Source organism: Haemaphysalis longicornis, unplaced genomic scaffold (assembly GCF_048455015.1).
Source record: "Haemaphysalis longicornis isolate Haplotype H1 unplaced genomic scaffold, Haemaphysalis longicornis Haplotype H1 scaffold_10, whole genome shotgun sequence".
In the NCBI taxonomy this organism is placed as follows: Eukaryota; Metazoa; Arthropoda; class Arachnida; order Ixodida; family Ixodidae; genus Haemaphysalis; species Haemaphysalis longicornis.
The window spans coordinates 127,937,884-128,008,496 of NW_027526204.1; the positions used below are offsets into that span (position 1 = coordinate 127,937,884).

The 70,613-nt window shown below is 47.3% G+C and overlaps 3 protein-coding genes across 7 annotated transcripts in view; 2 read left to right on the forward strand and 1 right to left on the reverse strand.

Moving 5' to 3' along the window:
- Positions 1-5,275: 5,275 nt before the first annotated feature.
- Positions 5,276-43,149, forward strand: LOC144159289 (stromal membrane-associated protein 1-like). 4 transcript variants are annotated; one of them, XM_077690684.1, is made up of 12 exons: positions 5,276-5,493; positions 6,269-6,402; positions 10,815-10,900; positions 14,391-14,478; positions 21,157-21,234; positions 23,025-23,154; positions 25,006-25,368; positions 26,882-26,955; positions 33,632-33,676; positions 38,211-38,393; positions 39,415-39,632; positions 41,858-43,149. In XM_077690684.1, exons 1-11 carry the CDS (start codon positions 5,376-5,378, stop codon positions 39,625-39,627), a joined length of 1,512 nt encoding a protein of 503 aa, XP_077546810.1. In that variant the 5' UTR covers positions 5,276-5,375; the 3' UTR covers positions 39,628-39,632; positions 41,858-43,149. The 4 variants fall into 4 exon arrangements, with proteins under 4 accessions (XP_077546810.1, XP_077546811.1, XP_077546813.1 ...); XM_077690685.1 differs by having other exon boundaries at positions 38,214-38,393; XM_077690687.1 differs by lacking the exon at positions 33,632-33,676 and having other exon boundaries at positions 38,214-38,393.
- A 15,980-nt stretch (positions 43,150-59,129) lies between these two features.
- Positions 59,130-65,932, reverse strand: LOC144159292 (uncharacterized). 2 transcript variants are annotated; one of them, XM_077690690.1, is made up of 6 exons: positions 65,690-65,932; positions 65,205-65,326; positions 64,523-64,668; positions 62,484-62,648; positions 60,661-61,244; positions 59,130-59,606 (listed from the first exon to the last, which is right to left on the reverse strand). In XM_077690690.1, the coding sequence occupies exons 1-6, from the start codon at positions 65,787-65,789 to the stop codon at positions 59,485-59,487; spliced, it is 1,239 nt and encodes a 412-aa protein (XP_077546816.1). In that variant the 5' UTR covers positions 65,790-65,932; the 3' UTR covers positions 59,130-59,484. The 2 variants fall into 2 exon arrangements, with proteins under 2 accessions (XP_077546816.1, XP_077546817.1); XM_077690691.1 differs by lacking the exon at positions 62,484-62,648.
- A 115-nt stretch (positions 65,933-66,047) lies between these two features.
- LOC144159291 (putative ATP-dependent RNA helicase DDX43) overlaps positions 66,048-70,613 on the forward strand; it is a 36,650-nt gene continuing 32,084 nt past the window's right edge. Inside the window, exons 1-2 of the mRNA XM_077690688.1 lie at positions 66,048-66,210; positions 66,629-66,793. Coding sequence (XP_077546814.1) covers positions 66,645-66,793 — 149 coding nt within the window. The 5' untranslated portion in view covers positions 66,048-66,210; positions 66,629-66,644. The remainder of the gene's footprint in view (positions 66,211-66,628; positions 66,794-70,613) is intronic.

The window sequence follows — 70,613 nt, forward strand, 5'->3', positions numbered from 1 at the left end:
GCAAACGCTAGTTTTGCCGCAAGATATATGCTGTCAACGCGACTTTTTTTCTACGCACCCTGTCGACGCGCGCAGCTATTGACCGGACCCTAGCCTATAACATTTCACCTCTAAAAGGTGAAAATGCCCTACTGGTTTTCTTCTGGTTTCATCTGGTCCCAAATGTGGGGCATCTGGTTTCAAGTGGTCCCAGTTACTCGGTTAATGGTTTCAACTGGCCCCAGTTGCCAATGGTCTGGTTTGCTACTGGTGTCATTTGGTCCCAGTTACTGTGTACTGGGTTTGAACTGGTCCCAGTTGTCAGTGGCCTGGTGTGCTACTGGTTCCATCTGGTCCCAGTTGCTAGATAACTAATTCAAACTGGTCCCAGTTGTCAGTGGCCTGGTGTGCTACTGGTTCCATCTGGTTCCAGTTGCTGGATAACTAATTCAAACTGGTCCCAGTTGCAAATTGCAGTGGCCTGATAGTATCTGGTTTCATCTGGGCCGAGTTACCAGGAATACTGGTTTCAAGTTTGGTCCCAGTTGCAACGGCCTAGTGTGCTGGTGGTTTCACGTGGTCTCAATTGGGACCACATGAAACTGGTTTCAACTGGTCCCAGGTGATAGATTATTGTTTTAAACAGAATCTACACGTCATGTAATTTTTTTTTTTGTATTTCGGATGAAACATAGTACCAGTTGCAGTTACGTCGGGGTTATTCTTGAGAACTCTGCTAATAAAACAGTGTTTGGGCCCTCATTCTCAAGCAACTATAACTTTTACCTGGTATGGCTATGTATCTTAGCAGACATGCTTTTTTAGAAGGATAGAGAGTTTAAGTGGGGTTATTGAATGATAATTTGCAACTTTGGCACACCACAATTGGTTGTGAATCAATCATCCTATCAGAAGAGAGCTGTTTGATTACACATTTGAATTTCAATTGCATCGGGCAGGCACAAATTTAGCTGCTACATCCTGAGCAGCTCTAAAATGTTCCCTTAAATGCAGTTCATGCAGCTAATAAAATATTTAGGTGAATTTTTTCTGTGCCACGTTTAGATAATTTTATTATATGTAATGTGCTCCCGGCCACCAGTGAATACTTGGCAAACGTAATACGCCCAATTAGCACAAATGTTGGATAGTCGTCTTTAAAAGCGTTTACAAATCGCAGGGCGGCAAGAACTTGTAATGCAGAAAAAAAAAAGACTGATAATCGACCTCATAACGCCGCTGGCAACATTGTCAAGGAAGCTTGTGAAGTAAAGCCAAACCAAGCTAAGCCGATTGCATATTCAAAATGGCGGTGAAGCACGACTGCGCTGTTAGACCAGTTCACCGAATTAAAAAAGAGTGCAAGTTGGTCCGTACTTAAACGAGTGAACTGCATTGTTAGTGACAATTTATTCATTGAGCGACAATAATGGCGGCGCTGGTTGTTGGTGCTTATATTTTCGATGAAGACGTACGAGGCTTCTTCAATTTGGTTCTAGCGGACAATGGAAGTCCAAACCACTTTTGTTCAAGCGGTTCATAGAAGTGCTCCAGCTGTGCAGTCACAACAAGTGCTTCCTTATACATTCGTCCTGCACCAAAGAGACGCCATTATGCACTTACTGTTGTGCCATGACCCGATCGAGGCCTGCTGTTCGCTAGACCGCGAAGGTAGGACCACGTGTATATCCAAACATTGTGTATCTTCTCCACTTCCCAGCCATTCTGCTTTGGCAGGAACAAGTCACAGCTTGCTTGGAAACTGTATTATTAAAGTTTATCAGCCTAATAAAATGTTTTAAGTTTATTTTCCATACAGTACTTGTTGCTTCAATATAAATCACGACTGGCACTAGCTTGCAATGAGCTGCGAATGATTTCTGTTATGTTCCAACTAGGCTAGAATCACTTCCATCTGGGACTGAAATAATCCTCAGCAGTTTCCATGCTGAGGAATATTCCATGCGCCTTCTGCTAGTGCCCTGTCTGAGAATGATCTGTTTTGGTCGATCAGCAGCAACTCGTCCACAAGGACTACGACCAGTTGATACTGGTTTTGAACACTGCTGGTTCCAGATGCTACTGGTTTACCCCTACTGGTCCCAGTCCTACTGGTTTGGTCCTACTGGTCCCAGAACTACTGGTTTGGTCCTACTGGTCCCTGTAGCTACCGGTTTCATCTGGGAATCGTCCAATGAACCAGTTGAACTGGAACCAGAAGGGATATTTTTTCACCTTCGTGGGTATTTTGCAGGCGAAGCGTGTTTCACAGCTGGCTATCCGTAGGCTCCGAATTCCATTTCCTGAATTAAATACACCGTGTTTTCTTCCACTTTATTTTATTTGCGCTCGCGCTGACCCCCAACTCCAGATTTTTACGTAATAGAGTATTTAATGTTTCCGCAGTGATTGTGTAAATAAGCCATGCGGCTCCTGAACCCTCCTGTGCGCTTGTGGTAGGTAACTGTTTAGGGTGAACAGAAATGGATAACATTCAAACCAAACATATTACTTCTCAGAGGGGACTTGAAATCAGTAACGAGAAGCTCTTGTATCTTCGGTATTCATACCAATCACAGTGACTATTGCGCTTTCTAGTAGGCATCGAAATACCTTTAAGAACGAAATAAAAACGGTGTGCATCTAAGTTAAACTTTTTTTTGTTTGTTGCCGCTGAAATCGAAAACGTAATGGCATAACGCAGATGTGCCACGGAGATTACAATGTTGCTCAGGAATCACGCAACATAATTCGTTTCCAGCATCTTTCAGTCTCAGCAATACCACCGGTATTACGTCCAATAAAGATTGATTCGAATGCCAGAAGGGCCACCCGTTGTCTCAACTTAATAGCCTTGGCTGTACAGAACCGAACTGTACAGAACTAAAGGCAGTACGTCCGCATAAGAAATAACAATACCTGTTTATGAGTTGAACATCATTTAAACACGGGAAATTTTGCGACGTTATCGGAAAGACATAGTGGGTACCTCGGAGCGTAGTGCGGGGCAGCGCATGTGAAATAAACCCATCTAGTCTCCACCTTAGCTAGCAGCTGTGAAGAAGCTGTAGTAAGGAAGAGCGTTATCTTTTTTTCTCTACCGAACGAATATTCTTTTTTACCGCGCTCCTTATAATATTATATTTTTACAGATATATTTTACAACCTAGGTGCACCGCATAGTGACGATATTCAAACTGCTCTGAAAGCAAATTTTTTTTCCCCCCCAAAAAAAATTGGTCACGAAAACATATAGATAATATTCGTTGAAAAGTTTGGCGGTCAATTTCTTCGCTTGGCAACACTGGAAACGGCCACAGACATGGCCGATGCACCACGGACATGGACAAGTGCCGCCATCCGGCGGAGCCCGACGTAACGAGTGAGGGCGCACCGTGGCTTCCGCGATTTGCTGCCGGCGGCGCGCCGCCGCCGCCGGCAGTAGTATTAACACGTATTAACTCTATGCTCACACGGTTGCATAGAGAAGAGGGGTGCCTGATATGGGGGCCGTGCGCACAACGTTGCCTAGCAACAGACGTTTGGCCACAGATATGGCGGCGCACTCACATGGTTGCCTGCATGCATCCCACGCCATTGAATACCGGCCATAGTGTAGTGAAGGGATCGACCATGAATTGTTATAGTGTGATCGGAGATGATCGCGCACATTGTCTGGGGCGATTGGTGGGTGCGACCAATGTTATATATCTCAATGTTTTTAACATAACTTTATAAACCGAAATTTAAATATCGAAATCTAAACGAACCATTAGGAACCGTTACGAATCATTATTTTCGTTCCGGAGCTGAACCGGAATGGAACGTTTGTTTATGGAAGGAAACAGAAACCGGAACGCAAAACATTTCTTTCCGACACCCTGCTACGTGCTGGATCCACGGGGTACTCCTCGTTGCGTTTGATCAGCTGACAAAGCGCAAAACAGCGTAGCGAGCCGCGAAATCTGTTCTCCATGCGCGCAATCTTGTCGCGTACGCCGGAGAGCGGGCAACGGCATTTCAGTGGTCGTCGACAGCAGCGCTGCCGCTTCTCCAATCTGCTGCCTCTTTTTCTTTTTTTGGACAGAAAAGCTTTCTGAGAGGCCCCGCCACTACAAACCCTCTAAACATCCACTAAAAAAAAACCTTCACTTTATTATTGTTCACTTTTTAAGGCGCTCAAGCCTCAATGCGACCTTGAAGCCCGAAAACAAATGACCTCTTTCATGGGTCTGGTATGTGGCGCCTCTTGCGGAGAACAACGGGACATATGATGATTGTTAACTTTATTCCAAAACAAACGTTTACTTACTAAATTGTACACACTCATTCAAAGTTATAGGAGAATGAGCACACTTATTGTAAGTACGAATAGTTTTTAGGCGTTGTTACTTGGAAGACGTCTGGCAGTGCTCAGAGTTACTGGATATAGACAGTTGCGAAACTCCCCATAGGCCCCATGTATCGAAAGCCGGTCTTCGGTTGCCCCCCTGCGCCGGGGCAAGCACGGGGCAAGTTGACTAGCCTGTCGTCTGTCGGCAGGACGTTGAAGCAGTACTCAAGTGCTTGCGGCTGCTGCCGTAAGTCATAAAAAGAAAAGCCGCAAAAACACAAGTAAATTTTACGTAATTATTGTGTTTTAATTTGAAAAAGCAATCTTTATTTTACAGAAGAATTTTGAATAATAATAGTTTAGCGAAGTTCCGTTTTTATCTCCTAGGTGCCGCGCGCGTCGACTTGCCCCTCAGCTTCCACGGAGTGGGGGGGCTAGCGCCGCCCGGATTCTGAAGCGGAGTTTCGCAACTGTCTATATTGAGTAACTCTGGGCAGTGCTAGCTTCTTACCTTCTGACAACTGTTTACAACTCTATGCTTTGTTTTTAACTTTGCTGAGCGCTTCCATGTTTGAGATGGCGCTAAACAATTTTCTTATTTGCTTTGACGACACCAAAAGTCAATCAGAGGTTTTTATGAAGTCGGCGACGATCAAATAAACCAACAAGGCGCGGATATTGACAGAGCGAAAAATAAGGGGTCATTGCATAGAGGGCAGAGTTACTCAATATATCCAGTAACTCTGATAGAGGGATGGGCAGACGTTTCAATAAAATCTGGCTTGTTGTACCGTACAATAAAGTTAACAAAACAACATATAGTCGAAGCTTAAATTTATTTATCCACTAGTGCCGTATTTTTTTCTAAATTAACACCACATTGATGTAACGGTACGCCGTATTCGACGTCATGCAGTAGCTTTTTGTTCGCTTCAGCTCTCCGTCACTCGTGACGTCACCCGCAATCAGTTGGCCGGCTTGCTCGGCGTCTTCCGGCTGGCGGGGAAACGGGCCACTCTAGCCATCAGTGGTTCGCTGGCGTCCGTGCCCGCCGTGGTTAGTGATGGCAAGCAAGACAGAGCGCGAGAGGCAGAAGCAGATACAGGACAAGTGCCAGGCCATCCTAGGCCAACTTCTTCGCGAGGAGGACAACAAGTACTGCGTCGACTGTGACGCCAAAGGTTCGTCATGTGCGCCCGCTGGATTTGTGCCTCCCTTTATTTCCTCCGCTTTCTGCTAGCAAGGCTTAGAGGCGTCGCTGTTTCGCATCTTTCGCGCTGTTAAATCGGGTCTGGTGTCGAGCGGTGAGTGCCTCTGTCTCTCGCTTCCTCCAAGCCGGCGACAGTCGTGTTTCCGGGACAATTGCCTTTGTAGTCGCCCGTGCGCAAGTTGCCAAATCTGTCGCGCGTATGTAAGTACAGGGGGGAGGGCACGGAAAGAGGGGGGTGGATGTCCTCTTGGCTGTTGCTGCCTGCACGTTGAAGAGAAACCAAATCGTTCTTCCAGGGGGTGTGCTTCTCAAAGACTGTCTCTCGTATCGTTTGCAACGTCTGTCACATGCAACCCGTGGCCGGCAGCTGTTGTCGTTTCTTAACCGTGACTCGAAAGCAGCTCGCCTTTCACTGGGAGGCGTCACCGTATCTAGTCATCTTTTTTCAGGTGGTTATTTCGCCGTTTTGTTTACCCCGCACCGCGTAGAATAAACAACTGACCTTTCTTTGTTTTCGTACAGATGCTCTCGGTTGTCAACCGTTTAAATATCGTATTCCAACCCGCTTTGCGTTTGACCTGAAAGTGAACGCCAACTTTTGCGTGCAATGCAGTAGTAACCGAATAACCACTGTTTTGGGTTTCATTTGAAGGGAGTCGTCCCTACAGTGTTGCAATAAGTTACTCTAGCGTCCGTGCGGGTTGAAAGCGATGCGTTATCTTGTACCGTATTTCCCCGCATGCAAGGTCCGCGATGGGCATCCTGGAACCTGGGCATGTTCCTGTGTATCCGCTGCGCCGGCATTCATCGGAATCTCGGCGTGCACATATCGAGGGTCAAGTCCGTCAACCTGGACACCTGGACCCCCGAGCAAGTGGCCGTAAGTGCGACCGGGACCACCTCCAATTCCCGCTCTGGTCGTCAACAAAGATACTTTGCCACGTTTCGATCGAGCGGCGGTTCTCAGAAGAGCACCGGCGGGCATTTTCCTTTACCGTCCGTTTCAATTCCTCCGGGTTCCCTTAGCGCTTTGCCAGCGGTTTTATTCTGGCGCGTTTCGTACCTTTTTTTCGCGTCGCTTACCCGACTGACGTAAAGCGCGCGTCGCGTCATCTGCGTGCGTTTGTGCTTTGACCGCGGCCCCGTCTCGGGTCGCCGACAGCTGTTACAGTACGGCGCTGGAATGTATTGCGCGACTGCGGTGTTTCGATGGACGGCAGCGCGTGGGTAGCACGCGAGAACGCGCTCTCTGACGCGTAACCTTGGTTACTATCAGTCCGGGAGTACCCCGGTGGCATATTTTCCTTCTTTTTCTTTTCCTCTCGCATTCGTGTGTGCGGTGGGCGCGTGCTTGTCAGAGGAAACCGGGGCATGGGAAGTGATTGGGTGGAGGGCATGGGAATTTGGCGTGACGGAAAATCCGCGTTTTGTTTCCTTTCACTTTCTTGGATGCAGCTGTGTATTCAGGACGCCGTTTTTTGCCGTTGAAGTGACAAGTTTCACAAGTTTGAAATGGGGCGAAAATTGAGAGGGCAGTTTTCCTCTGCCCACGGATCACTCAAAACTACTCTGGACGGGAAAATAAGGGACCACGAGTATCCGCTCTTTCCAGCCCCTACAGGTAGCGCTGCGGAAAACGGCAATGGCGGACGAGACGGTGATCGGGCCCCCGTAGCTGCGTGCGCGGCAGCATCAGTAGCGGCCTGAAAGCCCATAGTTCCGCTTGAAACTACTACTTTAGTAAAACATAAACACAGGTGTACGGTGCTGATTGCGAGACAACATTCGATTCGTTTCAGGGTGTCTGCTGCAGTGTAAAAAGCGCTGCGGGTGAGGCAATCCGCTGTGCATGGCACAGGCCGCACGGAAGTGCTTTGAGAACAATCCCGCCTAATTAAGCAAACAACCTGCTACAGAATGGACAACACTACGTTTTGGAACATCATTGCAGTGTACGCCATCGCAGTGTATGTTTTACTTTAGGCGTGTTAATTTCCCTGCGTACACACTAAGCAGGAGCCCATACGCACTATGCGCGGGCGATATGTGCGTATTGCGGTATTTTGCTTGGGTGTAGTAAAACCTACTTGTGACTCTGGGCAGTAAAACCGCGAAAACTGTTCTTCCATTACGTCGTATCAAGTGGTATACAAACGAATGTGTTAGCATTATATGAAAAAAATATCATACGCCTACGTTGTATATACGCGTGCATATAGCATACACTGGCGTGTGATACTGAAGCGTTTATGAAAATACAGGCAGTACTCTACAAGTGCGCTTTTTGCTTGTGATAATTAATTTAAGAGAAATCTCTTGGCTGAAATTACGTTATGTTGATTTGACTGCCGGTAAAATTTTTAAGTGCGTTGATGCTTATTACCAAAGAAAAACGGGGGCTAATAAATCGATTCAAGAGCTTGCATTTGAACTACTCGACCCAGCTACAATATTGTCATTGCTAAAACATATCTTGCTCCGACATAATTATGTCTTCAGTCATTAATCGATAAACTCATCCCCACATTTGCTCCTCGCCTTAGCGTGGAAAAAGTTTGCACTTTTTTTTTGTTTCTTTATTGAAAATAATAGCAAGCCGATCGGACAGCCTCTGCTGCTTATATGTTTGAAAGCAGTGGAATTGAGCCAATTTAACCACAGATAAGCGAAGGTCGGTTGACACATTATGCGGCAGTGAATGATCCGAGAAAGACGATCACAAGGTTATACAAAAAAAACCTACAAAATCGGCGCCCTTACAGCAAAAAAACTATTAAATGTGGCAGCCATAATTGAGGGAAGAATAATTTAGGCACCACGTCCGCGCGGATGGGTTCGAAAGACCCATTTTTCTCCGCAGCACACGCCGATGAGTCCCAAAACTCTCTCAGTTTACCTGCAGCTTCTATAGCTTCAAGAAAGTTGAGGGAATATGAACCAGCCTATATTTTCCGACTATTTATACAGCATTGTAGATTAATTACTACACTCGCGATTACTATTTTTATTTCGCTTCTGCGAGGCCGAACGGATGCCGCCGGCCGCCTCCGCCGAAGGGGCAGGTCCGCCGATCACCGTCTCCCGGCTTCGGACAAATTCCGCGCGGCGTCACTAGCGTCGCTGGAAAGAGTGAATTAAACTGAACGGTATTGCTTTTACCAGGTGCATTGTCATTGTGGCCCACATGTCCCTTTTTCTATATAGAGTATACCTGCTTATCTTTGGAGGTGGTACTACCAGCGTTTGGTCATCAGCACGTAAAATTGGAGCAGATTGCACAGTAGTGTATGTAGTAGTTCTTATCTGTGATCGTATTCGCTCTTCTCTCTGCGTCTTGTGGTACCATTGTACTCGGCATAGAAAAAAAGAAAATTATAACCTTGCGCAAGGCACTGTTATCATGCATGGCCATGGAATAAAAGTTTCATCTTTTACCCTCCACACGGACTCACTGTGTGCTTGCTCTATTTTAACTGCAGTGTGCTTTATTTGCTGGTCGATTCTCCTGTACTGTGGAATTTTTCACTGCGAAGATATAAGCGGAGAGCTGGTAAAAGCAGTCTGGGGATTTGGCCTGAATGTTGGGCTGAATCACATGACTTAAGTCCTTCAATCTGCATCCATCCAGTTAGGCAGCTAGCAAGTACTGTCTGGTATTTGAGTGTCTCAACTTCTACATTGATACCTTTTCCACGCCCTCCTGTACGTTCATATTATAGACCTATTGTCTTCCTATTACAACCTCCCGTATCTGCTGGCTATGTCGTTATGTACGATAACACCCTGTGAAGCAGCGTTTAAAGTTCAGAGATGTCATGTAGCCAGTAATTGTTCTAGTTGGTTGATGACCAACTAGCAAGAACAGTGGGTTACTCTGATAGTGTAAAAAAGAAAGCCAAGCTTCAGAATGTTCAGCAACTTAGCAAGTAACTGGAAAGGTGGCAAGATTTACTGTCTCATTGTGAGAAACCTATTGTCTCAATTTTCGTTTCATAGTTAGTGAGCTTTCTGAAGCTCACTTGTAAGAAATGTGCAGAGCTGGTTGCATAGTGGTGTAGTCAATTTTCTGTGGAAATAAAGGATGATAAATATGCATCCGTATAGGGGATGCTTGTTTGCATTTGCATTAGATCATTCTTTTTTTTTTTTTGTCTGGCTTACCTAAGTGGGATTCAATTATTCCATGCCTAGATTTTTCAGAAGTGTTTTTTTTTTTTTTTTTTGATCCAGCATACGGTAACATGAATAATTCCAGGCTGCATACCCAAAGAACTGTGATAACCAGCATAACTGAATAGCTTTGATTATTTTCTCATGCATTTAAGCCTATGAATGTGCAGATGCCACAATTTCTGCATAAATATGTGAGATCGTAAAGCAGGTGGTTAGCACTAGCATAAAGCTACTAAAGAGTGGTGAACAAACAAAAAAGTTGAAATTAACAATTACAACTAAATTTCCCTATCACGCAATTATGTGAAAAATAGATGCTTTGAAGAGGCCGATTCAGTGGCCGCACCTCAAACAGCCAGTTTCTTCTTTTTGTCACTTGTTGCCAGAGCATGTCGGAGTGCGACTAACGTGACCTTGAAAAGGCTGAAAGGAACTGCCACTTCCACGCAGCAAAAACATGCGTGCACAAGATTCAGCTAATGCTTGGTAACGAGTAGAATTTGTGGTGTAATTGCATGCAGATAAAGCTGTGTGGCAAGTACATGTCAAATTTCAAGTGCAGAGCACTTTAGGGGCTCGCCTTGTCGTCATAGCTCGCTCGCTAGACCCAAGTAGAGCCCCACGGTGTTCTGTCGTAGCGGCTATCGTCTTAGCGTAACCCAGAGGCCTTGAAAGCCAAGCGGTTTATATAGTCATAAGTGTTCGAAACTTGTGAACCACTGGCGCTTGTCATACATCTCCCCATTGTTTAGTGCAAAGAAAACTGCAAGTACATTTGAGGCAAAATATACGTAATTAACCAGCAGCGCCCACGTTCATTTAGTTCGGAACGCTCGTTGGGTTGGTTTTTAGGATAGTAGGCGAAAAAAAAGTGGCAGTGACGCCGGCACGTGCGGGCGGAAGAGCAAGCACAAAAAGTACAAAACTCCCGCTGGCGCAGTTTCAGGAAGGGGGTGCACGAGCACTGTGAAGGCGGGAAATTTGAATTGCATTGGGTGGTAGCAGTGAGCGAATAATGGGGGAATCAACTGCTCTGCACTTCGGACAGCTTTCACATTGAGTGGAAAGGCTTTAATTCTTGTTTTTTGTTTTTGTTTCTGTGTGTCTTGTGTGGTGCAGTGCCTCCAGCAGATGGGCAACAGCAAAGGAAGAGCAGTGTACGAGGCCAACCTGCCAGACAACTTTAGGCGCCCTCAGACAGATTCGTAAGTTTCCGCAGTGTACCTCTGTTCTAAAATACAAACACAGGACATGTTGTTATATGCGTGCACAAGTTGAGAAAAGCAATAGCTCGTGTTGTTTCACTCTGCCTAAGTGACGGGCTCGTGGTGTCAATGCGAGTTTGTGTTTTGAATGGAGATTGTGCCTAATGCGGGACATCGTTCGCTTTTTCTGGCATAGGGTGTCGTCACTGCAGTAGTTCACAAGCTGATTAAAGTGGCCGCGCAGACAAAATGCGTTTGTTTTATTTAAGACTTCAGGTTTTATAGTGCCCCCAGTGCTTGTCCGGCAGCAAACAATGCCGCGTTCGCTGAGAAATGAGCTGAGTAATGAATCAATTTAGGTTAAAATTTCGATTCTCCCGCCAAATCATGAGTTTTCGGGGCGTCTGCCATGAAGTCATGAGGGCGGGTATTGAAACGAACTTCCAGTGCGTCATTAGGCTCTGCAGCCTTGCTTGCCGTCAGTCCTCCCAAATGGCACTACCATACTCAGCGGCGCACCAATTTCCGCCCTTGCTTTGTTTTTTATTGTATTTGCGCGTGGTTTGGTTTTGTTACGGTAGAATGTAATCGTTTCGTGAAACATAGGGTATAGTCAACAAACAGGGTCACGTAAGAAGTCGTTTACACCAGTCGGCCATTGTTGTGTAAGACAGCTCTAAAGCAGTGGACTGCTGTGCAGTAAAACAAGCATAGTGCACACAATACCAACAGCGGTGCGCATTGGTACTTCTATGGTTACGTGTATTTTCGTAACTTTCATTGTTTACCCCACCATTCTTACTATAAAATTAATATTCATTACATTTAAGCGCAAAAAGCTCGTTCGGCAAGCTTATAAGCCTTGCCTAATTTGCGTTCGCTTTGTCGGCCTCAGCCAATCGCACAGCTGGGCATATGACATCATAGGTTCTGTTGCGGGAAATGAGCTAGTGGGTCGCATGCCATTTCCTTTTTTCCTAATTAAATAGCTTATCTGAGCGAAATGTGGCATCAAAAGTGGTGTCAGTATGGCTCTAACGAAGCAATCTTTCGAATGAACCAAACTTGTGTTTTGTCTGCATGGTCCCTTTAAGGTTTAAGGCAGACAAATCCCAAAAACGACTCTTGTCATGCTCTAAATGCTTTGAGTAATGCACTCTGTGTTGCCCGAAGAAACAGCCAGCTGTGTTGCTGGCACGGGCGATTTTCATTGTGGCACCAGAGTATAATGGAACTTGCTTACAATACAGCGCCGAGGAGTTAATTTCCTTTGTGAGATCGTATGAGACTGGACCTCTTGAAAGTCCGCTAGATTCTCCCACAATGCCCACACCCCCCCCCCCTCGTGGCATGCCTCATTTTTGGAGCAGAAATGGGCTGACCTCTAAAATTGAGGGGAGAACTTGTGTGTGAGCTTCTCTTCATGCTCTGTGCTTGCAAAATCTTACCACAGGAGCTGTCACATAACGTAAGTGTCACGCTTTTTTGCAAAGTGCCTGCGTTGAAAAGCGTTTGTGTGCTGCTTAAATAAAATGTCTCGTAAACCATTGTGGAAGGAACTTGTACGGTGCACACCATTTTCTGTGGGTTCATTTACCGAGCACGCTATTTGCCACTGGTAATAAGTGTAAACAGGATTTTGTCTTCAGGAGCAAACCTGTTGCCTTGGGTGGGGGGGGCATGTGCCCCTGCCAACACCCATGCCACTGGGTGCAGTTTACAAAACTGCGGTCCGTTTGGCTTAAAGGGGCCCTAAACAGGGTTCTAAAGGTTGCAATTTTACGTGCGCAAAACCTGGAGTACTATCCAAGGAACGTCCTGCCCCAAAATGGTTTAAAGGCGTTGAGTATTAGCTGAGTTATCGTTCATCAAAAAGGGCCTGCAATTAAGCCTAGAGCTCTTCCCTCTCACCACGCCTCCAAGGCACTCTGGAAGCGGTGATGTCACCGACCAGGCGCAAGACCACCTAGAGAAACAGGACAAGGTTTGAGGTATGCACAGCCATTGGCTCCGCTCAGCGAAACGTCGCGCCTTTTTCTATTTTCTTTTTGGCAGCACAGGCTCCTCCAACTGCTGAGCGGGGCTGGTCGGGCTGCTGCTCGCACCTCCTGGCGACTGTGCGCCTCGCGTCGGCTGTGGTCGCGTTGGCACGTCAGTTTTAGAATAGGGGAAACGAGCGTTTGAGGGCCAGGTAGTGGTCTCCCAAACACATGCTCACTCACGACAGTAATCGAAAATTTATACCGACTAGTGACACTCTAGCATTTCCTCATGCAGCACTTTCATGGCAAACAGGTCCCTCCAAGGCCCCAATGTTTTGAAAAGGCTTAGCATTGCCGCAGTTATACAGTAACTTCTCAACGCTTTACAAGGCCACGCCGACGGCGATCACCAGCGCAATCTTCCGCTGCACTATCACCCCCTCTCACGCATTTATAAACTGGTTTTCAGCAATAGTGTCGCCCTGCCAGGCGGTGACAAGTTTTAGCTGCTGCGGTGTTAGCCATATCATGCAGGCAGATGCTTGCCGCAGTCGCGCGTGTAGCGGCGTTTCTTCCTGCAGAGAATCTCCGTGTTTTGCAGCATTATTCGTACCTTGTAAATGACTCGCTATATCTACAAATTCAGCTAAGCTCGTGCGGCTAATAGCGACGATCAATATTCGTCCTTAGAGGTCCTTAGAGATAATATACTACAAAGATACGCCACGCCATCGGTGCCGGAGCGCTTCTCGCCTGGACCACACCCACGTTTCCCTTAGAGCCGGGAATGCTGATTGGCTACAGCATTTAAAGGGGCCCACCAATAGCGGCGCTGTAGAGTTGGTTCAGTGCTTCGTGTGTCATAGCCAGAACTACGTCAGAGCGAGGCAGTATGGCAACGAGGAAGCATAGGTAAACAAGGAAAGAAGCTGCCTTTTATGCGTGTTTGTGTGGCCCCTGCTTTACGCAGAGGTGTAATATTTGGTATACGTTGTCGTGAAGGGGTACTCTAGCGATTGCGCGATTGAAATGGCTACCTTTGGAAGGCGGTTAGGGCCCCTTTAAGTTGCAATTTTGTCTCGCACCGATTAAAGGCTACGCATTACAGCAGAACCCAGTTGATACGGTCTGTTGTGAGCACTAAAAATTTTTCAATGCATTTCTTACCAAAGAGTGCGTTTGCCCGAATTGTAAGTTTCTCCCTCACTTATTTTTTTTAAATGTATCAACGAGGTTCTACTGTATAGCTCCCCAGTTAGTGGGGTGAAAGTTTGATTTCTTGTGTCCATTTGCACACTTCTCTGATACCATTCTGGCACTAGCTTTCGTTATTGTTGCAACACTTGCCGTTCATTGGGCTTTCTTGGAATTAGTGTGTACTCTGCAGGGCTCTTATAATCAGGAGGGCCATTGTGTGCATGCAGAATTTCTCTAGCGGCAAACCAGTGCTGCATTTGCTAGTGACTACTGGAGGCATTGAAAGGAGGCCGTGTTCTTGCTGTTTCCAGGTCCTTAGAAGCCTTCATTCGTTCGAAGTACGAGCAGAAAAAGTACATCGCCAAGGAATGGGTCCCGCCCCCGATGCCACCACCTGCCGTAAGCATTCGCAGAAACAGAATTTGACCTTTTGTGGTTCGTTGCCGGGCCCTGCCCAAAAACACAACACAGCCACAGCGGACTGCTGTCAGGTTCTGCCCGACTTGGGTGTTCAAGGTGTGAATTTGGCGGTTTTTCTCGCTGCGATGCGCGTGCATTCTTTGTTTACATGGTGCGCCATCTCTTGACGGATAAGTGAACTTTGTTCGTTGAAGGTTTAGTCTCCTTGCACAAGGGTGCAGCACAATGTTCAGCACGGGCTTTTTGGATCTCGGAGCATTTTCACCTGCGGGCTGTGTTCTGAGAAGCATGGGCACCTTCTCTTTGTGTGCATTTTACGGTGGGACATTTAGTGAAAGCGGTGATGACTTCAGTGAGGTATAAAATTACGTGCCTCCGTCATATGTTTGTAGCAATAGAAAAAAGCAAAAGGAGGCAGGAGGAAAACAGTTTTTCTGCTCAACCTGCACTAAAAACCCTGGCTTGCACCTAGGAGAGTGCTTCGAGCGGTTTCCCACGCTGCTCAAATGTCTGTAAAGGAGTTGCAAGCTGAATGCAAGAGAAAAAATACATGTTCTGCACGTTTCTTGCACAGTTTGTGTTTTCCTTCGTGGCGCCAGAAACTGGCAACAAATCATTTTGGACCAGGATGGCCAGAAAATGGGTGAAAGTTTTGGACCGGAAAGTGTCTCCTAGATGTGCCCTTTTAATTCCAGGCAGTGCTGTGGTAGTTCATCTGCTCTGTGCAGTGCTGTAGTTTGGCATGTTAACATGGCAAAGTGGCGCATGGTGATGTTCTTGCAGCACAAGTGATCAGCTCCATAACTTGAAAGGACTGAACTAACAAGCATTTTCACTGCTGTTCAGTGTGTGGCAGCATGGCGAGAAACTTGAAAGGCAGTTTTTAGGGGTGTACCACAATAAACTTTTTTTTTTTTGTTGTTCAGGTATAGAGCAATAAACGTAGAAAGGCTCACTAAAAGGGTTCAACTTAAACTGAGGACGACTCAGCGAGCAATGGAACGGAAGACGATTGGTGTAACATTAAGGGACAAGAAGAGAGCGGAGTGGGTCAGGGAATAAACGCGTGTTAAGGACATGGTAGTAGAAATTAAGACGCAAAAATGAACGGGGGGAGGGCCTGTAATGCAAAGGCAAGATAACCGTTGGTCATTAAGGGCAACAGAGTGGATCCCCGGAGAAGGCAAGCGTGGCAGGGAGCGGCAGGAAGTTAGGTTGGCAGACGAGATCAAGAAAAATTGGTTGCAGTTAGCACAGGACTGGGATAATTGGAGATCTATGGGAAAGACCCTGGCCCTGCAGTGGGCTTAGACAGGCTGGTAGTGGTGATGATGATGATGAGAGCACGATAACTCCGCCCACGCTTTCTTCCATCATGGTCACACTTGTGCAAGTAATATATGCAGCAGTGTTCAAGGTTGTCGGGACCTTAGAAAAGTTATATTGGATCCCTGAGCATATTCTACGAGAAGACAATTTCAGGGCAGTCACATCTACTGTTCAAATTGCTATCGTATAAGTCAGAATGTAGGTCGACCCTCTTGCTTTGTGGCCGATAAGTGGGAGAGAAGAAAATTAGGTACGTAGCATTGCGTTATTGAGGGTATAAGTGCTTGGTTTGTCTGATTAGTCTTTAGAGCTCTCTGAAATTTTGTTGGACGACTGCTTTTGGCTGGCCATCACCCACACTGCAGGTTGTTCTCAGAGTAATCCAGGGGATTCTTCAAGCAGCTATTCTTAAACACAAGACCATGTCATCAGGGAGTGCCGAGCATGGGATGCCCGTATGCAGACAGTCGCAAGAGGCGGTCTGTGCATGCGGCCAGCATGTGTCTTAGGGTTGTCGCCGACCGTCTATGCATAGAGACGTCGCGTGGTGCTCGCAGGCAAAAGCTGCCCTTTGTCCAGTTTCACGTGCACAGCGCGGTGCCTACGAAACAAGGTCTTCCAAGCGTTGCATGCTGAGAGCTGCGCCTTCCCCTTACGCCACTACCGTCCACTTTTTCGGTGACATCAAACTGGCACTAGGTGGACATGTTGCCATTGATTGGCTTTGGAATCCCCAAAGACTTAACTTCTGCAGTCAGCTGGCACCGAGTGGCTGAACTCATCTTGAACAAAAAGGAAATAGCACGCATACGTTCACTGGCAGCAAGAGAAACAAAAAAAATCCCGGGTTATTTCCGCTAATGTGAAACCTGGGGAGGAACAAAGCATGCAGTGTACAAGTGTATTCTTGGCACCTTGGTGTTTTTGCCAACAGAGGTGAAACCGCTGGGGGATAGAGGTATGCAGCTTTGCTGTAAAAGTCTCTTGTCTGTGAAGCATGAAGCTCCCTAGCACGAGGCATAAACGAGTGTCACGGTGTTTTTTTTTTTTTTTTTTTTTAGTACGCGTTACGTTCTAGCATGAGGTGTAAACGAGTTTCCCGGTGTTCTAGTACTGTGACTACACGAGACTACTATTAGGACGACATTAGACACCAACAGCCTTATCCTCTAAGGCAGGGGTTCTCAAGCATGTTGGTCCCAGGGAACCCTGCTAAGTTCCGTTAAGTTCTAAGGAACCCCCTCCCCCTCCCGCCAGTTTTCATTCCGTTCATGCTACATTAACGTGCAATAAATTCAAAAGCAAGCAACGGTATCGCTTTTTTTTTCAGTCGACTTTACGCGAGTGCGTACGCTAGCGGCACCTATCTCGAAACAGGAGAAATGCGCATGGGGGTTATATAAGTCCGAGATTCAAGTGCAATAGTTTAACCACGTGGCCCGTTTTCGGAGTCTGGCTGGCTACAAGCTGCTGGCGAGATTTATTCCGCAGCTCGCGCGTTTCTGTTATGCGTCGAGATGTGCTTACTGACACTCAGGCGTGAGTAATGGAGGTTCCTTAGATCGATCGCACCTCAAGTTTGCGACTGCGGGAACAGGGAAAATTTATCAGTGGTTCGCGGAACCCTGAGGAGCGGCCTGCGGAACCCCTAGGTTCCGCGGAACCCACTTTGAGAAACCATGCTCTAAGGGGATTCGTCCTTAAAAAAACAACCGTGTCGTGTCAGATTGCTAGTGGTGGCGACGCTGCCTTTGTGGTTTGGATGGGCTCATTGGGCTGTCCGCTTGCCAGATGACTAGCAACACTATGCCAGTGACCGGTGTTAGGTTGAGGGGTGACTTTTGGGCAAATTCTTTAAACCTTCGCCTATATTATGACTTATACAGTAGCCTCATCTCTCAAAAAAGGAATTCTCTGCATCCATTCAAAGGGGTCGTGGCCATTACTAGCACTTGTCTTGAAAGCTGTATTCAGGCACTTCTTGAGTCTACCTTGAAAACCAGGAAGGGGTTTTGGGGAGGGTGAACCACATTGAAATATTAGCTGGCAATAGTCTTGGGCCTACAGACCTTCCTAAGGTGCAAGTTAAGACACTGCAGCATGATATCATGCTGAGTGCTGGCAGTCCCCATAGCTGTTGTACAGCATGTTACAAAAGCCCTGTTACTTCTATGATACGATTGCTCGCTAGGCTATTGCTACTAAAGGGGTGGCTTTCTTTCCACAGACACAACTTCGAGATCTGTTGCACTGTCTTGCTGCCTATTGTCCAAATTGAAAAGCAGTCCCAGATAAGCAGGCCATATACAGCTAAACAGTCCCGCCATATACAGCTAAACCTCAATGTAACGAAGTCGGTAAAATTCGTAATTTACTTTGTTGCGCTGATGCTCGCGTAGACGATTAAAGGAGTACTGACACCAAATTTAGAGGCCTAAATAACGATATAATTGGCTTCAGTAGTTTGTACAGATTACCCACAGAAATTTTTGGAGCGATCCGAGGCTGGAAACGCATCAAAAATCGATTTTAATTGCCCTGGCCGCGAACTATTACAAATCGGCAGCACTAGCGAAATCGCTTAGGGTGTGACGTCAGGCTATCCGCGATTTTGCGGCCGATTCAGCATGACGTCATACAGTTGTTTCGGGAACCGGAAGCGATAGCCTGCGCTGTTGTTGTGGGCGGTCTCGCTTCGATAGGAGGTTTGGCTTGGCTGCGGTACCGCTGTGAGCAAGGCTTGCGAAGTGCGCACTTCACGTTCCCGCGCAGGTATTGCCATCTCTCGACCGGTCGGCGCACCGCCCGCCGCGCGCCGCGGGGGGCCGGTCAGCGTATACGCTTGCATCGCGGCAGATATCTGATCACCGCTTTTAAAATAAGCCCTGATAACAATCCCAAGCACAATTTTTCACCTCACTAACACCTACTTTCTCGCATGTGGAACTTCATTTTAACGATCAGATTGATTCAGAAGAGCAGCGACAAGCGGTTGCTACCGTCTTGCTACCGTGGTCTGCGCCGGATCGAGCCGCTGAGTGTCCGAGCTGGCAGGCGCGGCCGGCGTGTGCGCGAACTGTTTCCGAAGGCAGGAAACGCTTCACGATTGCCTGCTTTATCCATTTTTTGCGATTAAACGCGCGGGATCTACAAATTCAGCTCAGCGATAGTCGTAGTTGACCATGGAGCAAAAACGGTGGGCGGAGCGACGCCGACGACGCATCGCATGCACGCATCGGGTCATGTGTCTCAAATTCACGCGTACGACTAGTCGTGGTGACAGTCGTAACGATCAGTCGCATGTGAATCGAGTGTACAAATCGTACATGTGTCCAGCGCTTTAGTGTGAACCGCGTGCAATCCGTAGCAGACGATGCAGCGAACGTCCCTGACGTCACGGAGACCATGACGTCACGGTCCGACGTCACGGAGACCGTGACGTCAGGCAGTCCGCTTGCAGGCTCTCCTTCGAACGGCCATTTTCCCACGCGGCGACCGAATTTGAAAGTGGTTGCAATAAACGTGCTATAATTAATTATATGTTGGTGGCTGACGCCTTTCGGTTCGATTTTCGTAATTACTGGGACCATAGGTATTCTTTACAGCATAAAAACTGAAAGCGAGAAATTTCGTGTCAGTACTCCTTTAACTCTTTCCGTACCGCACGCGCGATTTCGATCATGAGCGATCGAAATCGATCGGAGTTTTCAAACGCTGATTTGAAAGTCGCGCCGGGCGCTTTGAAACGTTTGGCGCCATCTACCGTGTAGCACAAGAAATAAGCTTTCATTTGCTGTGTAGTTTGTATTTTTTGAGCCAGATGGCGGCAGTTTAAAGCCCGCCGGGAGAAGCGTATACGCGGCGTAGTTGCCGCGGAAGATGGCTGCGCCCCCGCGAGCTCGACGCTTGCTCCCAAACACCGCAAACCGCGAGATTCTACTCAATCTTCGGTGGATTTTCGGGACTTTACTAGCAGCAGTGACTCTTCCGATGATTTCGATCAGTCAGACTTGAGTTTTGACAGTGACGATGACGACAATCAGCCCGGAACATCAGCGGCCGCCAACAGGTAAGCGAGCGGCTTGTTTCTCTAGTGTAGCCGGTTTTCTTTGAGTGCTCCGCTGACGGTTCGCGAGGTTTATCAGTGTCACGCATGGTTCTATCTTATCTACAGGGTTTCCACATCCTTTGGCCAAGACTCGCTGCTGCCTCGACAACGGAGTTTTTGCAATAAAAATCTTTACCTAAAACAATCGAGAAAAGCTTTTTTTCTTCGTGGTTTTGAAGCGCTGTAATCAAACTTTTTCAGCTCAGAAACCGCTAAAGTTAGGGCTTTGATTTTTTTAGAGAACATTGTCAAGAAATGCAGAAAACATTTGTATATTTCAGAATTTCTTCTAAAAATTTTTCTTTGAAGTTATAAAGAGCGTTTTCGCAATTTTGTGCTAAATTTGCCCAAAATGTCTAATTTGACAATTTTTATTTTGCTTTTTCTCTCTTTACAATTTCATAAAAGTTATGTCAATAAAAAGAGAATCTATTTAGGTTCATTTTCGTGTGCTTTATACATTTTTTCACCTAACAGGTTTTTCATAAAAAAAACATTACCGGAACCCACAAAAAACGGCACTTTTCCCCCGGTACGCAAAGAGTTAAGCTCCCACAGAAACAGTGCGCCAGCCGTGTATGCACGCCACGCAGTTAGTTCGCAAGGGGCTCGCTCACAGACTCCGTGGCTCGCTGCATCCGTGGCATTGGGCGGGCCCGTGCTGCCGTTCGTGTCGTATTGAGACCCAATTTCGGCGCTTGCGTCTCCCAAAATATACCTCTACAACTTAAATTTCGTGCCTAGTTCTCCATGAAACTTCGTTACATTGAAATTCCCGCAAACGGGACTTCGTTACACAGAGGGTGAAAATACATGGTGTGCATACACTTGAAGTTACAGAAAATTCCGTGGTTCGTTACATCGAGGGTTTCGTTACATTGAAGTTCGTTACATCGAAATTTAACTGTAAACCTGTTAAGTCGGTGTGCAGGCTTTACAGGGCACTTTTGTGCTGCCTATGCATACAGTAGCTCATTAAAGTCCTCCCTTAATTTTACATTTAGTGTAGGCATTGCTTGGGGGACAGTCTGAACTGTGATGACCACTCAGAAAAAGAGCGTGGAAAAATAGAGCACACCAAGTTAAGAAAACCGTAGTGCTCAACCACTTGCAGTTGGTTTCCGTCCGAAAAGTGTGCCTTTGCTGTACCTTTTCAGTGGCTGGGAATGGTGAGTTGAGACTGAAGTCGGCCTTTTTTTTTTTCACTCGCGCAATTGCAGTTCGATATCGAGGAGGAGCGACGCAAGGAAAAGGACAAGAAGCGTCCAAGGCCAAAGACTGGCAGCGGGGAGATTTCGGTCAGTTTTCCCCCCCCCCCCCCCCCTCCCTCTTCTTCCTTGTGACTTCTTTACTTGAATGCGGCATCAACCAAACTGCCCTGCAGTTACCTAAGTGTAGGATACTTGTGCCCATTTAAAAATGCTTTGTCGTAAGCTGTTTGAAAGTGAACGTTTGAGCAGGGCAGTGCTCTCCTTAATTTCATTAGGCTGTCTTGCTGTCCATTGTCATATTTTCACACTTCAACTACAGTGTACTAGAAGAGGTGGGTCATTCATGGCCGATTAGGGTGGGGATGAAAATTTCTTCTGAACTGTTGTAAGCACCGCCCTTGGAGGCCACTGCTTACTGGTTGGTTTCAGAAGTTGTTTGTTAAATTAATCCTTCTTTTGCCCTAAATAGTTATATTTCTTTATTTCATGTAGAGTTTTATAAAACCCTTCAAATAGTTTGATTTAAAAACTCGTAGGTGGCGCTGGCTGCAGCAGGAGTTCTCTGGGGAACGCCTGTGCTCTATACAACTTTTTTCATCGCAAAAGCGACCTGTGCTCTCCATTGTTTTTTTTTTTCCCCTATATGACACGCCTTACACGGTATTTGTTTTAGTTGGTACCAATAAAATCACGCCTTTGCTTCCCATTTCACATTCTAGTTGGCATCTTGTGCTCCGGCAGTGCAGTGTTTGGTGTTGTTTTGTTTTCATCGTGTTTCTTTATTTTACTTTTTAAACCGAGCACAGGATGGTTTTTATTTGTAATTGTCATTGGTTCAATTGTTGTAATGCAGGGCTAAGTGATTCTGTATGCTCACGTTTAGAGTAAAATATGCTGCATGCATATATAATTCAGCTTACTTTCTTCCTCGGTGTTCTGGCATTCATGTTTGTTATACAGCCAGGGTGTACAGTGTGGGCTCACGCAAGGGTGGGTCTTCTTTTCTTCTTTTTCGCAACCCATGAGTGAGGCCCAGGTGCTTGGTCTGATGGCGTCGTCAGCTGTGCATTTGCCCTGGCCCTCATTTTTTTTCACCCACAACCTTTCCAATAATGCCCAGTCACACACACCTAATGCATAACTTTTTTGGGGAGGAAAAACGGCAGTGCTAGGAAGACTCTTGCTTAACGAGTGCAGCTACTGCATTTGTTACCTCTAATACTTATCTGCTTGCCAACATTCCTTCTCAGCACAAGTGCTGTAGGAGTGCTAATTGGGGCAGAAGTCGCAGGTGTGTATAGTGTGGTTCCGTGCGTGCAATCTGTGCTCTTTCCTCAGTCCCTTTGTGGGAAATGAGCTTGTGCCTGGTGCCAAAGTGGGAACTGAGCTTGTGCCTGGTGCCAAAGCAAGTGAGAATGAAATGTCTCCCAGTGCAATGTCTGTGCTGTCGCTGCATTACACATTGGCTAGACTGCCATTTTTGACTACCCTTAGCTGCCCGCTCATAACTTCCTCAGGTCCGGAGTAAGGGGCGGTTATTCCAGGAAAGATGTGGTTCCTTATCATATTTGGGCACCGATATTATTTGAAACGAATGTGTGTACTGTTGTGTGCCAGAGGTCTTGAGACGTTTCATTTTCTTACAACCTTCAGAACTGTCTAGTCAAGACTTCATGCTCACTGCAGTCTGCTTTTCGTTTTACCCTCGAAACAGCTCACGAAGCAAGTTGTAACAGTTCAGATATAGCAAAACCGAATGTACTGGAGTAGAAATTGATCCCCCCACCCCATTTCACTTCATAGCTGGTCCCAGCGGTAGAGCAGATGTCTTGCAGGCGTCTTCCTGTATGTGACGGTCGCCTTTCATCACGGCACAGGCGCCTGCAGCAGCGGCGAAAGTGGCACTGCCTAGACCCCAGGGTGGCAGCACCACCCCTGTGCCCCCCGGCCCCATCACCACGAGCAGCACACCAGCCTCCCAGAACACTGCCGACCTGCTTGGGCTTGGTGAGTGCTGAATAGTAACCCTTTTGGCCCTGGTGGTGTCAATTGACACAGTCACCCAAAAGTTCCTCTAGCACATAGAGAATGAAACCAAAACTGCTAGTTTTCTGGCTAATTGTTCTTCAATGATGACTGTTGGGATAGATATCACTTGTTTCGTTTTAGTGGAGCTGCACGCTACAAAGAAGCTCTGGGGAAGACGAAATTACGACATTGAGTCTGAAAAGAAAAAAAAAATGGCGGCCTGAGTATCATTCCCAAGCTTGCAAATCTTTAAATACGTGCACAGCGAAGCTCATTTTTTGTTTGTGGGTTCATTTCGTCATATCGTTTAGGAAAATATGCAAAGGTGATCTCTGCTCAACATGAAATTTTTAATTGCCAGATGTCCTAATTGCCTCGTTAATTAATCTGTTGGTACTTGCACTTCCAGATCTATTTTCTCTTTGTGGGCTTATGGAACTCTAAAATTTAGGAAAACACACAGAAAACATTGTTTTGCATGAAAAAAAACACAGGGCTGAAAGGGTTAAGTGCGGAGCACTTCAGAGGCCTGGCTTGTTGCCGTGGCTCGTCCAAGGTCAAGTTATCCAGCTGCTGTTACAATAACACGGCATCACGCACCCAAAGAGAGGCTTCGAAGAGATCGCCGCTTCCCCTGGTCAGGATCGAACCTGGGTCCCTCGTGTTACGAAGGCAATGTCAATCTCGTTGCGTTGCACAGGCACACGGTCCTAACGTGCAAAGTGTTGGGGGTGATCTTTGTGCTGCGCTGTTGCCCCGGAAGCTGCCGTTGTTAGGCTGCAAATAAGTACACAATAATGCAAAGTAAGGAAAAATCATGACTTAACGTATTAATTACCCCAACTAAATGAAAACTCGATCTAGTGTCTCTTTATCGGCTTCTTGTGACTGCTTGACTACCGTAAAATACCGAACAAGCGCCTTGAGTTTCATCAAAATGGCTTGCTCCAATGTCATGTCCAGCGCTTTTCATTTCGTGTCTGCTGCAGGCATGGCAGATGTCCCATCCGCCATCCCAAACACATGGTTACTCATGTGCTTACGTTGCGCACACACACACGCACAAACGGAAAAAATGCTCGTGCGACAATCAAGCAAGGAAGCGTGGAGACGGAGGTCTGACCTGCTTTCCACCCGAAAAAATTCACTGAGCTCTCGCAGAGGTGACCTACTTATTATAAAGGGGGAAGAATGGTGGAGTTGCGAGTTCTTGCGAGTGTAGGCGGGAGGGCAACTTGGAAGCCAGCACCCGTTGGCAGCGCGGGTAGGGCTTGAATGCGGAAAGACTGTTGCTTGCCGGAGACCTGAGGCCCACGAAACGCATACTTCACCCGCGAGAAGGCTCGGGGAAAACAATCTGTGCAGGCGGGCAGAGGTCGCGGGCCATCAATATCTCCACGCTCATTGTGGTGCCACTTTTACAATGTCCGTTCGCTGTAAACAATTGGCAGGCTCAGACGTTTGTTGTATGTGCGATTTTGTGCCATTGAAATGTATTTTGACAGTCCCGCGGGTTTTCTTCGTTTTAAGCGACAGCTTGTTTTACATGGGGAAGTTATAAGTAGGCTCGGCTGTATATGTGCATGCTTGTGCAGACAATCGATCTGTGCACGCGCAAGGTGAGGAGTGGGGCAACATTTGCACTCTGACACATTGCAGAGAAGTGCTAGCAACCAACCGGACTAGTTTTACATTGCGCGGTAAGTTTTCGCCAACATTGCACAAATTGAAAGATTGATCTTTCTTTGTCAACTTAGCTTTAAGGGAGTGGGAGAAAAACACTTCGCATTAACCAAGTGGGAGAAAAACCATCTTTTTTTAACTGCACAGACATTGGCTCTGGAAACGGTGAGCCCGCACCGCCTGCAGAAGACCTGTTTGACGACTTCCTGAGTGCCGCCCCTGTTACCGCTACGACGACCACCGCTGCCACCCCTACAACTGGTGGTGCCTTGGACACCGCCTCCACGGTCTCAGCGGAGGAGAAGGCCTTCTTCGGCCAGACCGCACCGGCTGAGAGCACCACGCCCCAGCGCAACGTGCTCACCAAGGAGTCCATCCTGTCCCTGTACGGCACACCTCAGCAGCCCGTGAGCACCGCCGGTGCCTTCGGCACACCAGTGGCACCTGTCGGGGTGCCGATGACATCGGTCGGGGTGACCATGCCGGTCGTGTACGGCATGGCGGCACCTGGTCAGTGGCTCTCATCTCTCCCTTCTCCTTTTCTCTCGTTTCTTCATTGTCATCTCCTTTTGTTGAAGCGGATGGAATGAATCAAATGAAGCGGACACTAGAATTGCGCTGTTTCGAATCAGCAACGGTCAACTGGCCAACTCAGTCCAAACAATTTGGCACTTGCATTGAGTTCACTGAAAGACTGTTCCTAAAGCTTGGGATTTTCTGCATAACCGAACAGTATGAAAAGAAAATGTAGCGCTGAACAGAGGGCTAAGACAAGATACGACGCATAGGCACAGTCTTGGTCTTCGTCCATGTCTGTTTAGCACCATTTTCCTTTCTTTCAAGTATGGACCAACTCGCTCAGCTATTGCTGACCAAAAAATTGCTCAAAAAAGCATTTTTTTTAAGTGTCACTTTTGTTTTGATCGCACAGTTTTTCTTTTGAAAATTTTGTACGTGGAACAGTTCCAGGTACTTGTAAAAGCCATAGAGGCCCAATTTCAACAGAGAAATAACAATTTTTCCATAATTCCCCACTTTTTCGCCACGAGTTGTATCGCTGTGATACGAAATTCTCAAGCTATATCGCAGCATGTAGTGCAGCTAGAGAGATCATTTCTTTTGCATTGTGCAGCTGAATGTTTAAACCGTGCAATATGGTAAGCCGATTTTGCATTTTGTGTTTCAGTAGTTGTTTAATTAGTGTCATCTTTAACTGGTTAGCAGGAGTACCTGAAGCCTAGAAGTTAGAATTGATGTAAACTTGTACGTCATTGCAAAACAAAGAAACTGCTTCCCACATTTCATTCTCCACAACTTCTGGTATCTATTCATGCCTTGCTGGGAATCTTTTGTTGAATAGTCTTTTTCCAATATCAAGAACAATCAAGTAAAATTTTTGATTAACTCAGAAACTGGTTACCTCACATCGAAACTAACTATATATTTGAGATCATCTTAAAAAATTGAACAAGCCCTGGAAGTCTCCTCAAAATTGGTTGGACAGCAAAAAATTTTCTAAGACCAGTGTGCCGAACAGTAGTCTGCGTTATTCCTTAGTTAGTCATGTTCTGTCACTGTGGGTTATGCTGCTTTACCGTCACTGCAATTGATCCAACGTGCACATTGCCTATTTGCTGTTGGGGTATCAGCACTCCAGTGTCTTATTACTGGCCACAAGGTTGGGCTGTGAAGGCAGGCTTCGTAGGGGATATCTTGCCTGTGGAAAGCAAAGGGGAAAAGAGAACAGCTAAAGGTGTCTTTCTAGCACAAGGAAGGCAGCTTGTGCCAGGTCAGTGTTCTTGGGGAGCTGGGTGTGATCTGTCGGTTTCTCACTGGAACAAACGTCAAGTTCGGCCTGTGTTCTCTATTAGTTATCGGAACAGTGGCGTCAAAATAAAACCTTGCATGTGTGTACATGTTTTTCTTTGGGATGACTGCCTGAAGGCCGAGAGTTGTTCTTCGCTCTATTTGGCTATCTGCACTTCAACAGAGTTGCTTGATGATTTCGGGGTCTTGGTTGCAGGAGCTGGCTACATGGCACCAAATGCATTCCTTCCAGGGCTCGCCGCCATGCCTGGGGCCATGCATCTTCCTCAGGTACTACTTGCTTTGAGAATGGAGCACAGACAGCGTGATAGGAACAAACTTAGTAAAGACAGTGTCCGCATTTTAGGGTGTTAGATCAGTATCGGCGTATGATTGGTGGTGTGTAAGCTGAAGTCGTGTGTGCCTAATGATGTGCAATGTCATGATAGGGGCCAATGCAGTCGTATGCAACAGATTTTTAATTTTTAGCGCGCAGCACTTACGTGCCCACTCCTTTGATTTCGCGGCGCCGTCGTCCCTCGTAACCAAGCAAACGGGGGGGCACTGAAGTTAAACGAGATAGAACAAGTAGGAAAGTAAAGGAGGGAAAGCATGGCAAAAGTGTAAGGGGGAGGGCGGTATGCCGAGATGGCGTGAGTCATTCTCTCAGACGGGTATGCGCTACGGGGTAACTACGAGAACGAACAGGCCACCAAAGATAGTGAGCAGGAAAGTAGAGGATGCAAGCATGGCTGAAGGCGCGTGACGTGGTCCCTCGTGGCGACGCAGTACGAGAAAACACCAGAGTATAGGTGGTATTCACTGAAAAGTTTAGTTGTCAATTTTTTCCCTTGGCAACACTGGAAACGGCCACGGACATGGCCGAAGTGCTACGGACATGGTGCGGCTTGTGCCACTGCGCCTGAACGCCGCAGAAAAAAAAAACGGTGTGCGTCGTCTGCTGTTTCAACTCTATTCTCAATGGGGTTGTCAACAGAAATGTTAGTAATCGCACTCACATTGGAGTCGAGGCATTACTTTGCGTTCAGTGGGGTAGAGTTTGGAACGTCCAACACGCATCATGTGCTTAGCACTAAGGTCCCTGAAAGAACTAAGGTAGCGCCAACTGCTCCCTCCTTCTCCGCTGCCCTCCTCTTTTTTCTCTCCCCTCACCCGCGGCGCCGCCGTCCCTTTAACTCCGCGGTGGGGCCGCCATATTTGTTGGCCACTTGAGAGCAGACGCCCTTGCTACGCTTCAGGGCGCTCGCTGCAGTTTGCTCTTGTTTTCGCGCCGAAATCGCTCTTTGGTAGCATTTATAGGATTTCTAGAGCCCCGTTTTACCAACAGGCACTGAGTGATAGTGTTTTGTTTTATATTTTTGTCTACAAGGGGATATTTGCGAGGCGGATGCCGCTGGCGCATACGCACAGCGCGGTTTTTGTTTACGTGTGCGGCATTCTGTAACACCTCAGGATAGCTCGTGAATGCGAAAGGATCGAGCGTGGACATTTCAAACTGCTCTGTTACGGTAGTTCCGTTCTTGCATTCGCGTGACTGTGGTCGTGCAATCACTGCACAGAGGTCTTGCGCACGGTTCGCGGCAGTATACAGTGCGCTTCATTCGCAAATGCCGTAGTTCGAGCGCTGCGCTGGCGTCCTTGCACTCGCCTTTCTTGCGATAATTGTGTATCCTCAGCGGCGTTCACTCTGCGCCCGCTTTTACTAACGACCTACAGCCTACCTTAATTACGCGCAGTTTAGAGTGCTTTGCCGTTTTTGTAGAAATGTTTCCTTCACCTTCATGTCGTTATAGGCTGCTGTGAGTAGACTAAAAACATACACATGCTGTTGTGCGTGTGTGCACGTACAGCGACGTGAAAAGCCCCTGCTTCCCCGACTTCGCAGCCGGATACACTAAACTACACTCGCGGCCGTACGTTCATGTGCGAACCTAGTGAAAAACGCAGACTTGTAATTCTGGGAATACGCGCCAGAGAAGACTGCGATCAATCGATCGGGTGAACTGAAATTACAGTCCCTCTAGGTACAAATTATGTAACTAGTTACTGCAGTTAATTAATCATGCAATACGTTTTTTCACCGGGCGCGGTCGTTTACAGCCGTTATTAATGGAGGCGCCTGGACAGAATTGTTTTGTGCTGGGATATATTCTGGCAGATTTGTACATTGCACTAACACAGGGATACACCCGAAAGAAATTCGAAAGAGGACCAATGTCACGATGATTATCAAGAGAAAACAATAAATCACAAAAATGAATTGGTGCCAGCAAATAGATATTTTATTGGAACAAACGTCTGTAATGACGTCGTGCAGGTGGCTTGTGCTGCTGACGTGGCTTCCCGTGAGAAAAAATGTTGGGAGTGGCATTTGGGTTTAGTTTTTTTAACGCCAAGCTTCTCCAATATCCGTTGCTCAAATTGATCCGTGAAATAATCCTATTGAGAAGGGAAAAGAAATGTCGCCACCGAGTTTGAGATGCGCCACAAACACTCCGCAAATATAGGCAATAATGCATTGCAGAAGGGAGTTAGTGACTGTTCTACCGTAGCATGGTCAAATTCGTGTTCGCGCATCTGCTCAGTGCCGCGTCCGCTCAACTCGCTACACTAAACCCGTTTAGCAAGCGCTTTGCTGGACAAAAATACGTCTGCTGAAAATAATATAGTCGCCCAGTGTGTTTTGGTTCAAATCGCAATGACTGGATACGCTGCGCCATTGACTACTAAGATGAAGTAAGCGCGCACACTGCAAATGTACGGCATCACGTGTAATGCAAACGTAAGTCGTAATTAACGTTCCTCTGTGCATACACGGAAGAAAGGGCGTACAGCCGTTACGGTGCGAATATGCATTTGAAGTGCTCATTCAAACGTGCGCGAATTTAATAAAGCGATAACAGAAATTGCGCATCAAACGTACGTCAACGGCGCGGTCACTATATTAGCTGACCTTAAATTGTTTTACCTAGCCGCAATTTTTTTTTTCTCGCAACAGCCTCAATTCGCGCTGCACCGACCAAGCCCATATTACGCAGCAAATCACTCTGATGTCATAACAACGGGATTATAATACCACCCGGGTAGCTAACACACAAAACATGACTTCACGCCAAAAAGAGCGTACACGCACTCGGAACGCACACGATACATGGTCAGACGCAAGCTGCCGTCGGCCAAAACAAGCATGAATTCAGGTGAACAATTCTCGCGTCACGAAACCCTTACGACAACTGACTGAACATGCTACGCCGCTGATATTGATGCTGGAAGTTAAGCGCGCACATGACAAATACACGGCCTCTTATCCAAACCAAAGCTTACGACGGGACGAACTCGGCGCTGCGCGCAATGCCTACTCAGAACAAAGCGTGGACGACGGTCGCGAAGGGAATACGCATTTCTTCGTAAGTGACCGCTCAAGCTCGCGCAGAATTTAACAGAGCAAGAACAAGCATTCAGAAACTTACCTCGCAAAAGAGTGATGGTAGCGTCGGCCTGAAGTATGCCCGTTCAAACCTATGCAACCAAACTTTTCTCCTTTCTGCGTCGCGTTTCCCGGACGGAATAACGAAGTCTTGTGCCCTGCCTGACGATATTCGCGCTGCCTAAGGCACAACACATCGACACCGAGAAGCAACCTAAAATGACACCGGTGCGACATTTTTTCGAAGCGAGCAGCTAATTCCGGTACTGAAGCACGGTGGCGACGGTGGCTCGGAAGCCAGCAATGGCGTCGCAGCGGCAGCGTTGCGCAATGTCCCAGCCGGCGAGGCATCGGCGAGGCGACCCGGCGGCGGAGCAAAAAAAACAAAACCACGGGACTTTTCCCTTGGCCAATGGCGCGCGGCGTTCGCCGGCGAAAAAGAAAATGGCAAAAACGAAGTAAGAGAGGAGCGCGGGCGAGGGCGAAAGGCGGCGAGATCTAAAGATGGCGCTACCTTAGTAATTTTAGGGACCTTACTTAGCACGGACAAGTACCTCCACCCCGCGGAGCCCGACGTAACCAGTGACGGCGCACTCACATGGTTGCCTGCCTGCCTCCCTCGCCAATGAATACAGCCTATACCGCGTGCCTTCGTGTGTCCACTGCTTACTTGGTGAGGTGCAGCAGGTATGCACTGTCACCCAGAAGACTGCAGTTCGCCCTGCGCACAAATTTCGCATTAGGGAGTCTCATAATCGCCGATGAACTCTTTTGCTTGCCTTTAGTTATTTTAGCCCACTGTTAATAATTGAAAGGTTCGTGCGAGTGTTAGTGTGAAAAACCTAATTTTCAAGAAGCATGGTCATTCATGTTATCGCCATGAGACAGCGGAGGGCAATGGGACACCTAGAATATGTCCCTTGCCCAGTTGGAGGATGAGATTCAGGCATAAAAAAATGCCTCTTTGGACATTTACACCTGCCTTGCAGGTGTACATTGAATTTGGGGTGCTAACCGGTTACCAAATGATCACGCAGCCAAGTCACACTAGTCATTGTGGGCACATGCATTCAGTCAGCACTGCTGAATCAACTTTGCACTTTCCTCAAAGTACCTTCTTCTAATCATGCAGGGCACTTTCCTTTGGGACAATTCTCATGCTCTGCCTTGGGCACATCAGCTTCAAGTTAAAACACATTTATCGTGATTAGTGAGCTATTTTCAGGACAGCTTGCTTTGAACCAGTGATAATTAAAGAAAGGGGCGATATTTTAGTGGGGATAGCAGCAAGGAGAAAACAGTAATTTTCAAAAATTCATTGTTTCACCTTGAAACCTTTCTAAACCGGACCTTTAACTTTTTCGTTACCGCTGGAAATGGTCCAATTTTGAGGGGTCTTATAAAACATTTTTTGTGCTGTACATGTTGTTTAGGCACACATTGCAGTGGCATAAAATGCAGATGATTCCATGCGCTTTCCAACGGCACCAGTTTCAATGTTTTCATAAACAATGATTGCAAAAAAAATTATCGAATTCGAAATTTTTGTCCAGGCGTCAAAGAAAATAAAAAGTAAGTTGTGTATAATAAACCACCGGTAGTAGAAAAAAATTAGAATATACATTTTGTAGGTAAACAATTCAAAAACCCATCCTAGAAAAAAAAATTTAGTTGCGCAGTACAAATTATCAGGTATAAAAGAATTTTAGCCCGCGCGCTGCCCGTGCCTTGTGGTGAAGCCCAACCACTATTTCAAATTTTGCTATTTTGGATGGTTTTCTAGAACTCTGGTGGTTTGACATTATTAAAGGCCCTAATTAGCCTCCACGTGATGTAAAAACACCTTGTCAATGATTGTGACCAGCACAATATTGAAAAAAAGCAAGCGATGCAAAAAAATCCGCTTGGGAGTTGAAAACCAAACTCATTGGTGGATGGATAAGTGATCATCACTTATGAGTCAGAGCTTTCATTTGTGGTTTATTATCATGTTCTGACTCGCTGTGGTAGACCTGCTTGCAGGAATAAGGTACGATGCGCTAGAATTGTGCCCAGCAAGCTTTCACCAAGCCGCCGTCGTGCTATGAAGCGAGTTCAGTACTACGAGCCTACTACATTGCAGCACCACCTAACAATTTCGCAAAGGAAACAAATACAAGGCTGTTGGAGACTTTGTCAGGATAGATAGTTCTATTAAGAAGCAATACTAGACTTCCGGAAATACCCTTGTATGAAACCAAAACTGGCCAGTGAACAGCTGCCGGTGTTCAAGGCCGATCGGAAGCGTACTCCTCGTCTGAACTGATACCCGATGACTTGGTGTTATCTTTTGACTTACAGGGAAAGCTGTTAGTGCAGAAGTAAGGCATGGGTAAAGTGGAAGCACGAGCGGCACGCTTCTTTTGAGGCACAGTAGCGGGCAATGGAGGCGCCAAGGCAAATGAGCTTGTAGTTGGGTAACTGCGTAGTAGCGCCAAACACGAATTTCGCAGCGCAAAAACAAAAGTGAAACTGCTGGAAACTGGCTGAAAATGCCAGGCACACTTGCTAGACATGCGGAGGACCATCAGAAATGAGCTTTGACGGAATAAAGCTGCCCTTTCTCCGAACCAAAGATCACTAGTGAATAGCTGGTGTAATTTTCCAAGTACTTATCGCCTACCAACTCTGTCAGATTACAAAGCTGACAACGTTATTTGGTATTTGACTTGCCAGGAGCCTTTTGACAAAAAAATATTATGCTAATGCAGCCTAACCACGATCTGCATCCTTTTTTTGTCAAGTGCAGCAGCCACGCCCCCTTCTTCAAAAACACACGCGCCTCATTTTGCAAAAAACGCCATCAAAAATCTCGAATGTCGCCGCAGTGTGAAAATTTACACTGATTCTAAAAGTGGAGCGCCTAGACTAACCACTGGCCTTATTATGTGTACAAGAAACGACTACATGTCGAAATAGGCAATGTAAATAATCGGTCACCGGTGATAGATTTGAATAGGCGTGGTAATGAAAGAGTTAACCCACTTTCTGGCCATTCCAGTTCAGAAAATGTTTCGAAAGTCTGGACCGGAACGGTTGGACCTTTTACCCACTTGGCAGAAAAAAAAGTGGAAAAACCGCGAAATTTAACCTTGAACACCCTCCCAAGTCTGGCGTACCCAGACAGCAGATCACTACGGCTGTGCGTGGCCCTACAATGGACCGCAAAGTATTAACCTAATGAGCTTGTATGCAATTTTGATGAGGGCAAGCAGCTAAATGAAATTTTCACCGTTTTCAAGTTTGGGCTTTTTCTTTCAAAGTGAGTATTAGTTTTTGGATACTGTGTCTAGTTCCTTTTTATGCAAGTTTTGCATTGCCTGATGAGCATTTTTTTTAGCATGGGGGACAAATTGAGCGGTAATTTGCTTTTTGATTCATCAGTGCCACAAGGCATAAAATTGTTGTAGTCTCACTTGTATGTTAGAACCTTCTGTTTTTTCTCTTCGGAGTAAACTTCTTGTTGTTTTTTTGGTGCAGCGTAATGAAATTTGGCAGGCTCACTGGACCAAAACACTTCAAGTGGTGAGCCTTAAAATTTTAATACCTTTAGTAGCTTTTGTGTTAATGGCTTACCGGTCACCTTCTCGTGGAAAGCCTAGCATGGTATTGGTACATGGTTGGAAGTTCTAAATACTTTTCTGTTGTAGTACTCTTTGAACACTACAGGGTATGGCAGTCTTGGAATTTTTTTAGAGAACATTATTTTCACTCGTACCCAGTAGGGCACAACTGACTCGGCCGTAAATACCACAGTAAAAGAAAGCTATGCCCTAAAATCAAAATCCGAGAATGTCATACCCTGCAGAACTTCTAAAGGGTTGAAATTATGCAGACGGGGTCAAAATCTTCCCAGTGGTTGCCATGCTATCCTTTCCATGAGCAACGAAGAACTCTTACAATGCATTTTTGAGAAAATGGCTCTTAACGTTTACAAAGACCATGTTTTTCAAACGCACCAGAAGCATAGTCCTTTCTGTCCTTGCTTGGGGACAATGTTAAGGACCTCTGCCGTTCGATTTGGTGTAGATGGGATGCCTTCCTGGCTCATTGGAGGCTTTTTTGTGCAGGCCTTTAGATGGCAGAAGCACCAATTATGTACCAGAGAGGGAATATTGCCAAGGACAGTTACCACCTGTAACAGAAAAAAAAAAAGTATTTTGTGCCTAATAAGCTTTTTGTGCCTGCCCTAAGCAGCGCTAGTAATAAACCGAGAGTATAAACCATAGGTATATTAGTCCTTTTTGGTACGATGACATGTCATCATACCGAGTGTATCACAAAGTTTACTATCGACTACTAGGGTACCTATATTTTACTTGATGTATGCCCAATGCATAGCTGTCCCCAAATAAAGAGTAAGGCAGTCTTTAAGTGCAGAGCTCCTTTGGGGCTTGCCTTGTCATCGTAGCTCACTCGCTGGACCCCAGTAGAGCCACACAGCGCTCCGTCGTAGCGGCTGTCGTCGCGGCGCAACCCAGAGGCTTCGAAACCCAAGCGGTTTGTATAGTCATAAGCGTTCGAAACTCGTGAACCGCTGGCACTTGTCATACATCTCCCCATTGTTTAGCGCAAAGAAAACTGCAGGTACACTTGAGGCAAAACATGCGTAATTAACCGGCAGAGCCCGTGTTCATTTAGTTAGGAACACTCTTTGGGTTGGTTTTTACGATAGTAAGCGAAAAAAAAGTGGCAGTGTAACACCGGCCCGTGCGGGAGTATAAGTAAGCACAAAAAGAACAGAACTCCCACTGGCGCAGTATCAGGCAGGGGGCATGCGAGCACTGCGGAGGCGGGAAATTTGAATTGCATTGGGGGTGTAGTAGTGAGCGGATAATGGCGATACAGCCCATTATGGCGAATTACTGCTCTGCACTTCCGACAGCTTTCACATTGAGTGAAATGGCTTTAATTTTTTTTTTTAATATTAATGTGCCGACAGACTTCCAGCAGATTTCTAGGTATCAAAACCCTGCTGAAACAACAGCTGATTACATGGGGATATCAGTGCACCACATGCATAAGATCAGCTATTCGAAAGCAGAATATATAATTTACACAATTACCGTATCGATATTAGCATACCCTCCTCTGCTTTAGGAAATGAGTGTAGAGCCATGGCAGAAGTTGCTCAAAGCAAGGTTACGGATCATTGCACTCCATCAGCCTTCCCCTCCCAAACTCGAATGCGCACATTCACCATGATCATAAGTTGAGTAACGTTGCTATGCTTAGCCACCTCGCTGTTGGCATTTAATTTTTACTTCACGTACATCAATTATTACTTGCATGCAGTGGCAAGATCCCACTACCGGGCCCTGCCCAAACGCATCTTGGCAATGCAGCGTGTTGTAGCAGATCTATCATTTTATTCCAGAAGCTTGTGAGCTCGCTGTTAAATACAGCAATAACTCGGTGGTTTATAACATTGCAATTAGTCTAAAAGGTCACTTCGTGAAACTAGATTGTAGATGCACGCATCGTGCTTCCCACTCAGACGAACCACGGTGAAGTCGCGGGCCTGTTTTCAGTGAGCATTTTTAGCCGCGCACTTCCCATAATCTGGCGCGTGATCTCAAGCATTATTGCTGCGATAACATCACTGTTGTGATGTTATCGCGGCATGTTATAACATCACTAAGTAAGATGGCTTAACGGGAACAGAGCTGACTGCGCAGCTTTAACCAAGGGAAACATTGGCGAAGTGCACTGTGTCTGGAACATACATCAGCCGGACCGCCCGATGGCCATGTTTTTGTTGCCATGACGACGGCCAATCAGGAGAGCCGTTTCAGCAAACGCTGGCCAGATAGCGAATCGCGGGTTAGAATTTACCAGTTGCTTTGTTTCACACTCTTCCTTTTTCTTCTGTTTGTGTGTGTTTGTGAGCGAGCGACAATAAAAGGAGCTACTGGAAAACGTAAGTTGGACTCTGCCGGTCGAACGATACCAAAATGGCGGCACCTGGGGGCGTCGTTCTGGAGATACTGAGCTCCGAAAGTTGCCGTGTTCTCATCGTTTTGCAGAAATATTTTGTCACCTCAGCTGACGTAAACATTTATTTTTGGCACTTTGTCATGTTTTTGTTGAGGACACTTTTGAAATGCATAGAATATGACATGCAATCCAAAAACGTGACTTCCGAAAAAACGATTTTTTGATCACTTTTCAATTCAATTTCAGTTTCAATCAATTTTATTCGACAACTGCAAATTCATACAGGTGCCAGGGGGCAGACAAAAAGCCTGCGATACGGGGCTTGACAACGGTCTGCGCCCCCTTTTGATCCCTGCATTGATCCCTGCATTGCCCCTTAACATATTTAATCTCCATGACAAAAACTGTAGTGACACGTTGATGCTAAGTCTGGTTCTAATTGGTTTACAAATGGAGGAAAGAAAAGCTTACGAGAGGCTTTGATGTCATTTCTATTGGAGGTGGAAATGCCGTCCGTGTTTGGAGGCTGCCCCCCCCCCCCCCCTTTTTTTTTTTTTTGCTTGTATTTTGCATCACGTGCGACCAGGGTGTCGGAACGAAATGTTTTTTGTTTTGGTTTCTGTTTCGTTCCATAAATAAAAGTTCCGTTCCGTTTCAGCTCCGGAACGAAAAAAATAATGGTTCGTAACGGTTCATAACGGTTCGTGCTTGTGCAAAAAAAAATTTAGATTTCGGAAATTGTTGAAAAGATTGAGAATTATGAAATTTCGTTAAAAAAGCTGAAGTCGTGCCTAATATGTCATTGAAAATTATAATTTCTGAGGAACTCGTATAGTTGTGATGTTATTGTTAAAAGTTTAAAATGGTCTGTCTTATGGAACACTGTAAAACTCCTGTTTTTATAGTTAAAAGAGATTAAGAGAATAGGTAGCAATGGATTAACATCAGTACCCTCAGCAACCCCCACCCCCCCCTGATATATATCCAGACGAAGGCATAACAGCACGAAAATTGGTGAATATCAATGACGCATATCCGCATTGAAAGCGTATTTTTCGAAAATCTATTAGAGATAATACTGCCCTGCTCGAAACTGTTGCTTCCACTGCTTATGAAATGTTTCCCGCAGCACTCTCGCAGCAAGTGTAGCTGTTTGCATTGAGTGCGGCTGTAATCTGCTGTTCGCGCTGGCAGTGGTGTGCACACCAAAAGGCTGTTCGCGGTGGTAGTGGTGTACACACCAAAGGTTGTATTTTTTCCTCATTGTTTTTGTCTTCTTTTAGAATATCAGTGTTTATTATACATGTATCACACTCTGTAAACAATGCAGGGCTAATGTAGGTATTTCAGTCAACTAACCCAATAAATAAATAAATAAATAAATAAAGCCGTGACGTCTGCATCGCAGCCAGATGACCGCGGCAATCCCTCGTGGAGCTCAGCACTGCGCCTATCGGAACAAACGGAGAGAGTATGGGAGCAGGCAGCAAGCCTTCCGAAGTAGAGTGGGTGCCAGAAAGACAAAAGATGATTTTATGCCAGAGAACCAATGCAATTTTTCATCTCGCTGAATGGAAACTGAAATGATTCCTGAAATTCCTGAAATTGCCACTCAAACTGAAAACCGAAACGAAATTTTTTCGGTTTTGCTCCTGAACGAAATAATTAATATTGCTACATTTTCGTTTTCGTTCCAGCCAAAAATATCGTTTTTCGTTTTGTTCCGACACCATGCGTGCGACCTCCTTCCCCTTCGCTGTGTCTGCTTTGTCTCCTGCCGTCCATTGGCTACCGGCTGGGCTGTGCATTGATGATGGACCTGGGTGGGCTGGCCTTTGGCGTCGTTGCTAGGACGTGGTTGCCAGTGGCCTCCAATGAACACGAAAAAATTGTGGCTTCCCCCACACCTCTCCTAATGCAGCGGTAACCACTGGGGCCTCTTAGCTTTCTTTTCTCCATGGGATTACATAAAGGACCGGAAGGTTCTTGTGTTGCATAGTTTCTCATTATGGTAGTCTGTTGAGACTGTCCTTGCTTGGCCGTCACTCTAAGCACCCAGCTGGACTGCTTCTGGTGATGTGCGTGCATTTATCTGCTTCTGTTGTATGGCTTCTATTTGCAGCAGCAGCCGCAGCAGCAGCAGCCCCTCCACCACCCCCATCAGCAGCAGCAGCAACCTCACATACCCGTGAGCGGCGATGTTGGCCTGGGTGAAGTGCCGCAGTTCCACGGCAACCCCTTCCTGAGCAACAACTTCACCAGTCCTGTGGCCGCACAGCCGCCGGCCACCTTCCACCTGCCCCAGGTGCGTGTGTGCGTGTGAAAGAAAGCAGACTCTGAAATAATGTGCTATTTTATAGCTCCCTTACACGTACTAGTAGGCTCAGGGTTGACTTCAACGCCCATGTCATGTATGGCATTGGTCCAAATTGGCAAGGCCAGTAGACTTGGAAGGTCCTTTCCCCAAGGTCGATGCCCCCGTATGCCCACATGGCACATGCCCGCTCTTGGATGTGGACCGACAGCAGGTAGAATTTGCATGCCACATGCTGGGAATGACTTGCTTCGTTCCTTGCTGGTAGGCTCGAGGTCATTTTTTTGTGTCTCGTGTTGTGTATCGCCTCCCCTTTTGTCCCTCTGTCTCTATCTACATCTCTGTCCTTTGAGCCGTGTAGTCTGGTATGTGATGCGGGGCACCTTTCTAGTTGGGGAAAAATTAGTTACAAGACTGTGTATAATACAAGGGAAAAATTCAACTTGCTAATAATATTGCAGTAAAACCTTATTACAAGGGACCCTGTTACAAGGTACACTCGGTTATAAGAAACATACCATGCAGAAAAATGCTTGTATTGTTTGTGTAATTACAAAAACAGTGTTGGCTTCCAAGTTTACAATGTCATTTATATAGAACACTTCCCTGAGGAATACCAGAAAGGGTAGGTTTGTGGCGGAGTTAGTTACTCATTTGAACGTCTTGCTTTCTACATAATAAATAGGACTTAATTAAAATAACTGTTGGCCTCTTATTTAATACTGTTATAATTTATAAAGCAATATTTCGCAGTTTATACGGTTGAACAGTTTACTGAATTCCGACATGCAAAATCCAGAAAGAACAGATTATATATTGGTTCTTAGAATATCCTGACGTGCCAGCATATATTCTGGCAGTGTATTTTTTCTCGGACATTTTTGCTGAGCTCAGTTATCAGCAAACCTTATCCTTCAAAATTTCGTACTGCCACCTCACTTCCCAGTGGAACTCCACTTCGTTAGACTTCAAATTGTTCTTCTTCTGTTCCTGTTCTCTCTTTGCTCTGTAGCTGCAGCAGCAGATGGCGGGCCTGCAGCTGGGCGCGACCAACAACGGCCTGGCCTGGGCCTCTGCTGCGTCGGCAGTTGGCCGGCCGCCAGGGGCTGCCCTGCCCTCCTACGGGGTGGTGCCCACCAGCATGGCCACCCCCTGGTCCACCCTCAACGCTGCCGTGCCACCCGCCCACCAGGGGCACACACTCTCCACCAACCTGTGGCAGTGAGACCGGTGAGGATGGCCCTTTCGCCATTGTGATTTACTGCCACTCAGTGGTGGCTGTGGGGAAGTTTGATAAAAACGCCAAATTTACGTGATTTTAAACTCGATAGCAGAGTCCTTCACCGCTTTTCAGGTCATGAAACTCCGTCGTCACGCTATGGGAGAGCTTCGTACGCTGCCGCGCTGCGCCGCGCCGCTGGTGTTGATCCTCCGGAGGGCAGCCGGGGTCAGAGTGCGTTTGGCAGGGAGCGGCCCACGGAGTAAGATAAAACAGACGCTTGCCGCCTTATCAGGAGTGCGCTTTCGCTTTACGTGTCGTGGGCCGCTCAAATGGACTTGTCATTTTGTGAGTGGCGAAAAAATTTGGTGCGGACGGGCATGCTGCTACTGCGTTCCTGCCTGCCGGTCTGGCTACACAGCAGCGGCGGCCGCCCGATGCCCTCCGATCTGCGGTGGCGCCACTCGCGGTACCCTTTGTCCTCGTACGAAACTTGGCCAGGAGTTTCATGACCAGAGAAGCATCAAAGGACTCTGTCGATAGTCTTTCGGAGGCTACCTAAACGCAAACATTTTTTAACTCAACCGCCCGACCAAAACACAGTTCAACGAGTGACTGAACACAAAGGATGCAAACACAAGGTTGTTCAAACTATGAAAAATCACGTCCTGCATGTCAGCATATTCCGTCACAAAAAAAGTCTACCATATTTGAAACGAAACAGTAGTGCTTAGATAAAACTATGAGCATTCTTTTAGTTAAAAATACACTTGACTTGTTTTTACAATAGGAAACGAAAAATCGTTCCAGGGAGGGGAGATAAAAGCGCACTCAAGTGCTTGAGCTCCAGCTGTGCTGAGTGCACAAAGGTGCCAACATACTGATGGTGTGCATACAAGCGGGGAACATTGAATTGAACTAACCTCTGAAGCATTCATCATTGGGGGAGTGTAAAGGTTGGGAGGCAGGAGACGGTCATTTTTCAACATTTGCATTGGAGCAAGTGGTTATGCGGCTACCATGTTTACTCGTGTAATGAGTGCACTTCGTTTTCCCGTAAAACCCAAGCAACTTTGGGGGTGCGTTTATTATGCGGGGTAGTTTTCTGGTTACTTTTCTGGAATTTTGACGACTAAAGTTAGGGGTGTGTTCCTTATGCGAGTGCATTCTTTACACGAGTGAATGTGGTAATTCATTTCACTTGCTATGCTGACTATCGCTGGATTGCTTTCAGTATGTGCTGTGCGTTAATGAGGCCCTGAAATGGGCTGGCTGCTAGCTTTCTCTTTTGGCACGAAACTACTGTGACAGGATTGCATAGAAGATAACTTGACCACATTTTTGAAGGAACCATGAAGACAAAATACAAGTTGGGTTTATTAGAAAGACTGCTTAGTCCCGATAACAATGATACCAATATCATCGCAATCTTTGAACAAATAACGGACATATTACAGAAAACGTGTGAAGCAGTTGCGAACCCCTAACCAATTGCCCGCAACTTTTCTATGAGGTCACGGAACCTTGTTTGTGCGATTGGCGTCCTCCTAACTCACCTGTCGCGATGACACATGACTGGACGTCTGTAATGGGGCCTCTAGTTCCATTTGACCGCATCACTTGAATGCTAACGTGCAGTTAACGCACTGAAAATTGTTTTATTGTTGGCCCGTGTGAAGTCATTCTTGCTCATAACATGTCACCGTGGTGCAAAATTTGAAAGTTAAATATTTCTTGCTTTTTTTTTTTTTCGTTAAAAAAACATCTTTTGGGGCTGTAATGGAGCTGAGTGAGATACTGAATCCTAGTTCTTTCAAATTACACGAAGTTGTATTTTCTCTTCATGGCTCCTTTAAAGCGTCTTTGCTTGTATTCTACTTTTCTCACGTTGCCTTATTTCTGCATTTGAAAGCCAGCTAGTGCTAGACTTTCTCTGCGACGGTGCATCCCACAAACAAGTGGCGAGGCTTTCGTGAGCACACGTGAAGAGGGAACGAAAAGGAGAAAGTGCTTTTAAGCGTGTTCCGAAGTTTCCTCTCCATAGAGCCACAATGCTCGAGTGAGGGGGCACGGTATCTGGCGAGTAAACACATTTGTACACCCTATTCAAAAAGTGTTTCGGGGCCCTTTGAAAACGTTTCGTCCTTACTGGGGAGGGCACCCGTCTTTGTGATGATGAAAATCTTCTGTTTCACTAGAAGTTTATGTATTCGTTCATGTTTCCGTTCACTTGCAGGTGTTTGGTAGGAGCAAAAATTGGCTACGCTGCGTGGAACTTGAGCCAGCTCCCTCCTCTCTTCTGTCAACCTTGCGTCGTGGCCGGAGGATGGACTCGTTGCCACGGCAGCAACCACAGAGCAGTGCGGGCCACCTATTAGCCAGCGGCACCGCTGATGCCCCAGGCCCTAGCATCACAACGAGACCGGGGGGCAAACACTAAGACGTTAAAGACGGTGACGAAAAAAAAAAAAAAAAAATCGAGGAAAGCGGATATCGCTTTCGGCCACTGCCGCACAGTGCGAAACACGGATTGAAGAAAATGGCGCTAGCGGGAGGTGTTCTGTCCACTCTTGCGCGAAGCTATGTATAACTATTTATGACCAGAAACACTGCAGGGAGAGAAGGGAGGGGTTTAAGGCCACGCCGTGATCGCACACCTAGTTCTTTTTTCTGGAGGGTCTGCCGTTTTTATTTTTGAGAGCGAAGCCGTGTACAGTGTTGCCTAGCGCAAGAAACCATGTCAGAACGCCGATGTTGCTGTATTTTTTCGCCGTTCTTGTTTTAGAGCAAAGAACCGAGCTTTCTGTAATGCCAGTGCGGGTGAGAGTATTTAGGTGTATGCAACGAGCGACTTTTCTTTTTACATTTTTTGGCGGTTGGTTCCAGTCAGCAGCACTTTCTGTCACTGGTGTTGCTGGTAGTTGAATGTCAAAGCTGGCTTCTGGTTGTATTCAGTTGTTACCTAGTTATCGTACCTTTACTTACCACTAGTTTTTAACAAGCAGCAGTGTTTGCGCCTAGTTTTTGTACTAATTTTTTACTCTCGGGGCAAGTTTTTGAAATAAGCTCGTGGAGCCACCAATTCGCCAAAGGGGCAAAAGTGTACGGCATTCTGCTGTGACAAAGTTTTGTCGGTATTTGTGATGTACTTCTGTTTTAGAGAAGGCTTTACGTGTACCAGTGAGGTTGAGTGTTTGTGGTTTTTAAAGCACAGCATAGGTTTCCTTTGAAGAGCACTGTCCTCTTTCACAAGCCACTGTGGGCCTTTTGAGTAAATGAAAACTGCACAAGCCATCACTTTCACGGTAGATTGTTTTGCATGAATGACAAACGTTACAAGGTTTTTATAGTGTGCGCTGCCGTTGCGGTCATTCCAGTTGTTGCATACCGCCTTTTTTTTTTCTTCACGAGTGCATCTGTATATAGATTGCAGAGTGAACGGCTAAACATTGTATTTGTAAATGCCCTTTGTTGTACGAGCTTTTTTTTTACTGTTTTCAAGAAAGTAAAAATTGACTATGTTGGAAAGTTCTTGTCATTTCTTAAGTGCTTGTGTGGTAGTGTCAGAGCCTGTGTTCTGTCTTCCTCATTTGCTAACTTGTTGATCTTTGTAGTGTGCCATCAATGAATGGATCACACTCTGTTCCCATCCCAGCAATTATAATGAATGCGTAAATCATAAAGACCTTTCTGTACATGACAGTGTGGGTGTAATAGGACTGTAAGTAGGTCACAGTTGTTCCACTATGGCACTCCATAGTCTATGGTTTACTTGATGCAGTAAACTCTCAACATTCGCTCATATGGAGGAGATTGTGAGCGTTCGTGTCAGTCAACTGCTTGCTATGCCACCGTTAAGTTCTCCTTAAAAGGGTGCTTCACAGCAATCACTTGCGCTGTGGTGAAGCTAGCTGCACAGAGCTACCAGTGGAGGAAATTGCCACAGCTTTGACTGTTGTACAATAGTTAAGGTCGTTCATGCTAGAGAAGGCAGAAACTGCGAGGAATCGGCAATGCAGATTACAAGACTAATCTTTTGCTTTTTTTATCTGCAAACCCTCTGGCAAAATAGATATCCGTAGTCTATAGGAGCTTTGCAGCTCTTTACTCGCCATCCCACCCTGCGAAAGTGGATGTCCGGTGCAGCTCTTGCAAACCACTACATGGGCTAATGGAGGATGGTACGAAATATTCGTCTCTGCAGGCTTGTCGCTTGCACTTGTCTTCTCTGGCGGCAAATGCTAGGTCCTGGATAGCCTGACGCATGCTCTAGCCCTTGAATGTCTTCAACCAGCCAGCTAGCCTCGCCTGCCAGAGAAACGTTCTCAACTGTCGGCCATAGCTTGGAGGCTCAAAAGCTTCCGTTGCCAGCGTGATTGCATAGCACCAACCGTTTACACCCTGGACCACACCAGTCCCTTGCTCCTGCTTTGTGACGCGATGGCTATTTTCATAAAAAAGTTCAAGGGAAACAGGAGAGTAATGCCAGCTTTACTTATTTCTCTGCAAATAAAGCAGCGTTGCTCGTCAGACAGAAGCTGGGAGTGCTAAGAAAGGTATCCTTCAGGTAAAACAAAATTCCATTCAGCCTCTACTGTCCCTTTAACCGATGCCCAGCCCTGGTTGAGAAGGTATCCAATGGCGGATGAGTGACGAGGGAGCATTTTGGGTATTTCAGAATCCACCTGCGAACGAGCTGGGCGTCACCATGCCACCATGGCAGGGCCGTTTCAGAAGCCTGGCTATATCTGCCTCTGAATTCGACGACGCGTGCCCAGCGTGTGGTTGAAACACTCTCCTTTATTCGGCCTTGTCTCCTTGCGATGTCACTCGAGCTCCTGTGCTGGAGTTGGCGACATGCAGCACCTCTTCGTGCCTGACCTGACGGTAGTACGAGAGCAGACTACCTGTGCCACTCTCCATGTGTTTTCAATTACAAGCAAAAGCAAAACTGTGCTCAATTTAATCGCGTTTAAATGGTAGCATATTGAATAAAATAGTTCCTAAAGTAGTTGCAGAGACTAAACCAAAAACTGTGGTTCGTTACTCTGTCATAGGAATCGGTAAAACACGGAAGGGAAATGTGCAGCGAAAGGAGCATGATTTGCGGGTCGGCAGCTGTCCTGTGACTGTGCTTGGCGAGCAACGTCCTGCTGGCGGGTCGCTTCGGCAAAGGTGCGGCCACTTCGGTCCTGCTTCGGGGCCTGTACTGCAGACGGTTGCGTAGTGACGAGCTCTGCTTGTGGAACGCGAGAGGCAGAGTTTGTAGCTTGGACCGTAAACGCGCGAACGCATTGCGCGTCCTGCTGGCGTTTCCCTTCTCACCAGATCAGTCACGTTTGCGGAATTCGCCCGCCGGCGTTGTTGCCTGTTTGCGGTGCATAATGCAGCTGTTTTCTTACGCGGGGCCATCTTGCTGAGAAACGATGCAGCTTGCGCTTCACAATCGAGGCGCTAACTGTCAGCACTCATTAGCGTCATGGTGCACTGCTTCGCTTCACCTCACCTCCCCTAGACGGCAGCGCCGTCCGCGTCAATGAAACTTTTTTTGTCGTTTCTGCGGTGTTCGTTGTGCTGGAGTCATTTCCAAGACGGATATGACCACTGAAATCTTGGTGTATCCCGACATAAAACACTTTCGTTTTAAAATAATTTCCGCTAAATCAAACGGATTTATCGGCTTTTGAGCGAGCTGTCGCGATGTGCGTCAGTGCTGCCAGGTCGGGGGGTCTAACTTTCTGACGATAATTATCATTCTTTCTGCTTGCATACGGGCGACGAAGGAACCGTTAGCAAGTAGCATAGAACACAGAACGTTGCTCCCCTATAGCCTCAGTTGGTTGCTTCAGCGGGAGCATGCAAGCGGGTGCGAACCACGCAGCCGGCTCAGCTGACGCCACCGACACGGCACCGCCTTGAAAACGAGTGGAAGTTGTTTCGTATTTTCTCAAAATGATTTTTCACGCAACATTTTACGCCGCACGATTTACGAACGGCACGGTACATGTATACTATACAGGGAATAAGAGGAGGCACAAGCGCCAAATAAATTAAGCACACTTATACCCCTGTCACACGGGCACTTTCAATCGCGATTGAAGTGAATCGTGATCGAGTTTTCGAGCGCGCTCGAAGTACTGCCGCTGCTACAGGGCACGTTTCAATCGCGATTGAGAAGTTGCACGGGTTGCGCTCGTGTTCGCCAGATGGCGCTAACCATGTACTTGCGGTGGGCGTCTGGTAACTTCGCGCGGTCGTAGGTATACGTAACTATGTAAATATTACCTCACGCTTATTTGGGTCAAGTTATTTGACGCAATTTGTGGCGTTAGTTGAAGTTGTCACATTCTGTGCCATTACTGAGCGGGGACGAGAGTATCGCCGCTTTCGTTCGATCGCGCTTGGAAGCCTCGATCGCGCTTGAGAAACCAGGATTGAGTTCGAGCGGGATCGAGCTCGATCGCGATTGAAACTGCCGTGTAGCAGGTGCCCGATCCGGATTGAGCTCGATCCGGATCGACTCAATCGCGATTGAAAGTGCCCGTGTGACAGGGTAAGGACGCGAAACATGCACCAAATGGCTAGCCCGCTGCCTGCTTGGATGTGTAGTTCTATATTTAAATAACATAACACAGCCGCATACACGGTGCGTGTCCCAAATATTTACATACGATCGTCACTATGTCCGTTATCTTCTATATATACCAGGGGTCGACTACCTACAGTCCATGGGGCGCATCCGGCCTGCGAGGCGGTATATAATACAGCCGCCAGCGCGTCTTCAGACACCCCCGCCCCTGTCACTAATTTCATCTGAAGGCCGACACGCCAGTTTTGACAGGATACAGGATCAGAAAATAGGTCTCTCTCACTTGCACTGTCCCCCATCTTCACACTTAGCCAGATTATTGTCAATTATTGCCAAATATTACTGACAATTCGCTGATTTTGTAGCGTGAGCTACACTGGCCGAGCCAGCGTTTATGACTAAAAATGTTGGGCCGAGCTTGAGCATTTCGCGTGGCTCCCAGAGAGCCGTGCTGCGCATGCGAGAGGAGCAGTGACGTCACACGGCGCACAGAACGTTGCTCGCTGCCCGGCGTCTCACACACCCCACGCGCCCAGCGTCTTCGCCGACCTTCGTTCCGCACGTGGAGGCCCGGTCCACTTGATCATGCGAGGGGTGGCGGGGTGTGGAACTGATGGCTCGTGCGTCGCAGCAACACCGGCGTGCGCCTTTGGAACCAACCTAGCTCTAGGGCGATTGGTGACGCTGCGCCGGAGCCGCTTTATAAATATACATGTGTCACATAATGCGTATACCGTGTTGAAGCAGCAGTAAGCATGATAGTCAAGCTAATCCTAGACAACCAGGAAAGCTAACAATAACCAGCTGAACCTTATAGCTCACGAGTGGCATAGCCTCACATAGTGGCACATAACTGCTAATTTTTTTTTTTTTTTTTTTGCCTGTAAGGCCACTCCCCCTCCCACCCGATTTGCCGTTCGGCCCTTCGCCGTGTCGACTTCATGCAACTCGGCCCTCCACATCAAAACATTGACGACCCTTGCTCTAGTCTAAGTGCGAACTGGGATAGATGACGAAAGAGCGTAATTAAATAGCGTCAGTGCAAACAAGGAAACAACTGTCACTCAGTTCGCCCGACCGCTTTTTACGACCCCTACTTTTGGAATCACAAGAAAACCAACGGAATGCATGGGGACAGCGATTACATGCATACATGGAAATACATCTGCTCTTCTTGCTTTTATAGCCAGCAGAGGAAAGTTCTCCGATGGAGTCCGTGGGCTTGTCGCAAAAATAGAATATAGCGCTAATTTCGGAATTATGCATTTTAATATGAGCATATGCAAATCACCATGCGGATTTGCAAATATTTTTAATCGCGATGTAGTGATTATGTTCAATAAGTCAGAATTTTATTAAATACCAAACCAATATCCCCGCCATCTCAACGCCCATCAAGAACTGCGTTAATATTTCAACACCCTTTTTTTCCAAAAGGGTGTATATAGCTACAAATTAGGGTGTTGGAAACTAAGACAAAGTGTGTAAGGAAAGACGCCAACTGAGCAAAAGGGTGTAAGAAACCTCCAGCTTTGTAGGCATTTCATACCCGTTTACACGGTGGACAGAACATTTTCGTTTTGTACCTCACGATGTTTCACGCCATATAAATTGGCATGCGTGTGTGTGTTTGTGTTGAAGTGCGTGTGCGTATGTGTTTGTTGAAGTGTGCGTGAGTGTGTTTTCTGATTTGCGCACTGGTGTGGAACGAATCGAGCGCAATGGGAATCGAGCGCGCAGCAATATGGTTAGCTGTTGTATGTAGACGCTTTTTGAGGACGCCATCCGGGTGCGTGCTTTCTCCAACTTAGCCGCAGTTACGCAGTATACGTGTGCACTCTCACCTCCGGCCTAGCGAAGACTAAATGCAACATACAGAGAAAAATACGAAATGTCAGCGACGGCACATCGAGCAAGCGCGTACATGGCGGATGATCAACAGACGATGAAGGATGACCACCTCGATAAGGGACGATAGGGGATGATGACGACGATGGTGATGATTACTAGTGGTATCCCCTTTGTAGCAGAGTGATGACGTGTGATCTCACAAAAAAGGACTAATGTACCCATGTTTTATACTCCTAGTTTCATACTAGTGCTGCTCTTACGGCAGGGTCTCTTGATGCCAGCGCCGCCGTACAGAATGGAGACACCCTTTGGACGGTCCCGTGCCGCTGCTATTGAGTCAAAGTGCTCAACCCGTAGTCGCGAAATAGAGAAGACGATTCAAGCTACGCGGAAAACTGCGTTGCGGCGTAAATTATAGCGCGGACTTGCTGCGGCGGCGAGCGAGTGACCCGAAAAAAGTCGGTGCAGTGACGTCGGAAAGAACGAAAAGAAGCCAAGCAGGTGACAAATTTTGTACGCAGAATCATCGTGCATAAGAAGGTCGCAATGGAGAACGCCGGGCGAAACAGCGACGTGGCCTTCCCTATGGGCGGGGCAGAATCTTGTTTCCGCAGCCGCCCACCGCCGCCACGGCGCTGCCCGCGCACTCATCCGCTCTCGCCTGGCCGTGCCCACACAACCGTCGCACCGCCTACGGAGCCCGCAGGCGTTGGACCACTGCAGCCAATGCCCGTCCTGCGGTTGCCGGAACCACGCTGGGAGCCCCCACGAACGCGTTCAAACCCGCCCTGGAGGAGCTGGTCGCCATGGGTCAAAAGGCAAAGGCCTTTTGGCCCATTGCTGTGAAGAGGGAGCCAGAGTATTTTCTGAGTTGACGTGTCTGGGCGCGTTGAAGTGTTTAGCGCGTTGAGGACACACGCACACGTGCGTGCGTGCGCGTGTGTGTGTGCGTGCGTGCGTGTGTGTGTGCGTGTGTGTGTGTGTGTGTGTGTGTGTGTGTGTGTGTGTGTGTGTGTGTGTGTGTGTGTGTGTGTGTGTGTGTGTGTGTGTGTGTGTGTGTGTGTGTGTGTGTGTGTGTGTGTGTGTGTGTGTGTGTGTGTGTGTGTGTGTGTGTGTGATTTCAATAAACCAGTAGCGAGTAGCGCCCGCCCATCTGTTTATCTTCTTCCATAATCCATTCGGCTAAGGTTCGGCATGGCTGGCGTGCCATCTGTCGGCACCTCTTGGTGTTTGCTTGGCGCTCGAGCCGCGAGCTTGAGACTTGAGCGTAAGCCGTATTTTATGGTCAAAAATATTGTTTAAAACGCCTTTATTTTGTTTGCTCTCGCCAAAATTACGCCCGCGTCTATTTTTAGCTAAAAGAATAGTGCGAGTACCACTTGTGCATTGATGTTTCGCCTCAAATATATGGCTGATGTTTTGTTTTGCTGAACAATGTTGACAGGTATGAAGTATGCTACTAGATCTAATGCTTCCGAAATGTTTTGCATATATGTCAACCAATTACGAGTCTTCCGTGCCGAGGTACGAAAACAAAACAATGGCCGCGTATCTGCTCCCTTCGTTGCAAATGTCGCCGAAAGACGATTCGACTGGCGCCCCTGGCAAGTAATTCCTCCCTCTTTTTCCCGCTCACCTCTCATGTTGTTCCTCTCCCGTCTCGTTCCTCCGAAGATAACACGCTAAAGGTCTGTTCACGTCAATTTAAATTTACCGCGTTCCACTGCTCCAAGTCGAGTGCCTCGATGCCAGCGCTGCCGTAGGACGGAGACGCGCGTGATTCGAAGCACCCTATACTACAATGTTTATAGAATCACGTTGCCCTACTACACGTGCATTCCAAGCGGAATGTGGATCCCATCTAGTGGAACGTTTCGTTACTGTTGCCGCTTGATGTCCTAAATGCCGCCAGGAGCGCGGGCAACAGCAGGCGACGATTTCTTGAAGGTGATGTAGGTGATCATTCGATGTCGCGAAAACCAAGCGTCCATAATTTTTTAAATAAAGGAGCACTTCAAATATTAGTTATGAATTTATTTTCTACGTCGCTTTTGCGTATTTGTTCTTGTTGAACAATGTTAAAAAGTATGAAGATTGCCACCCGACTTGGACGTTCAGATTTGGCTGTGGGTATACATAAACCTATACTACAGCTTCTCCTTTAGCTTTGGCCGGGTGGCTGAATCGAGTCACACAGACAGATAGACCAAAATTTTTGCGTTTAAGTAGCCCGAGAAAGACTATCGTCTTTAAAAGTATTAAGCAGACGACGCTGGACCTGCCGGCGGATCCTGCACGTATCCATTACGCGGTCTGGAGCGGAGGCGCGTGCTCTGTTGGTACGGCTGAAGGATGTATGTTTTATACAACATTGGCAGCCTATATACAGCGCCATCTATTATATCCGGGCACTTGTCTTACATATCGCTTGTCTTACATATCGTAGCTGGCTGCGGATGGGAATCTGACGCCATGCTCCTGAGTCCTGGTGACGAGCAACAAAGATGAGCCGACAAACGGGCTTTTGAGAAGCCAGGGCGCACAAGCGGGCATAGTTTTTTCATCTTTTGATGGGAACCTGACCTCTTTCGAAATAGTAGCAATACACGCGTACTAAAAATTTTTACGCCCAAAAGGGTGCTTCAGCTTGTCGCCGCAGGAGCACCCTAAAAACTGAATATTTTACGCCCTTTAGGGTGCTTGGATTCTGTCGCCGCAGGAGCACCCTTTGTGAAGCACCCCAGAATACAGGTGCCTTATAACACCCTTTTCCGCCTAAAAGTATCCTAGGGTGCTACTTAGCACCACAATTTGTAGGAGCATCTTCTGCAAAAGCACCCACCTAAAGGGGTACAAAAAGGGTGTGTCATCCTCGGTTCACAAATGGCGCAGCAGGTGTGAGACCACATATTGCACAATATCACACACGATTATGGTATGAAACATTCGTGCTTTCCAAGCTCGGTTCTGTGAGACATTCCATTGAAGCTCACCGTAAGCTGATAATTTCCTTGAACTTGTGCCACCGATTGTTAAAACATCAATTTAAAGAGTCAGGAGCCACATCTCAGTACAGAGTTATAACTTTAGAGGTAGTTGATTATCCAAAACTTCGTAAAAAACCAATTGTATGTTGTGGGCATTATCCTATCCTATCCTTAATCCTTTCCATTAAGGAATAGAATAAAAATAATAGAATATACGCGCCGTCGCTATTCTCACTGCTCTCGCGCAGCACCGAACTGCCCTGCCGAGAGACTCTGCCCACAACGGGTTCGAGAGCGAGCCACGACTCTCGCCGCGAGTGTACGTCGTCAGTCACTTCACATGGAAGCGATACATTTCATAGTACAGGGGTTTATTACGCGGGAAACCACGATACAAACGCTACACTGCACTACGCACCTAGCCCCTGGGGCATACCGTCAGCGTGTGCCCAGCCCGTAGTCGGGCAGCAGTTAGCGTCCGCCGGCGTTGGCCGGCCGCAACGCTCGCTGACGTAGGGGAAGGGGGCTCTCTGTGGCCGCTACACATTTCAAGCCACCGAACTCGATCGGGCGGCATCGGCGCTCGTCCGCTGACCTCAGACGGCGCAAGCCGTCACATCGCGGACGCGGGGGCAACCCACCAAGAAGTGGAATATGCCCGCGGAGACTCGCCGGGCATATGATAAACGCACTGACGCAAATCGAGGCATGCGCTAATCGACACGGTGGGTGCCGTGACCCACGGAAGTGGGAAACAACGGCCAATGCAAGAAACGGCCAGAAGTGGTCGAAAGGCATTTACGTACCGTGTGATCACTGCGCGTCCCAAGGGCGGTCTCCCCGGGAGTCTCCTGCGCGCATCCCCCGTCGCCTCGTAGGGAGAGGAGGGAGGCGCGCGAGGGTCGCCCTCGCCCCACCAAGGAGGAGGACGTCGCTAGCGCCTCCTCGCCCCCATTAAAGGGCTTGGCCCCCACATCCCCCTCTCCTTAAATGCCCCCCTAACGGTCGGAAAGCCGGCCATCTTAATGTAAGTACAACAAAGCTAGTGCCCACCAGCCTCTACTCCAGCCCTGCATTCACAACGCACGCAACACATACTTAAGATATACATACACACTATGAACAAGGTGGGAAACAAGAACTGTACACTATAAACAATACTCACTTGGTGAGGGAACTAATGTTACGCTATACAGAGGAGGTCAACTAAGGTTGCACTACGTACACTATACTACACGAACACAACAGACGAACGCCCTGCCGTCGGCACCGCTGCCTCGTCAGCCGCGTCGCGACAGACGAATACAGACTGGTACGTATGTGCCGTATTTTTATTACGGTTAATAATAGTACAATTTCAGTAGCAGTATCGCTTATGCCAGTTGGCCGGTGTCGTGTATGGAAAGCCGTTCGCGCGAGCTCTCTGCTCCGACCAGAAAGATACGAGCGTCAATGCGCGGTGTGTACGGCTTTTTCCCCCAAGGTCAGAAGCCGGCGACGAGCGCCAGCATGTCCCAGGAGTGAGCTAATGTAAGGGTCCCTGCCGTAATCACTTCGTCGGAAATGAAGCGAGCAAACTCGTACTTCCTTTAGCTCCCTTTCTCCTCCGTTTGCAAAGTTCACAAAACGTAGCCACTTGTTTCGCCGCGGTTCGTCGTTTGGCAGCACATGAAAGGAGATCTCTTCACCGGCGGGGATGTCGCACTCCCTCGACGATTTGCCCGTACTACATGGGCATTTCAAAACACAGCGACGAAATTTCATTGTAAAGTACTCGAACAAACTGAAGTTTTCAGTAATTGTAAACTGGAAACGAGCTTGTAACGACAGCAGCAAGCCAACACCATTCGAAACTTATGCGACGACTGGCACTATCTCGTCGCTTCTTGCTGTTCCTTACTTCCCTCGTTTCTATTTTTACCCTGGTTGGCGATATGACGGCAAACCTCCTGTGAAGGGATACGATACCAAGCAAGGTCGCGGCTGTGCGTGCTGGGACGGTTCGTTGGCCCCGAAGAGCCCCGAACCCGAATATTCGTCTGCACGATGGTGGCGACGGTGAAATGTCGAGTTCGGCTGGCGGTACTTTCGTACGCATTGGCGCACACGCTTGCGTGTTTATTCGGAACTTAAACCGTTTACTCCACCGTTCTTAGTGTCATAAAAGGAATGTGCAGTATGTTTAACGGGCATGTAGCTCGCTATGCAAACTGTAAGCGCTGCCTAACATGCGTTTGCTTTTGCCAGCCTCCGCCAATCGCAGAGCATTCTCGAGTGACATCATAGGTTCTGTTGCGGAAAATGAGCTGGTGGGTCGCATGGTCATTTCCTTTTTTCCTAATTATGTAGCTTATTTGAGCGAAGTTTGCGTTATAAGTGGTGTCGTTATGGTTCTAACGAGGCAACCTTTCGAATGAACCAAACTTGCAATGTGTTTTCTCTTCATGGCTCCTTTAAAGAAACGTCGGACGTACAGTGCCCAGAGTGGAGCGAAAGTGGCGTTGCTCGAAACTAGCGTGGTTATCTCGAACCATCGACGGCAAAACGATCACGCGTTTGCTGTATAAGCCAAGAATCTAACGATGCATAATCTAGCGCAGAATGTTTTTTTTTGTGTGTGTGTGTGTTCTCTAGTTGGACCTTATTTGAAGGGGCGGTTAGAGCAATTCGCTGAGGTCAGAGATCGAATGCAGAGAGAGAGAGAGGGAGAGAGAGAAAGAGATAGAGAGAGAGGGAGAGAGAGAGAGAGAAGAGAGAGAGAGAGAGAGAGAGAGAGAGAGAGAGAGAGAGAGAGAGAGAGAGAGAGAGAGAGAGAGAGGGAGGGAGGGAGGGAGAGAGGGAGGGAGGGGGGGAGGGGGGGGGGGGAAACGTTTTTTAGTTGGCAGATAGAGCTTTGTGGGAGTGGAGCCTTTTTACTGGTATAGCCATGTGCCGTCATTGGTTACCGCTCTCTCAACCAGCAGGAGCTGATCGCAAAAGAGGGAGCTGGACAGCAGCGTCCCCCACTGCTCGGGGGAACGGGGAAGGGGTGGAGGTGGCAAATCAGGGTTCTGGGTGCATTCAAGGATAATGTGCCTAAGTGTTCCTGATTGCGTACAGAATTTGCATTGGGCTTCGTGTTGATTTGGAAACATAAGGTGCATCAGTGTTGGGTGGGGATACTTGTTTGTTTGCACAAGTCTGAGCGTAGTTTCTTGTGTCTTTGTTAGTTGTGGGTGGGGCAGTGGAAGTGTTCTGCGACCGAGTCTGTAGTGCTCGGTAATTTCCGACCACTACGGGTTACGGCAAGAGGGAAACAAAATCTTGTGCGACACGAGTATTTCCTTCTTTTTCCCCCCCACCCCTCATGTGTTTCCACATGGACGCGATATGGACGCGCGAGCGTCGGCGTCGTTCGGAGTCAACGCGCGGGCACGCAGGAGAGGGCGAGTAACCGCATGAGACCGGCGAAGTAGCGCGCCAGGCGCTGCGTCGGTGGGCGTTGCTGGACACGTATGCCACCCTGTTGAAGTCGTTTATGAGCGGTTATTGTCGCTTCTTGAACTGCAATTATCAAGACTTCAGCTCTAGCAAAAAAAAAAAAAAATCACTTGGCGTCTTTATTTATTGCTAAGTATGTTGGCGGGGAAATGTTGAAATGCTGCGAAATGTATCTCGAGTCATCATGGTCAAATCAGAACAAATTAAGATAGAATGATAAACGAAGACGCACCTCGCACAACTGCTTTACTTGCTACTTGATTTAACCTTCATGTTGCCTACCGACTGCACGTTCGTGAATTCAAATTGTAAGCAAAACAAATTTCAGCGCTGCCTTCATACTGAGGTTACCGTCGAACTTCATTTGTTGGTTGAAAGGCAAGTTACTCTGCCACCCTGTCTGTACCCTGTAAAAAAAAAAAAAACTAATGAAACCCTCGCCGAAAAAAAAAAAAAAAACAGGGGCTTTGCCAGGATTCGAACCACGGACTTTAAAACAGAAGGAGGGTTCTCAACCGCTCGACCACGCGAGGAAACGAGAAGCCTCGAAGAATTCGGTGTACCAACCGAGGCTGCCCACGAATAGTGTCGGGTGTGCTTTCTTTTGGTCATATTCGAGAGATTTCAGCAGTGGAAACGCTTGTTTCTTGCGCACCGAACCACAGCTCCCTTATTTGATTCAAAAAAAGCTATCGGACATCCCCGGTCTCACCTGCGCAAGCCACGGGAGCTACGAATGGAATGGAATGCGCCGCTAGAATTCTGGTGTTGATAACGCTTGCTCGTCACGCACCGATTTCGCAGACAAGCCACATTATGCTAATACTGGATGAGATGTAACCAGAGCTCCCTCATTTAACTCACACAAAGCTATCGCAGATTCCCGATCTCCCCGATGAAAGCCGAACAAGCCACAATGGATGAGCGCTTGCGAACAGAAATAACTTGCAATTTGTCTCAAGGCAACCGATTACCGTAAGTCAAAAAGAAATTGATTGTTTTCTGCTGAAAGGAACGACCCCAATCCACGCGAAGACGGACGCTGCCGCCCGTTTTCCGATGCTCTCTCGCGCTGCGTCGACGTCGATATCTGGCGAGCGTAGACATCGGCGTCGCTCGGGCGTCGGCTCGCCTCGCCATGCATTTCTGGCGACGCGCGCTAATGCGCGTCGACGCGGGACGACGTCGACGCGAGAAAACGCTGAAAGTACGCAGCATGTGGTTGGGCCTTAAGGTGGCTCAGAGGTCCGAGTGAAACCGAATACACCGACATACTTAAAAAAGTTTCGCGGATACGTCCGACTTATCTTTAAGAAACCTTGCGGGTACGTCCGACGTATCTTTAAGAAATTTTGCGGGATCGTCCGACGTATCTTTAAGAAATTTTGCGGGTACGTCCGACGTACCTTTAGACACAGCGTTTTTTTCGTATCGTCAGCCTTCACTGCATAGCGATGCTTATTGCTGTGAAGCACTCTTTCAGGGCAGCTTCCTTTCCGTACTTCAAGCTTTACCGCAGCGTAAGTGTAACTGCTGTGGAGCACGCTTTACAAGTAACGTGTTTTCAAACTTTGGGGCCCTAACCCACCTTCTTTTCTTCCGTTTAAAGCAAAGGATGTGCGCACTTCGTGATAGCTCGGAACACAGGGTCAAAATAGGCTGCGCACTTCCTGATGTATCGGTAACCTTCAAAAAAAAAATTGACAAGACATATTTAAGACTGCTTACGTGTGGGAATAGAAAACCATTATAGTTACATGGGTGAGGTGTTTTCGAGTAATGTTTCTACGTGGCCACAAAGGGATCACAGGGTACACAAAGTTTCTGTTGCTTCCAGGGTGAGGCATGGAAGCAACAGTGAGGCAGGAAGCAACAGAAACTCGCGAAGAGACTCTGTTGCTTCCTGCTCGGTCTCCACGCCTCACCCTGAAATTGGTGAAGTCGCCATTGCCCTGGCCTTTACAGCTGCCCCGGCCACTGCAATAATCTCCGACTCGCAGATGGCTCTTCGGAACTTTGCGACGGGTCGTGTATCCCCCATCACCGCATGCATCCTGCAGACAGCACCGACTCCGCCTGCATATTGTCCACGCCTGATATGGACTCCGGCCCCTTCGTCCCTTCCGGGTAACGAGCTGGCTAACGAGGTAGCCCGAGATTTCTGCTGCCGGGATGCCTCGGATGCTGCCTCTCCACCTCGGGCGGAAGGGAGGGATCGCCTGGTTAGGTATCGGGACATAACACAGCACTACCGCCTTAGCCGGACGCACTTCCCCAGCCCCGCTCCCACGTAAGCGCAGGCAGTCTGTTCAGTGGCGTCGGCTGCAAACTAACACATTCCCGCATCCCGCATTATGCCACCTCCACTTCCCCACGCGATACTGCCACATGTGCACATGGTGCGGCGCGCCTTTCGCTTCCCTCCACCACATAGTGAGCGCGTGCTCCTCCAAACCCCCTCTCCATGCTACTCTGTCCCTGCCCCTTACCACGGTAGAGCAATGGGAGGCTACGCTGCTCAGCTCCGACCCACAAGTGCAAGAGTGTGTAATCCAGCTGGCCGAACTCGCCGATAGGGTCCACGGGCTCCTGGCCGTCGACTAGGGGACTGTAGTGTGCCGGTGCTCCCAGCCGGCGCCTCTTTCTTAACAGCTTTGGATTAATAAAGTTTTCACCACCACCACCACCACCACGAACTATATTTAGAGGACATTAACGAAGGATGCACGGTTACGACACCAAAGAAAACTATGAACATTCTTTTTTTATCATGAAAGGTGACAAGACAAGGCCTTTCCGAAATTATTTAGTACGCCTGGAAGGTGTGTTTATAAAGCTCAATTTGAAAGGACGGCTTGACGAATAAATGGGGTATACTCGAGTCCCTCACGATTTGATGATGGCATTGATTTGGCACTAAGTCAGGGCTCGGGGACATGCTTTAATAACTGCTCACAAAAATCTTTCGGCTACAGAATAAAAAAATTGGCACAGAGAAATCAAAAGTGATTTAAAACAAACACGCAGAATAAACACACCGTCAAGGTAGGTCAAGTGAGTAATTATACCTACCTGGGTAAGTTGTGATGAGCCAGAAGGATATTAAGCGCAGAATGTGTACGAGATACGCTGCACTTCGGAAGTATTCTGAAATCATGAGCATTAAGCCGCCTCTCTGTCACCAAGAAAAGACTGGTATATAACCAATGTCAATAGTTGATACACAACCTTGGAGGTGCACCCTGTCAGGTTCAACATTTGCCACATTGAGGGCTTATCACACGAACTGGTACCCGCAGCTTGATGTGCACCCAGGGTCAAAAGTTTATAGGACACAATTTCGACTTTTAATGTTAATTCTCAGCTCTCTGGAGGCTCACCTTTTGTTTCGGATTTGTGAGCCATGATGCTTCGAGGTACCATTGCCATACGCGTAGCAGGAGATTAGCACCCAGAGAGCAGAGCCATCAACGTTGAAAGTCGAAATCGTGTCCTGTTCCATTGGATACCAGTTGATGACGTTGAGACTTTAAAGCGCGATGTTAGACCTGAATTCTCATTTTGGAGCTTAACATTACGTAACCATGAACCTGAGCGTGGTGATGTCATGCTGCATGTTGAGCAACAAGTAGCGGTTGACAACGTCGACCTTAGGCTGAACGCCAACCTGTTGTATGCCCACGACGCACCCTTCATCAGATCCACATTAACCTCTGCGCAAGCCAGTTATAAACTGGAAAATGCGGGATACTCACTGAATTTCTGATAAACCAGCAAAGGTATACTAATAATGCTGCTTTCACACGAAGATAACTGAGCACAGTCAAGGGAAGCTCATTTCCAGCTCCTAGGGCAGCAATTTTTATGCCTTCTCTTATGAACACAAATTTAAGGGGGTACATGGGTCTCATTTAAGGGGGCACAAAAAGCATATTTTAGGTATCAATTTTCTCTTGCTTTGCAGTTTTCTTACCAAAAATTTCAACAAAGAAACAGTTTTCCCATAATTCCCCACTTTTTCGCAACAAGTGGTATCGCAGTGACACGAAATTCTAGAGAGGTACATCCCAGCATGTTTTGTAGCTAGGAAGATCATTTCTTTTGCACTGTGAAGCTGAATGCTTAAACCATGCAATACGGGAAGCAGATTTTGCATTTTGTGTTTCAGTAGTTGTTTAATTTGCGTTTTTTTTAATTGGCCCGCAGTAGTAGTTCAAACCTAGAAGTTAGAATTGATGTAAACGTGAGATTGCAAAACAAAAAGAACTGCTTCCCACATTTTATTCTCCACTTCAGGTATCAATTCTTGCCTTTCTGGTAATCTTTTGAATAGTTTTCTTCCCATTGTTCTCAAGAATAATCAAAGAAAATTTTTAACTCTGAAACTAGTTATCGCACATCAAAACTAATTAGATATTTCAAATCGGCTAAAAAGAAAACTGAACAAGCCCATGAAGTTTCATCAAAATTGGTTGGAAAGCACACAAAAAAAGTTTCTAAGACCAGTGGGCCCGTTAACGAGGAAATTTTCACTCCATCACACCGTCCGATAGCATCTGTGGTCGTGGATCGCTGTAAGCCTTCAAAAATAGCATGCTCTGTTCTCCAAACAAAAGAGATTGGCCCCGAAAGTTTTTATTTGTCACTTTCAAGCGGCATCGCGGATGCTCGTTTTTTTTTTTTTTATTTCCTCAGCACATTGTATAGACCAATGCAGGGACAGGAAATACATGCGCGCACTGTTTTCCCCCATTCATGTTGATATCTGGTGGGCTAACATCTCTGGGGAGCCAGGGCATTTCGTACACTGGCTTCAGCTTGGATCTTTTCTTCACCGTGCAGACGTGGGGCTGGGGAGATGACTGTGGATCATTCACCGAACCTCGCTTCGGATGGCTATCTGGTGAACAGCGACAGCCATTTTGTTTCTGGTAGTTGGCGGCTGCCTTAGTGGTGTCATCTCCGGCGTTTGGAGACTTGTGGACTGCTGGACTTTGGTGTGTCGAGTCGAGACGCGCGCTTGCGCTTAGGTGTACTCTCTTGGGGTTCCTCCTTCACCTGCCTACTGGACGATTTTGCTGAAAAAAGTGAAAAACAACATAATGCTTAGAACTTTCCAAGAATGTGGAAGCCTAGTGGAGGCTTCTGTTAAACTTTGCAGCCGTGGCCATCACCCCCTCAGCAACCCCCTGTAAAGCAACCTCTGAAGCTTGTTCCACTCACACACCATGACCAGGAGCCGCCCCTATTGGCCTACCCTCACCTGGTGCTGTTGTTTCCCTTTTTTAGTCCTTTCCGAGAGCCCTCCTCTGACCCTCCTATCGCACTGCTGTTTCTGTCCCAGTGGGCGCTCGCTGCGCCTACAACCTTTTTGTGCCACCAATTCCGTCCCCCAACACGTGTGCTTGAAACAAATATCTAAGGCATTCCGCTTAGAAGAGTAAAATCCCAAATTAAAAATTCAGGAACAGTGAGTGCTTTGAGCTTGTTCTGATTAAACGTTAGTCGGAATTTTAGACGACGTCCAAATGCATGTAGAGGAAGAAATCACTAGGTTTCAGTAGCCTGAGTACGGTTCCACGAAGTTCTCTAACGTCACACGTCAGCTACGGCCAGAGTAAAAACAAGACAGGAAAGGACACTTCCTTATTATGGCAGTCAGATAACGTCACAAGCAAGGGACACTTCCCTATTAGGGCAGTCAGATAACGTCACAAGCACTTGGCACAGGTTAAGTTAGTGGCTTCTGTTGCGGGAGAAGAAACTGCACGGAAGCAGCCATCGGCAATCGCTGCGCCGTCGAAACTTGACGTGCGGCCATTCTTATCTCGTCCATTGGGTGTCGCTATCATTTCCTTTATCGTCGCAATAAAAACTAATGCGGACTGCAAAGTTTTGCAGCTGCGCGTATCTGGTCACTCGCCCGCACCGGCCGCAATTAGTGTTTCACCCCGTATATACATTCTTACTCCACGGCTACGGCTGAAACCTGTGCACTGGATAAAGCACACTCGAAGACAATGCCTTTCCAGCCCAGAATTGGTCACATACATCCCTGAAGAAGCCCATACATCTACCTGGCCAGCAGAAAAAGCCCACCCTTCGTCTTTTCTTTATCACTAAACAATTTACCTGATGATGATGAGCTGTCATCGTCGTTTGCCTTGCCCCTGCCTTCAGACTTGCGACCAGACTCTTTCGCCTTCGACGATTCGCCCCGCTTTGTCCCCGTTGGGGTACCATCGCCCTTAGACGACCCGCCGCCCTTGGCTTCTCGCGTGGATTCGCCCTTGGCTTCTGCTCTGGATTCGGCTTTGGAATCGCCCTTGCCCTCCGCTTTGCTGTCGCCCTTGGAGCCCTTGGAGGAGTCCCTGGACTGCTTGGTGTGCTTCTCGTGCGAGGTTCCTGCGTCTTGATGCTTGGCATCGGACTTTGCGTCCGACGCCTTCGACGACCTCGCGTCCGACTTGGACGACTTGCTGCTGCCCTCCCCTTTCTGTGCCTTGCTGCTCGCCGGAGGTGGTGGTGGTGGGGGTGGAGGCGGCGGCGGCTCGAGTCGACTAGACTTCTGGGTTGGCGTGCTGTCGTTTTTCACCTTGCCGTGCGCGTGCTCCGGCTTTATCTTGCTCGTGGAGGCCTGGCTTTGCTTGGGTGTTCCAGAGTCTCCTCCCTTCCGCGATGACGTGGGAGTGTCTGCTTTAGACTTGCCCCCTGACCTGCACCATTGTAACAATTCTCGTGAGTGTAGAATGCAGAGTAAATTGCACTACACCGTGGCAATCCATGCTGCTAGGACTCGCAGGGTAGTAATACCACATGCAGTCAATGCCCACAGAGAACGCAAACCTTAATCAGAGTTAGCTTTTCTAAGGGCCAGAGACATTTTTTAGGTTGTCGACGACTTCTTGCGCCAATCTGAGAGATCAGTCACAAATCAGTCACTGTAATTACCTAGCAAACACTGAGTCCCCGATATTTTTATGCGCACATTTCACGAACCAGAGGATTAGCAAACGGTGCAAAAGCACCGAATAACACCAACTGTAGCTTTGTTTTTGCTTACCTAGCTTTCGTATTCAACAGACAGAGAGCATAGGGCCCAGCCAGCAATAAAAGAAGTTTTTTGCAGGTCTTTAGATTGAAGCACACGGAATACCTATGACACAACGTAGCAAAACATTTAAAACAAAACAAAAATTACTGAGAGAAAAGGTGGCTCACAGGTTCATGTGCTCAAATGGAATTCAATTGCAGCGTATAGCATGCCCGTTCCCCAGTCACATGCAGTCATGCACCAACTTGCAACCACTTGTATGCCCGACTGGACACAAACGCGATTGAACAAGTACACCCACGAGTCAGACTGTAAAGCATGTTGTGCAACGCAATTTCGCTCTTACACGTCAACACATCACTAGCGGTAATTGACAGCGAGGACTGTTTCCGAGTTTGCGAGAACAACAGCAAAGTGCAACTCCCAAATCATGCAATGCACAGTGTCACGCGACTCCCTCAACTGCGTAGGTAGTTATGCCGGAGCAGCCACGTCAGTGGTCTCCGCACAAGGGCAAAGAAATTAGCAACACCCAACTTAACAACTGCCCAATTCACCGCACACTTGTTCTTGTCATGGCCAAACACCACACCAGCGCTGCCAGAAATTTATACAATTTATGTCTCCCCGAAACAACTAAACCAAACACAAATTCTTTTGGGCACCCGACAAGCCACCCATAACTGCAAAATGCTAGTACGCTATTAGGTGCAGTTAGGATGCTTGCCAGACAGCTTGGCAAACGATTCCACGCTCGTTAGGGAATCCAAAGCAGAAGCACTCAAAACCCAGGGCAAAGTGTCGATGAGTGTCTCGGGAAAAAAAAAAAAACAACAAAAGCTGGATAAGTGGGGTAGTTCCAGTTACGCATGCTGGCGTCCCAGGGTAGCGAGAGCCTTGCCTTGAAGCTGCCTCTGCCTCGCTACGCCTTAATTTGCCACCAGCGCTGGGGACCGGGGAGGACTTGGCCGCGTTCCAGTCGCCTTTGCCCGTCTTGCCACCGGTGGCTTCGGGCTTCTTGGATGCTGCAGAGTCATCTACGCGCGATTTGCCACCCGTGGAAGATCTGCAGGGGGGGGCACAAGGGAGATCTCCGAATACAGAACACCACCACCACTTTTTTCATGCCCCCCTGCAGTCGGGGAGGCTGCCAGGCTCGTGCAACGTTAGGATGGACAGTACGATACAGCCGTTGACACTTCACTTCGCAAAGCACGTACTGCTCAACATTTCTCCTCCCCTGAGGGATATTTATATGAGGAAATATTCACCCCCCGACAAACTAATTTTAACCCCGAAATGGGGTGGCTGTCAGAAACAAAACTCCTCTGACAGAGTACATTTCTGTTGAATAAACACAGCTGAGCCGTAATCTCCAAAACGCCCAAACTACTTGACAAAAGCCGGAAGACTTTCGTTTTGGTTTAGGACTTGGTGCGCACACAATGTATTCATTTCATGTGAAACCAAAAAAAAAAAAAAGGACGTACATGACTTTCGATTTCAGTGTCTCCCTCGCAAACAACGCTTTCAGCAAAGCAATCGAGCTTGCAAACAAGGAATTCAACCACACCACTCGGCAGGAGTTTCAGTCCATCCTTGTTAGGGAACCTGTTTCTTACAATAACAAAGCTATTTTGTGGAGAGCACACAAGTTGGGTGCAAGTGTCTGCCATGACCACGCAATAAAGTAATTCCACGGGAGCAGATCGGTAATTCAGGAGTTGATGTTAGCAACATACAAAATCGGAACGGCGCTACCAATCAACAAGTTCAAGCAGCAAAGACATTCCGTGGCAATAATAAGAAGCATATACTAGCAGAGCAGCCAGCCTTGATGCCTTGCTGAACACCGCAACCACTGTACAAGTGTTCACAGCACTGCACCTTCAAGGGATGGTGGCATGCAGCCCTACGCAAATGCTACAAATTAAAATACCGCGTAATAATTACCAGTAAAAGGGTAATACTAAACAGGGCCCGACAGTTTCTTTTAGGAGCTGTTGAAGGGCACAGCATGTATCTGCACAAATACACATTGTTCGTTGCATTACTGATTGCTTCTCTCGCAATATCTTTATGCAAGCAAACACAGCACATTTCAGCCAGTGGACACACATATGCCCACCTATACAATCTAATCACAACTACTGGCACAATAATAATGCAAGTTATGACGAAACCTAAAATAAACCTCCCTACTGTCCCAACCAGATATAACAAAGGAAAAAACGTAATTAGACTACCAAAACGCAAAAGGATGGGCTAAACAATGCTCAGAAAATTTCAGCTTTAATGAGAAACCACACACGGTAGATTAAGAAGCTGCACCGGTTGCACTCGTGTACGTTAGATGGCGCCAAAAATGTATTTCACGGCCGGCGCCTGGTACCTTTGCGTGGTTGAAGGTACACGGAACTATATAAACGTTACCGCATGTTTATTTGAGTTAAGATTTTTTTATACAACCTTGGGCATTAGCTGAAGCTGCCATTTTCTGCGTCATAACTCATCGAGGACGAGAGTATCACCGCTTTCGTACGATCGCACTTGGAAAACCAGGATAGAGTTTGAGCGGGATCGGGCTTGATCGCGATTTAAACTGTTCGTGTAGCAGCACCCGACCCATTAGGCTCGATCTGGATCGACTCAATTGTGATTTAAAGTGCCATTGTGACAAGGGTATAAGTAAAAATTTGCGTCGCTTAGAGGCCTTGTAAAATACAGACTTGGACAGCTTTTTGAAGGGTCACTGAAGCAGACGTCTCTTGACATTTCAGTCGAACAATCGTGCAAAGCCATCAAAACTGGGGAATTTCCAGGAGAATCCAGGAAACCTGGCCGGTACGCTATGGCCGATCACCATTAAGTTATGATATGCATTGACTTCAATGACCACCAAAATGGTCGTCTGAAATGAGCACGAAACCATCATCTCACCTGGCAGCAGGAGATGGAGCTCGCTTGCTAGATTCCCGGTCCGTCGAGCCCTTTTCTCGGCGCTTGGACAAAAGGTCTCCAAAGTCTTGATCCGGCAGCTTGAAGTCATTCTCAGGGTTAGGGAATGGCAGTATCTCGGATTCGTGCTGCAAATAGACAATTACCACGGTTTCTACACTCACCGCTTATTGGTGTCAGTGGCCATTCTGTGACGAACCTGAGTGAGAACAACCCGACTCCACAAGGTTTTTAAACTACAAACATAATGCCTTCAATGAGAGGTAATCTAGGCATACCACACAATTTAATGTAAACCATCCTGCCTGGGTTGTGGGTATTGTTATACAGGTAGGTCGAACTGCTAACATGAGCTCTTTGAAACTATAAACATCTGCGTACACCAGGCGACGAGCTCGCGTCATGCCTAAGCACTCAAATTTGTCAGGACCCTGGGCAGTAGGGCTAGCTTCGGCCGCACGTTGTTTTCTGTATTTCCCGGAAACGCCGAGGAAAAACACTGTCAATCCTAAATCAACCCTTCGACTCTCACCCGCACGCCTCGAAAAGAGAGCGCTCGTCGCAGGATCATAGCTGTGAAGTGCCCAAGGAACGCTTCTCGAGGTTACGACGACGACAGGTGGGCGGTCACACTTGAAGCGTTGGTTGGGAGGCCGACACTCACCAAAGCCGCCATGTCATACATAGTGTCGAGATGGTCCCATATCGTTTTTGAAGAAATGTCCTTGTTGAGCGATGAGCTGAACTTCTGGTGTATGCAGGCCATCTGGAAGTATCGATTGACCCCTGCGCAGACGGGAAGGTTTCATGGTTAAGAAAAACAAAAAAAAAATGAATGGATCAGACCACAAAAGCGCGTAGCTCGCAAAGGTGCAACCCCGCGTCCGTAGCACGGAAGGCGCTTAACGGAAAGCTAGAAGTAAAACGCTAAAAAACGCTCTTCAAAGAATGGATTTCAGTTTCATAAGTGCAACCACCTGTATCGGAACAACCTAACGCTTGAAAAATAAAGCTTAAGAAAGATAACGGGCTGTCGTTGTTTTGGCACAGTCTGTGTTTGTCGTCTATCCGGTCGCTTTGACAAAACAGGCACAAAGTACTGTTTCGATTGAAACGTAAGCGACAAGCTTTGTTCGAAATTGCGCTTACCCACTGGCTTGTGGCCTTTCATTGCGTGAAATAACTGCACTTCTGTGTCAACATTCCAGTCTAAAGTGTCCACAGGCATTTCAGCGCCGCCGTCTACCATCACCGGCAGTGCACTGCGGTAATGAGTGTTGAGTCAGTTGAGCTGCTTGAGTCGTTGAGTCCAGACAGTATCGTAATCATAGCGATACTTGTACAGGCAAAAAGTCCTTCATAAACACCGTTTTAATGCAAATTTACGACAAATATTTTTATTACGGCTAATTTATTTTTGTTTTTTGATGTAATAGTTTTAGAAATGGTTGAGAGTTGTTTTTTCTAAAGTACGACAGCGCGCCGCGGATTTATCAACTCCATTTTTTGTCATTCATTCCGTTCGTTCTGTTTGAGATCTATGCCGGCCCGTTCTACGCGCGTCTTCGGAATCTCTGCGCTTAAGCGTCTTCTGAGCTTAGTAGTTGTTGCCTTCGCTGAAGTCTTCCATCACGAAGAAAAGACTCACCCTGTGGACGTATACGCGTAATGTAAGGAAGCGTTTTCTCGATTAATGTTTGGGCGCCGGTTTTGACAATGCCGGCCATGCGTCCCGTGCCATGTGACAGTCCGCCGCATGCATTGCTCTGAACGCGTGGATTTTTCATTGTTCGACTTTCAGTATGCGTAGAAGAATCATCTACGTGAAGGGCGGAATTGTACTATATCTTCTGCACCAAACTTGTGCGTGCGTAATTACTAGCTCAAAAGGAGGAAAGACGGGACACTGCGTTTCGACCGCATCCTTATTCCGTTTCTTGAGTTATATGTTGAATATGTCATGCGCACCCTACCTGAGCCTTCCAATTTTTATAGGGGACGCATTGAGTAAACATTGGGTAATCCTTTGAAATGTCTTTCTTTTTTCTCTTTCATGCAAACACTGCGTTCCCCTTTGGCTTGCTGCAGCTACAGAACGCGTGCCATGGCCTGGTCAGGGCAGGCCCAGACTCAAACGGCCACAGAGGAGGACGACATTTGGGTTGAAGAACAATACGACGACCCTCCCCCGCAGCCGCCGCCTCGGACTTACGAGAATCGACGCTTCGGTGGCGGCGGTGACAACCGAGACCGGTGAGGGCCTCTGTATATGATTGTAAAAGCGCTGTAAAAACAAATACGAAGATTGTCTCGTCATCTTTTTTGTAGGGCTTGTGCAATCATGAGCGTATGCCAACTCGCAGCTGGCAGTTGTGCACCGCTGTTTGTTGGTGTACCGTAAACGCCGTAGATCGCGTAAATATGTGATTAGAAATAAGCGCTTGCGACTTGGGACAAAAAAAAAAATGATTCGTCATTCCGGCCTGCGGCAGTGGATGTCCTGCGAACCTGTTGCAAAGTCACTACGCGGGCTAATGGAGATATGAACTGTTTTTGTACTTAAACAAGAACATTATCATCCTCCTTTGCTTGCGCCTAGCCTTTTCGGTACGACGATCGTCAATTTTGACAGCGCGCCGCCGCTGGCCGTGCAAGTTTCCTCGCTTAGCTTTATTTTTTCTATACTCATCTTTTCATCTATGGTGTTTTGACTGTACACCCCAGCCTGGTGTCAGTATGTGTGCTGTTACATTTTGTTTCTACGGGGTGTTCACTCTGCAACCACGTGAACATGTATGGTAATGCTTTCTGACAAACTAGCTGAGCTAAACTGACCTGAACATGCATCTTTTCCTGCTGCATGTGTTGCCTTGGTCCTATACATAGCTTGCACTGACGTAACGACAGCTGGTGAACCGCGTTGACGGCAAAAGGCAGCGAACTCATCTGGTGCTCTTATCTCGAGCAGTGCTAGGAAAGCTGCGAGCTATGATGGCGTCACGTGCGAGCTATGTATTGACGTATGGTGACGAACTCGTCGTTTGGATGGAGGCATTGAAAACACTCGTGCGTTGAGATTTCGGCGCACGTTAAGGATCCCCAGGTAATCAAAATGAATCTGGAGTCCCCCACTATGGCACGCCTGATAGCCATGGTGTAGCGTTGGTGCGTTAAACCCTACAATCAATCAATCGCGTGTCGTTTGGGTGTTTGTGTGGATTTATTTACTAACATGCTTGACATCACTGTGGTGGAGACACACGTTGCCGGCAGGAACTTTATGATGCATCACTGTGTCTTCCGAACAGAGAGGTTATGATGCCACATTTCAACAATGTCAGTGGTCATTCTGCTACGTTGCCCATTCATGTCTCAAGAGGCGCAGTTACAGCTCCCCCCTCCAAATTATTCCTTGATGCTTGTGAAGCGTGGGATTGAGATGACAAGCCAGGCATGCATTATATTCTGTAGTGAGCTGCATTATCTGCAGATCAAGCTCAGGTTCTTTGTGTTTTTAGGCAAGCATTAAATCACTCCACCACCAACGCCAATCTTCATGCTTGTTTTTGGGTTGTATCTGTCCCCAGAATGCGCCAGACTGACATGTTCAGCCAATCATGAGCGACTTGCAAGAGAAATTCTTGTCTGTGGGCAGGACAGATGCCTTACCTAGCTGGCAAAGGATGTGGCACTTTTGTCCAGACATGCTCTGGCCTTGTGTGTGGCCTTTTACACGCATGATGCTACGAGTAACAGCTCAATGCAATTATCTAAATAGCCACAACAGGTATGTACAACATACGTGCTAGGAAAGCCTTGGGGACTCTTCATACAGCGGTAGCAAACAGCGTCAACTTTCAGCACCTCGTTCCAGGATGCAGAGTGTCCTTTGAAGACACTTGAAGTTGTGCTCATATCTTTATGATAGAAATTACGATGTTTTATCCCCACCTGATGCTTAGCTGTAGCTTGTGTAGAGTTTCATATGTTCACACACTACTTATTTCCCACCCCACAGCCATCCACGCTTGGCAAACATGCTGTGCAAGCGTTGGCTGTGGTCAGGTCCGTCGTCTGCGGTGACAAAAGCAGGGGTTGACGAGGGCAAAACATCAGGGGCTGCAATTATTGCAGCGTGTAAAAGAAATGCATTGCCCAAGGCTAATTGTAGGCCATAACGGTAGCATTGGAAGTGAGGCATTGAACAACACTAGAGATAGAGATGGTTCTACTAACCAATAGAATACCAGAGCAGCTGGGCGCCATGCGTGTGAATGCAGTCTCCAAGATTGCTCAGAAGCATCCGTTCATGTCGCCTTCCCCCGGTCAAGAGGCTGTCCCTTCTCCAAGCAACGTCCCACGACACTGCCAGTTGCTGGCGCTAGTCGCAGTACCAGAACTGGTTACCAGGGCTTGCCGGCCCGAGTGAACCTGTCAAAAATGGAGTGAGCTACCATCGTGCAAGCCTTGCAAGAAAGCCAGCCAAACTGGGTTCGCGTGAAAGTCGTGATCCCCACACCTGGTATTACTAACAACGATATAGGTTGTATTCACTGGAGAGGAACACATGTAGGCAACCATGTGAGTGCGCCATCACTGGTTACGAAAAGCACGCTGCTTCTTCTACAGCATAGGTGTATATGGGTAGCTTCTTGCTTATTATTAGTCTCCACAGCCCAAAACTCTCCAGCACCCTCTATGCTAACATCTAGCATAGCAAGAGGAAAGCTAGGAAACCATCTACACTACAAGGTGTCTCGCGCTCGTAAGGCAGTTTGGTTTCTCGGTTGTGTGGTGTGTGATTGATTCAGGTTTTACCGACGACTTAACTATAGTCTGGAACATTCGAGCCAGTACCAAATGACAGTGTGCCATCAGCGTTTTGCAGACGTTCTGCAAGCACGAGGATGTTGTTGTGATGCATGGGTTGGGAACGTTGCAAGGCTTGTTGCTGCGGGGTTTGTGGCATACCCGTGCCTCCAATACCAAAGCTTGCATGCAACATTGTTTGTGAAGTGGAAATGCAAGAAGGCATGGTTGTGCGTACCGCCTCACTCTGTGATATCGAAAGTTTCGCCGTTACAGTTTGCTTCCATTGCTCGTGATGAAAGCATGCCTGTTGGTGTGGTTTAAGTCTTCAACATGAACATTGCAATTGGGGTGAGTGCTTTACGCAATTTATCTTGCGGGGGTTGGGCCTTGTGTCCTATATGGACCTCATGCAGCCAGTGATGCAGAGGCGGTCGTGCATAGGTTTTACATTGTCAAGGAAAGATTGGGCATCATCCGATATGCCACTTACTGTTTACCGTAGTGACCATAGGGCTATCATGGTAACCGTCACTAAGTGAGTGTCGTGATGATTTGGTACACTCATAGTTTGTAGCAAAGTCTTCTCCTTAATTACTCAAGTGATTGAACTTTTTTTTAGCAAGATTATATATAAAAGGCAAAGGGGCCTTTGCAGCGGGCAAGCGACCAGGTAATGTCACACTGAAGACCAACGCCGACTACAAAGCTTCGTAGCTGTTGCGGTGAAGAGGAAAAGTTAGCAGCTCCTGATGGACAAAATGATAGCAGCCACAATGCATTCTGAAGTGATGTAGTGAAATGCCTGTCACGGTGGCTGCACAGTTTCTTCTCTTGTGATGTTATCTTGCTGCCCTAGGAAGTGTTGTTTCCCCTCTCGTATTATTCTTGCTTTGTCGCCTACACAAAGTAGAATGGCTGAGATTTTTTTCTTCTTTCTTTCTTTTTCTTTTTTGTTTCTCTCCCTGGTTTAAATATCCACTCTTTTAAATAGGGTTGCCACCTGCCCGGTTTTGACCAGTCCGGCCAGTTTTTTAGACAGTGGGCCGGTTGCTGGTCCGTACTTAAAACTGGCCGTCCTTGGCCGTTGTGTTGGCCATCGTCCCACGATTATTTTGGGGGTGGGGGGGGGGGGGGGGGGGCATTTTATAAACGTCATTTCACCAACTACGACAATAAGCGTGGTTTTACTTTTTAACGTTAGTTTAGTGAGTTCAGATGCAAAGAAGAGCTCTTAATGGGTGAAGTATGTGCGGTTACTTTT

Coding starts and splice junctions, on each gene's coding strand:
- LOC144159289 (XM_077690684.1), top strand. CDS start 5,376: ATGGCAAGCAAGACAGAGCGCGAGAGGCAGAAGCAGATACAGGACAAG. Junction 10,901..14,390: donor AGGCGCCCTCAGACAGATTC/GTAAGTTTCCGC, acceptor TGCTGTTTCCAG/GTCCTTAGAAGCCTTCATTC. Junction 23,155..25,005: donor TGCCGACCTGCTTGGGCTTG/GTGAGTGCTGAA, acceptor TTAACTGCACAG/ACATTGGCTCTGGAAACGGT.
- LOC144159292 (XM_077690690.1), bottom strand. CDS start 65,789: ATGGTAGACGGCGGCGCTGAAATGCCTGTGGACACTTTAGACTGGAAT. Junction 62,649..64,522: donor GCTCCATCTCCTGCTGCCAG/GTGAGATGATGG, acceptor CCCCCCCTGCAG/ATCTTCCACGGGTGGCAAAT. Junction 59,607..60,660: donor TGACAGCTCATCATCATCAG/GTAAATTGTTTA, acceptor CACTTTTTTCAG/CAAAATCGTCCAGTAGGCAG.